Genomic DNA, 72,089 nt, shown 5'->3' with positions numbered 1-72,089 from the left:
AAAAGTTTTGAAATGTTTTATTTTCGAAATCGTTTTAAGTTTTCCGACATAAAGTTGTACACAGACTGTCGATCAAACGCCGCGATTCCAAAACATGTTGTAGTCCGATAATCATCGGGTGTTTGTTGGAGTCTCAGCAGATACTGGGTATCTACATGTGCATAACAAGGGGTTTCTGTCTCAGGCCAAAACTCAGTTTTGGCTCGACTAACCTATATTTGGATCATGTTATGCGTGATTTAACATGTTATGGTCATGAAATAAGTAACGGAAAATTCACATGGTACCCCTGAACATGATCACTTTTCACATGGTACCCCCGAGAATATTAAATCGACCATAATTTCGATCTTAAATTTCCGAATTACCATTTTTCGTTCTATAAAATTGTAGATCTCGAAAAGATAATCGATTTTGAAAAAAAATGGCCAATTTTGATTTCTGGTCAACGATTTATGCTCAAGTGAAAAATTTAAGAACGATAAAAAAGGCACATCCTACTTGAAAACCAAACTTTAAGGATACCATGTACACAAACTTAAAAAATTGGATACCACGTGCAAAATGATAAAATTTAGGGGTACCACGTGAATTTTTTGAATAAGTAAAGACATGATAAAAGAAGGATTTTGACACTCCATACATACATGTTTGGATATGGCGAGAAACCGACGTAAGTGTATCAACTCGTTTGGTCGGGAAAGACTCGGTTTAAAACCGTTTTAGCAAGTAAAAAGAGTGTTTTATTTTGATTAGTGCCGGTGTAGTGGTCGAAATGGTCGGTCAAGTGATTAAATGCACGATGACGGTACCAAACAATGTGTCAGGCTTGTATTTACGATCGGTAGGTCGTAAATACGCGTCGGATTGTGACTTAGGAAGTCGAGTCTAGAATTTTAAGGGTTAAAGAGGGGGCGGACACTCGCGTAAGTTCTCAAATGGGGGCATTTGAGGGGTATTTATAGGAAAATGAGTGGTTGTGTGTGTTTTGAGCGACGTGGCCACTTGGGCTGCTCAAAGAGGCGCGAGCCACGTCGCGGGTCTTCGAGGTGTCTTGTCGCTTTCACACAAATGCAATCATGATTTGTTCTATCCTAGGATTTGGATGAACATGTTTGGTACTTGACTATGTAAGATTCTGGGAAATATTAACATAGAAGCTTTTGAATGGTTTCCTTTTTTGTGTTTGACTCGGGTTGACTCGTTGTTAGAGTCGGGATTTGAATTTTTGAGTCGGTGTTTGGTCTGGTATCGATTTTGACTCTAGTTAGTGTCATTGCGACCCCGTCGTCATGCAATAAACACTCCAGGTACTTTTAAAAAGTTTTGAAATGTTTTATTTTCGAAATCGTTTTAAGTTTTCCGACGTAAAGTTGTACACGAACTGTCGATCAAACGCCGCGATTCCAAAGCATGTTATAGTCCGATAATCATCGGGTGTTTGTTGGAGTCTCAGAAGATACTGGGTATCTACAGGGGTAACAATAGGAATGAAAACATGTACGACAATGAAAACAAAGACAACAATGAAAAGAAAGACGAAAATGAAAAGAATGACGCTTAGTTGAGAACAGCCATGGTAATGTAAGAATCTTGAAGGACTAAGCAACTTCACGTCTGCAAAGTTGTGATCCAATGAGGCCATCTGTTCATTAAATTAGGTGACCCGTATTAGAGAATAAAATCCTGAAATAATTGGACACGTATTTCATACATTTACAGTGTGGTTTAATGCACCTAGATTGATGTTTTATGCATCTACAAGGTTACTTCATGCATTCATAAGTTTATTGATGAACATACAACTTCATGCATGTACAATTAAAGAATAAAATTAAAGTGGAAAACTTACGTCAGTTGTATCTGTCAAAAATAGACGGCAAGGGGATTTACGATCCCTAAGTTTGTTTCGCTCATTCAAATTATCACACCACAGAGAAATAACATCTGTATGAACTCGACCACCAAGAAGCAAACTCTTCATATGACTTCGTGTGAGAGTCTTGCCCGCATGGCTAAACAAAACCTCCCTATACAGTTATGAAAACATGAAACCTTAGTGTTAGACAAAGAAAATATAATACATATATGCTCAATAAGATAAGATAAAAAAATACAGGAGAGTGATACTGTTAGAAATATAATCTCATTAATTTACATATTCATATACGTGACATTTAATTTAGTCATAAAATTAAATCTAGATCTTATGCATGCAAACTTTAATAAAAGAGATGGAAAAATCTATTTCTCACCATCTAATTTTCGGCTATTTCGGCACCAACAAGATCTCCTTCTTGTTAATTCTTGAGCTTTCCTTATTATGGATGAACAAGGATCCAAATTAGAATCCCTCCCAAAAGTGAATACCCAAGGAAACCTCTTAATAACTAATATTATTATGATCTAGTAATAATATAAGTTTTACTATAAAATCGACACAAAAATATTGTGTATTTCCTCTTGAAAATTTCGGCCGAGAAGAGAGATATGTGAGTTTTTTTTTCTCTAAAATGTTTCACAAAAATGTAGATATAAAATAATTTCTTACACTAGAAATTTTATCATGAAAGATGAATGAATGATATTGAAAAGAAAACTCTTTTCTTTTTACCCATGGTGGCCGAAAAATGGCATTGGGTAGCATGTCCAATGCCTTTTATTTTTGCTCTTCACAAGAGACTAGCATGCAACCCTAGTTATAGGTTTGTTCTTCTCAAAATGTTTAGCCTTGCATGCCTATACCCTAGCGTTATGATTGTGTTTGTAGAATAAAATAATTCAAACAAAATAACCCTAAAACCCCTCTAATTTCGGTCACCCATATAACATGGTGGTCAATTTTATTTTTGTCATTTGTCAATTGTGATATATGTGACATGTTACTTGACATGTTACATTATAATGTATTTTTAACATATTAAAAATCATCATATAATTAAATATGTCACATACAAAAATAATTAGTAATTCATAATTACTTGTACCAAAATGGGTCATATAATTATAAACTACAACAACTTGTATTTATAATAATTATTCATTCTATTTTAATTGTTTCGTAAACAATAATTTTATCTAAGTAATAAAGCGATTCATTTACTTAGACCGTATCTCATTTAATCAAATTACAATAAGACACGTTAACTTTACTCACAAAATCATCCGTCAATTTTAAGCAATTTAATTAACTCGTATCGGCATACGATTAATTAAATAATCAATTAAGAGTATTTCCCTATATGTATGACCTAAGGGGATCAACTGATCACCACCGTCGCACGACAGTAATGTCAATCTCTAGTTAGCCAATCAATACCGATATGTGTGGACCAGTTGACTGTAAAATATTACATCCCACATGTATTCTTAATATGAGATTTAAACATGTGATCATCATGATCGACAGTTGTGATCGCATTATTGTCGAAGGACACTTATTCCAATAATCTCCCACTTGTCCTCGACAAGTGTGCGTCACCAATTCTCTTGTCCTATTACTATCTCCCACTTAATGCAAGGTGTCTTTCAGGTCGTACTTGCAAGTGATCATATCGAGAGTGGTTTCCTCGATCTGGAGAATAACTGATTGACCGGAATCATCTACCATAGATACCTTCCGAGCGTGGCCACGCATTTCCACTTCATTACTCCTCGAGTCGCCCTAAGATATTGTTTTAACCCTGACAAGGGGGTGGACATTTCCTATCGCATTTATTCACTTCGACTAGCCACAGGCATCATAACCCAAAATATACCCATTTGACGCCATTTACGAAGGTCGTAGTAACAAAAATCAAAGTTAATCTGAAACTGTGCCACCTTAGGCGAACAGTCTTTAGTCAAAAGATTCGACTCATTAGAATACTATAGTAGCTCTCGCCACGACTAGGCTATATAAATTTGCCAGAACTCTATAAGCGGTCATAAGGCCCGACAAAGTGTTCCTAACAGTCTGCCTATGTGATCGACTAGTCATCTCACATGACTCTATGGCACTTGAACTTACATCAATCACATCACACTCTAGTCACTTCGAGACATCACCTCATAAAAGTGACTATAGGCAAATACCATGTTAATCTGGGTTCACTTTAACGGGGTCCAATATTGTCTCCACAACCTGTTTGGATGTAACAAAGTATAAAAGGAGTTTTCAGATTTAAAAAAATCGAACGACAAATGTGATTACATATGAACAGTCAATACCTGATTACTACTTCATATTTTTATAATCCATTTTCATCTTATGTGTACTTGTTCATTTCAATGCAATTGAAATGACATAAGACATGACTCATCATGTTCAGCCCATGAGAAGGCTTTGGTTAGTAGGTTTTATCAACTTCTTGTACCTTACTCCACCGTTACAAAACTTTCTGAGTACATGTCTAGATCCAATCTAGACAAAAGCTCTCTAGCCTTAGAATATCTCTCATTGTTCTTTATTGCCTAGAACGAATCTAGCAAATCTATTTCTTAAATAACATAGCCATAATGGTTCCTTAACCATCCTAATGTGTTTTGATTATGGTTTTGTCGGAAACCATGCGCAATCTCAATTGTCAATCATTTGTGTAACACCCTTACACAAAATTGCATCAAAAACACTTTTCTTTACATCCTCAATGCTTCTGCAAGCACTCAAGGGTAATCTTTATGGCTTACTTGGTAACTATTACTTAAATTTGATTTGAAACAATTCATCATACTTCAAGTATATTAAGTGTTATACATCATTTCCTATTTAATTGATTTGGCAGCGGAAACAAATGGAATCAATCAAATATGTTCAACTCGATTGAACTAATCATGAATCTTATCAACATAAGACTTCTTATTTGATGCTAATATCATGTGGATTTATCTCCCTAAATCCGAATATTAAAGATGTATTATAATACTCCATAAGTGTCAAATCATTCCCAATGATCAATATGTCATCCACATATAAGACTAATTAAAATTTTCGTAACTCCCACTAAACTCCATGTATAAACATAACTTCTCGACTTATCGAGAAAATTTTTATACCATGATCAAATCATTGATTCCAACTCATTGATGTCCTACTCAAGACCGTCTCTTAAGTTGCACATTATCTCAGGATTGCAAGAATCTACAAAACTCAAGACATGTATTTAATACATTCCTTCTAATTGAAGAAGTGGGTTTTAGATTCACTTCCTATATGTATGTCATCATAATGAAACACAATCCCTAAGAAGATCCAAATAGACTTAATCATTTCAACTATTGCAAAACCCTTTGCTACCAATCAAGCTTTGAAATCTCTCTTTATTAGTGCAAAACCCTTTGTCACTAATCAAGCCTTTTATTTCGGATTTTCATGGCTGTAAGCCTTGTATTGAGTTGTGACTTAAACATTCTCATGTAAGTCATATGTTCATTACTTTCTAGAAGTAACATGAGTCAATTAATTGCTTTGTAAGTTGTAAGATTTTTACTTCCTAAAAGTAACACTAATTCATCATCTTCAACAAGTGATGAGTTTAACCTCCTAGGTTTTGAAGAAACAACGTCTTACACAAAACGTCTCATGTAGCCAAGAAAGACCAGTTTCTTGAAACATAACATTTTTTGTGGCTCTTTGAATAATTTCTCCCACGCTGTCTTCTAGAAATAAACTTGTATTCTAGAATGACAGCTTCACGAGCCACAAACCTGTTGTACTCGTGATTATAGTAAGGAAAAATGAGCATTTGTTTCTTTGTGAAAACTTACAAGCATGGTACCCTACCATTTCATATCTCATATGAATCGTTTTAGATTTAGTGAAAAAATAATTTAGACAAAATGATAAAATCCCCAAAAACGATCAAGTAACTCAAAGTAACTTGATTGAAGTCCAAACCATATCGAATAGCGTTTAATTTCTTTATCCAACCACACATTATCCCATAATGCGTGATAAGAGAGATTAATTTGTGATACTATATCACATTTCCTTTGGCTTATATCAAAGTCTTCACTTTGATAATCCCATCACGACTAAATCGTGATTCCTGGAACTCTTTGAACTTCTTCAAAGATTTCTCTATTTACCTTATTATGTGAATACATTAGTGTCAACCTAAATCGTTGGTAAAAGAAAATGATCAACCTATTTTGGATCAATGATTTACAACCTCGATCTCCTTTTCAACTAAAAGGCAAGAGACATCTTGCTCGAATACAAGATACGCATATACCATAAGATTAACAACCGAATGGTTTCAAGAGTACTCGATAACTCATTGCGTTCATCATTCCAGGATTTAAGGTTTAATCTTGGGATACCAATTTGAGTCTTGCATCACCTACGTTATTTATCATTCTAGTTTGGTTTAGAATATATTCACCTTGATAATGGGCTAGCCATACATCAAATAGTGGTGTATAGGGTCACAAAAGTGAAACCACTTTTGTATCTTAACAAGTTTATATTCTTATTTAGAGTTTATGCACTTAATTGTCATAATTAAGTACAACTATAAACCCAAAACTAGATTGATTGCACAATGACTCTATCTCTCGATATTATTTGATGCTAGTCGTCATATTATAATCATCTTATTTATCGAATACAATGATGAAAACCTCCACTGGTTTTTAATATTGACGAATTAGTACTAGCAAAATTTATGTTAATCAAATAAACATTTAAAGAAGAACGTCCCATTAGATATCCCACAACTAACTTGTTGATTCTTCAATAATTTGGGGTAGTTTTCTTTCTAGCGTCCAACAATTAAGACAATGGAAACTTTATCGGTCGGGATTGATAGGTTTAGTATCGTTATTCTCAATAACATTACTTTTAACATTACCTTGTATCAATTCCATTCTAATTTTACTTCTTCAAAAGCTTATCCTTTTCTTAACGGTTTAAGAGAATGCTCCCACTCATTTCAATGAGTCTTTGCTAAGAGAAGCAAAATTGAAATTCATGAAGACTTCTCTTCATTCGTTTGTTTAGTCTTAAAACTTTCATTGAAGTGGTTGCGGTATTTTGGTCAATTTTGATTTCAAACAAATCTAGTTACCAAAATGATATAACGTTTCAAAGTGCTTAACTCAATTAAGCATATAAGAAACAATTCATTGTAAGTAGATATGTTAGTCGCTCGTTGATTGTTAGTCGCTCGTTGATGAGCTGGACTAGGTGGGAGCGGCTGCGGTCACCCACTGGCGGCGAGGATTACCTGTTGCGATGGGTAATCTGGCAGGGCTACACACTTTGGTGTGTAGTCGGTTACTGTGTGAGATCGGGAGACTGGGGTTTGAGGATGATCAGCTGGTTCTCTCGTTTGTTTGTCTTAAATTGATTGAGTAATACTGACCCCGTTGTTGTTTGTGGAATCTGCGGTGATCCATTCGGGGATGGTGAGCAGGCTTGACAGGTATTGCTAGTGGTGAGCTTGGGACAGTCATGGGAGCGTTGTCATCACCAGTCATAGCATCACCGTCCGAGTCTTAGTTTTGATTTAATTAGTTGTCAGACATTGGAGTTGTATTGTTGAATCAGTTTTTGGATTTTGGTTTGATGTAAACTTTAACCCTTTATGGCATTTAATAAATGTGCTCAGTTCAGACGCTTTTGATATGTACTAACCTCGGGTAACCGTGATGGTAACACACTTTCATGGTAGGGTGGTCCTGGTAAGGCACCTTGGTATGAGGGGGTGTTACAATGTGGTATCAGAGCCGAAGATTCCGGCACCTAAACAAATGAATCTAATGAACTCAGGGAGTCTAAATAAAATGAACCTGGGGAGAGTTGTTTGGAGCTACCGCAAAGACTCGGGAGACGTCCCGGAGTCGCAATTTATGCTTCATTAACTCGAGCCGGTCACATGGGGAAGTGTGATGAGAGTTGTGTCTTGTATGTGCATGTTTGTGAAGGTTCCTGTTGATGATAATTGATGGTCGAAATATGTATATTTGGAATTTGTAGTTTGGTGATTTGAGAAATAGTTGAGGGGACGGGTTTGTGAACATTTGATGTATCGGATTTACCTTGTGCATGATTTGTATGATTATATGTTTATAAGGTGGCATTCGGTTCCTGTTGATACATGTTTGTTAGGGGAAATAGAAGGCATGATAGGGTACTTTTACTGTTTAAACCCGTCTACAGTGTGGCTAGGCCGAGTAGGGCAGGTACTCGACCGAGTAGGGAGTACTCGGCCGAGTAACCAAGAACTCGACCGAGTGTTGTTTGGCAGTGAGTAGCAATGGCTACTGTATGTGCTAACTCGACCGAGTAAATAGGTATACTCGACCGAGTAGTGACCACTCGGCCGAGTATTGTTTTTACTCGACCGAGTGTTCTTTCTGGGTTTTTTACGTTAGCTACTGGAGTCGAATACTCGACCGAGTAGTCGTTACTCGACCGAGTATTGTAGTATACTCGGCCGAGTGTTCCTTTGGCGGAAGATTGTTACGTTTTGAGCCGTAGGCTTTTGTGCTTACGTTTCTTTATCTCTTATCAGCTCAAAATGCCGCCCAAAAGAACCCCCGCACATATCCAAGCTTCTGAGATGACTCTTGATGACGTGGATTTAAATTGGACACCCAATCCCGCCCACGTTTGCGGACTTTACTGATTGATCGTGGTTGTTTAAGTGCAAAAGTTGATAAAACAGTGTAAATGCATGAATGCACATCCAAAAGTGTTAACCTAACATGTGAGCTTTCTAAGTCAGTTTGTTAATCCAAATATCAAGAATAAGATGTCAAGTTGGATTTAAATTGATTTGCATGTGAAAACGGAAATTAAACATCCATTTGCCAAGTTCGGGTTATGATGCTTAACACGATCCATTTATTGAAAAGGGGTGTCAAATGACAAAGTGTTAAAATGTAAGCTTGTCAATCTGATCCGTCATGTATTCGGATTAACCGTAATCGGGATCTTCCTAGACAAGTGCTGAAAACGAGGCAGAACAGTGCCAGACAGCCCTGTTAAGGCGCGAGGCTATTAGCGAGATAAAGGGCTCTGTCCAGGTTTTTAAAGATGGAAATAAGCGGCCTCTTGGGGCGGTGAGCCATGAGCATACCCAAGGGAGCGTCTCCTGGTTCTTGAAAAGGTTATTTAAAACCGTTTTTTGCGATTAATGATTTGCAAGTATGATTTGCATGACTCGGAATAATTACTATTGTGTTAGTAATATTCGTTGTCGGATTTGCATGTTTGAAAAGCATAGTTTACAAGTAGAAATGTAAAATGTTTGATTTGAACTAAATATGTTAAGTTCATTTCTTTGTAATTAGTTAAGTTTGTCATCGTACTCGGATTAAACCGACATGGTATAAAGAACCAAGGATGATTATGAATTATGACTAATATATTTACAAATGTAAACAAATGAGAAAAATGGTAAATAAAATAAAAGGGTGTTAAAATACCCATTAAAATTTAATTAACCAATAATATCATCGAGTCACGGAATAAACCGTCATGGTATAAAGAACCAAGGATGATTTTTGTAAAGGTCAAAATATGTTTAACATAAAAATGCATTAAAAAGGTAAATAAAAGAAAATAATTTCTTTTAAAATGTAATTAACCAATTAATATCACCGAGTCACGGATTAAACCATCATGGTATTAGGAACCAAGGGTGATTATGATTTATGGTTAAAAGGTTTGTCATAAAAATGAATTAATATGGTAAAAACCGATTACAAATAAGAAATGAAATAAAGAGGAAAGACGAGAACAAACATGGATGAGTCTGGCCTGGACACCTACAACAGGCGCGAGCCTCCCTGCATAGCAAGAAGCTCCTGTCTCAGGCCAAAACTCGGTTTTGGCTCGTCTAACCTATATTTGAATCGTGTTATACATTGTTCATGCATATAAACTCATAAAAACAGTAAAGACATGAAATAAATGAGATATTTACACCCTCAAACATACGTATTTTGATGTTTGCGTGGTAGACGACTTTAGAGACGGTTTTCTCGTTGTGACTACTCGCGATCAAAGAAGTTTAAAAAGAGTGCCTTAAAAAAGGATTTTTTTTTGAAAATATGTTGAAAATATGTTAGTTAAAACATGTTGATTGATGAATTGAGTTTGTCAAATGGGTCGGTTGAATGCACGGCGACGGTACCAAACAATGTGTGTAAGGCTTGTGTTTACGATCGGTAGGTCGTAAACACATGTCGATTTTGTGACTTAGGAAGTCGAGTCTAGAAGTTTAAGGGAGAGGTGAAGGGGCAGATGCTCGCGTTAAGATTATGGTGTGTGAAGGGTGGTATTTATAGAGAAATGTGGGGAGGTAGGTCGGTTGTGTTTGCTTAGAGGCTAAGCAGACACCCCATTGAGGCGCGAGTTACCTCGTGATACAAATGGGTGTATTGTCTCTTTCAATTTGGACGTGGCCATTTTTCCATCCATTGTTGATATGTGGCATTCAAATAGGATGTAACTTGTGGAGGAGTCGTGCCCGAGGCATCTTCGGGATACGTCCTCGAGTTGTAACTTGTTTGCGAACAAAGGCTCGCCAGCTGTGTGAAGGAGTCGTGACCGAGGCATCTTCAGGATACGTCCTCGAGTTGTGTCTTGTTTGTTGACAAAGGCTCACCAGTTGTGTTGCGGATATGAAGAGGGCTCGCCAGCTGCGGTACGTTGTAAGGCTCGCCATTCATGTTGAAGGTGCGTTCTGAGGCTCGCCAGTCATGCAGTCGATGGGGCTGAAATCCCTTCGACTTGATAGGTCAACATTTGTTGGGAAGAACCCAATACTCTGTTGGAGTGAGTTTGTCTTCTCAAGATTATCTGCATGGTTAGTGACCATACAAATCCGCAGTCTCGTAGACAAGCACGTTGAATGCAAGCATATAAGCACAAAAGTATGTGAGCAGTTAGCATATAAGCAACTAGCACGTAAGCATATAAGAACGTAAGCACATAAGCATGTGGGCAGTTAGCATATAAGCGATTAGCACGTAATGTCTCACGCAAAGGGAGATAGAAGTTTTGAAAGTTGGGAAACTTGAAGAGGAGTCTTGTTACTCGTAGATTTGTGATTTGATAGATTCAAGACACGTGACCAATGTGACATTGACGCACATGGACTCATACTGACAGGCTGACAAACAGGGTGTCAGGAACTTGATGTAAAGTCAGTGTCGACACAACACGGAGGTGACTCTGACAGACTTTGTTTATGTAAGTGCAACTCCTAAGAAGGGGTGACAACGCGTATCAAATCCCTGAGGTAGAAGGTCTGCTCGGCTGGGGAACACAAATTGATTATCTTGTCCAGACATCTTTGCCCTTGTTTGCTTGTTTGAGATCCCTTCTCGAGATATGATAATTCAGAGAGCGGAACCAAGACCTTGTCATTGTCTGAACTGAGCACTAGGCTATGAGCGGTATTATTTCGGACTTCAGTTGAGACTCAAAAGATGTTTGAGGATGAAGGATGGGTGGTGTCTCGAAAGAGAAGCCCAGAGTGAGAAGGTGGTATTTTGATAAAGTAAGGAATGGGTGATGTCTTAAGGAAGAAGCCCCCAGTAAAGAGGTATAAGATTAAATTTTACAGCAAGGTGGGTTACTTTTGAGGATTAATTTTGATGGTTGAGATTGAAAGGGTATAAGGTTGTGTCCTTGTCGGGGGACTGCTTACGTATTCGCATGTTAGCGAAATCAAACCAGATCGTAGTTCTGAGCTGGTTATTGAGGATTGAAAATTGGAAAGGATTGTGAAAGGAGTATGCGGTTGTGCCCTTGTAATAGGACTGCCTACGTATTCGCGTGTTTGCGAAATCAAACCAGATCGTAGTTCTGAGCTGTGTGTGCAATGGGTTGCAAATTGAAGGTGTGAAAATTGAATGTGTGTGGGGTGTGGTTGTGTTCTAGTAATAGCACTGCCTATGTATTTGCGTGTTTGCGAAATCAAACCAGATCGTAGTTCTGAGTGTGTGTGCCTAAGCGAGTTGTTAGGACCTTAAAGTGTGTGGGTCACGACGGTAAATTTCGTCTGGTGACTCGTCTGAATGTGTGCCTAAGCGAGTTGTTACGACCTTAAAGTGTGAGGGTCACAACGGTAAACTCCTTTTGGTGACTCAAGAAATTGATTTGACATAATTCCACCTTGATCATGAATCGAAGAGGTGTAAATTGTGAAAATGTTCCTTATCATGTGAGCACACTAAAAAGTGGACCCTAAGGGTAGATTGGGTACGTCCCGTTCCCAGGTAGCAAAGCACTCGAGGGCTCCGTATCTAGGTCAGGGTGAAAATGGCTTCGACATTATAGAATGTGGAGCTTGGTAATAATGGTTTGTTTGACAGATAAAAATCTGGAGTTGAGCGTCACGACGGAAAATTCCGTTTGGTGACTCGAAGGTTGATTGGAGATAAATACCTCTTGATCATGAATCGAAGAGGTGTAATTTGTGAAAATGTTCCTTATCATTTGAGCACACTAAAAAGTAGACCCTAAGGGTAGATTAGGTATGTCCCGTTCGCGATAGCAAAGCATTAGAGGACTCCATGGGGATTGTGGTGAAAAATTGCTTCAACATTAGGGAATGTGGAGCTTGGTTATAATGGGTTTGCTTAACAGATAAAAATCTGGAGCAAGAATTTTGCGGTGTTTAGGCCGATGGGTAACGGCTTGTAGTGTGGTGCGGAATGGGGTCTCCGGCTTGATGTGGCCTGAGCACGAAATGGTTGGTTAATAACATGGGATCAGATTTCCATGTCTGGACCTTAATGGTTATGGTGTGATATTACGAGTTGAGGGGAATCCTCAGAACCCTAGATAGGTCTCCTTGTAATAGTCTCTAGAAGGACTTAAGGGTGAAGCATTTTTTATTATGATCTTGAGGGGAATCCCCAGGATCCTTGATAGGTTTCCTTGTAGTAGTCTGCAGAAGGACTTAGGGGTTCTAGGCTTTGGACTTGTTTACCCTGGACTTGGTATTTTGGACTCATGGGTCCTGGGCTTCGTGTTTTGGACTCATGGGTCCCGGGCTTTAGACGTGTTGGTCCTGGACTGGGTGTTTTTGACTCATGGGTCCTGGGCTTTGGACTTGTTGGTCCTGGACATTAAATGTTGGACTCATGGGTCCTGGGCTTTGGACCTGTAGGTCCTAGACTTGGTGTGTTGGACTCATGGGTCTAGGCTTTGAATTTGTTGGTCCTGGACTTGGTATTTTGGGAGTCACTTGTTCAGGATTTTGTGTGTTGGATGCTCTCTATGGATTTTGGCCTTTTTGGGAAAAGGGTTTCAATCTTGTTTTGTTTTGATTTTGGCTTGAGTCTTAGCCTTGATGTTGGGTGGGTAGCCTTTGGCTTTTGTTTTTTTTTTTTTTGCTTTGAGCGAATTGATTTCGGCTTTGGTTTTTGCTTTGGCCTTGAACTTTGGCTTTGGGTGAATGGATATTGGCTTGGGCCTTTGATTTTGGCCTTTCGCTTTGCCTTTGGGTGAATGGCTATTATCTTGGGGCTTTGATTTTGGCCTTTCGCTTTGGCTTTGGATGAATGGATATTGGCTTGGGCCTTTGATTTTGGCCTTTCGCTTTGGCTTTGGATGAATGGATATTGGCTTGGGCCTTTGATTTTGGCCTTTTGCTTTGGCTTTGGGTAAATGGCTATTGTCTTGGGCCTTTGATTTTGGCCTTTCGCTTTGGCTTTGTGTGAGTAGATATTAGCTTCGGCCTTTGATTTTGGCCTTTCGCTTTGGTTTTGGTGAATGGCTATTGGCTTGGGCCTTTGATTTTGGCCTTGGCTCTGGTTTTGTTTTGGCTTTGGTTTTTTATTTATTGGTTCTTTGCCGTCCTTCGTTCAAGGAAGGTAGAGGTGTAGACGGGGATGTACCCGTTGGTTAGAGGTTGATATTTGGTGATGAGATGTTTTTGTGGGGAATGGGCTTGCCTTACGTCATTGATCATGAACATGGAGATGCTCTTGTTTGTTATCGAGGTTCGTCATAGGATCCCTTTGATAGAAGCTCGTTCTATATTGGGTGCTAATGAAAGGTTTTTATTGCCAGACATGGAATAGGTAAAGAAATGGACATGGAGTTTCGAGTCCTCTACTTACTCGGTACGGAACGTCACTCGAGTTTACTCACATTGAATTGGAACATGTTGTTTGTTTTAAATCAATTCTCAAATCAATTCTCGTTGTCAACGGGAAATGATAAATGGGAGAATATAAGATAGTTGAAAATCGTGCTTTTATTTAGATAAATAAGAGGTTAGCACAGACTCGATGGATACGTGTGACTCATGGGGACAGCCCCTAGTTGTCATTTAGGAATAAAAGGACAGACGCTAGGATAGATATGAGAAAGCCTAAGAATCGGACTCGGACTCAGACTCAATCGTAGATACGAACTCCTAATCATCATTTTCCTCCTCGAAGGTCTCCTCCGTAACATCCAGCGGTTTGAATGTCTGGTCTTGAGCATTGACCCACTTGAGAACTTCATTCTCGTTGTTGGGAATGATATGAGGACAACAGTCCATGAGACTTGCATCTCCATGAAGAATGAGATGTTCATGAGGGTTATTTTCATCACTTGGTTAGCGTAGGTATGAAGCTATTAGTTCATGATTGTCGATCATATTTTGAATAAAATGTTTCAGTTTGAAGCATATTTCAGTGTCATGACCTTTTCCTTGATGATATTGGCAATAGGCATTGCCGTCCCAGAAACGGGTTTTCCTGCTTTCAGACGGGTTCGGAGTGGGCCCGATTGGTTGTAGCTTCCCTTAAGTCATGAGATTTTGAAGGGTTACGGCATAGGTTGTGTTGAGTTTAGTGAATGTCCTTTGAGAACGTTTAACCTTGCTGTTTGGCTTAAGACATTCAGGAGGATTGTCTTGACTGAGAGGTGCAATTATGATTTTGCCAGACTCGATCATATCTTGAATGAAATGCTTGAGTTTGAAGCAGGTTTCGGTGTCATGGCCTTTGCCTTAATGGTATTGGCAATAGGCATTACCATCCCAGAATCAGGTTCTTTTGTGTTCGGGTTTGTTTGGAGTCGGACCAATGGGTTGAAGCATTCCTTATGAAGCAAGTATCTCAAGAGCGGTGCCATATGTTATTCCCAGATCTGTGAATACCCTTTGATGTTTTCCCATGGTTCCAACATTGGTATTTTTTGGGATGTTTTTGTGAGTTTTGTTTTTGTTTTTGTTTTTGTCAATCCTGGGTGGAAGCAGGATTTGGTCATTGTCAATGGAAAATTTTTAGGATGTTTCTTGGCATTTTGAAAGGGTATTTGGCGAGGCAGTATCATGTTCTTTATTGGTGGGTTCATAGGTATCTGAACCATTTGATGATTCCTCATTTTCAATAGTTATTGGTTGGTGAACGGAGGGTTTGTTTTCTCCTTGGTGGTCAGGTTCATTTTTTGTACTACCAAACCACTCCTCGAAATTAGCTACCTGGGTGTTCAAATCATCGATAGCCACGTGCAGCTTTGAGAATATGTTGTTGATAGAGACGGAGAGCATCATTATGGCGCTTTGTATGCCATCTTCATCATTTGCATGAATTTTCTCATCGTCATGAGAGATGAGGTGAGAGCAGTCTAGGGAAGGCTGCTGACTGTGTCCAATAGGTTTTTCTGAAGGGTTGTTTTTATTGTTGGCAAGTAGTCGGCTTTCAAGTAGCTTAACCCTTTGCTCAATATCGGAAGAGGGAAGATTCTCGGTTATCATTTTGTCCTCAACTTAGGAGAGACGAGTGCTCAATTTTTCCACGGTAGCCAGGAGACGAAGTACCATGTTGTTGATTTCAGTAGAAGTCATGGCGGATGCAGATTGATTGGCTTCTTGATTTTCTTGTTGAAGATTGATAGCATCCAAGGGATTCGTATTTGACATAACGATAGGCGTTATAACTTGTCTTGGCAAGGGATTGCACAAACAAAGGCAAGTACGACACATATGTACAAAAGGCAGTTTTGTCATGAATACGCGACGGCGTGACTATGTTATGCGTTCATTAAAGATCGTGAATGACCTCTTGTGTTTGAACTCTTGGTGCATGACATTGAATTTAGACTCTAGTGTCGACTTTGGCATAGTGATGCCTAGACAGACGACTTCTGACGAGATTTGGAGGTTTGTTGCTGGCGTGACGCCGTTGGACAAGACATGTACACAAACTTGACCATTGACCCGTAATGTAGGGGAAAGACGGGTTTAATACCCGAGATGTTTTGACTATGCTAACACCACAATTGGAGATCTCTCGAGAATTAGGCGACACGACCCAGACCAGAAGGTAGGTACTAACTTCGGCATAAACTCGGCGTTATCTAGACGACCTGACTTGAAATCGACTGGACTCTAATTGACTCGAGGCTGAATCGGAAAGGTGGACTGAAATTTCGAAAATAGAAATTTTCAAAAATATTCATTTGTCGTTTTATGGACGGTTTCCGAAGAGTAGGGATCTCCGAAAGGTCGGCCGGTTGAAAGGGTTGTCATAGGTTTGTTTTCAAAAGACGGTTTGAGTTTGAGTCGGCTCGGAAAACGATGTACTGTTTCCAGAGACAATTTTTGAAATTCCGAATTAACGGATTTAAAAATCGAGAATTGAAGAATTTGGAATTGTCACCACAATGGCCATGAAAACGGTTAAATTTGTTTTCAAATGGTTTGAAATTTGATTTGAAATTTGAAAACGGTTGAATTTGTTTTCAAATTTAATTTTGAATTTTAAATTTGAAAACGGTTAAATTTGTTTTAAAAGATTTGATTTTGAATTGAAATTTTAAAACGGTTTAATTTATATTCAAATGATTTGAAATTTGATTTGAAATCTGAAAACGGTTGAATTTGTGTTCAAAGATTTGATTTTGAATTGAAATTTGGAAACGGTTCGATTTGTTTTCAAACGATTCGAAATCTGATTTGAAATCTGAAAACGGTTGAATTCGTTCTCAAATATTTGATTTTGAATTGAAATTTGAAAATGGTTAAATTGGTTTTCAAAGATTTGAAATTTGAATTGAAATTTAAAAACGGTTAAATTTGTTTCCAAATGGTTTGAAGTTGGATTTAAAATTTGAAAACGGTTAGATTTGTTTCCAAAGATTTGAAATTATGAGGATTGAATTCGTCATTACAACGGGTTAGAAAACCGTTTAAACTTTGAAAGACAGCATGCAAATCGAAAATTTTTAGAATTGAAATCGTCATTACGACGGCTTAGAAAAAGCCAAATTTGATTTCAAAAACGAGATTTGAAATTTGGAAAGTTGCACGGGTTGAAATCGTCATTACGTTGAAAAAAACATTTTTTTTAGTTTGAAAATTGATTTTGAATTTTGAAACTTCGAGGGTATAATTCATCGTTACGACGGCGTAAAAGGGCGCTTTGAGAATGCAACGGCCGGCGACAGACCAAGGTTTGAAATGGCCATTATGACAACATGAAAAGGTGCATTTGAAATGGTTATAAAAAACCGGGTTTTGAAATGGACATTATAACGGCATAAAAAGGTGTACTTGAAATGGTTATGAAAACCGGGATTGAAAATCGTTATTAAGACGGCCTAAAAAAGTGCTTTTAAAATGGTTGTAAATACCGGGTTTGAAAATCGTCGTTACGGCGGCCTAAAAAAGCGTGGAACGGTCGGCGAAAGACCGAGGCTTAAAATGGCCATTATAACGGCGCATAAATGTGTTTTAAATGGTTATAAAAACCGGATTTGAAAATCGTCATTACAACGGCATGAAAAGGTGTATTTGAAAGTTTTAAAATGACACGGAAGGACTTATGATCAATTAGCACATAAGCACTCACAGTTTCATTATATTATGCATAATGCTGACACAGATTTTGGCTTAGAAGGGTGGGTTACACACCAAGCAATCAAACCCCGATTTGCGAGAGGGATACCAATCCAAAAAAAATGTGTAAGGAGTGTGCCCTAGCCTTGTGCTCCAAAGTGATGAAAGCTCTTTGACGAAACATAAATGTGTAACGTCAACGGTATGCTTGACTCAATCGGGATTCGAAACGTGGGGATGAGAAAACTCACACCGACGGGACGAGCCAATTGGTCGAAAGAGGTTAGGTTGTGGTTCCGGACAAGGAACCCGACTTATGACCGTAATATCAATTAATGCACTTTAACCTCGACCTCGTTCGAGTTTCACCTCTAAGGATCACAAAGACACAAGTGTCCTAGTTTTCCCTAGCGGAGTCGCCAAAATGTGGACATGGGCCACAGGCCGGTCTGTAGATTTGGGCCACCTACCGATCTACGGTCACGGGCCACCTGCACGCCAAGCCAATCTGTGGACATGCAGCGGTGTTTCAAAAGCCACGCTCGGCGGCGTAAAAATGCTTTCGACCGGATCGCTTTAGATCTGTTGGTTTCGTCTCGGTAAAGGTCTCGAAACGATTAGAGTTGTTCAGAGTCGCCACCAAGCATTTATAGGATGCCTGGAACCCGTTCGAAATCCACTTAATACCTAGGTCAACCAAGACAAAAAGCGGTGTTTGACATAGGTACTAAAGATAAGGAATCGTCCCCCTTTTAGCATTCTATGCCTAAAATGACTCTCGTACGCCCTGGATAAGGTAGTCCACTATCCAAAGGTTCTGAGTAAGGGGTGAAGGTATGTATTGGGAAGCCCTTTAATCGGACACCCAATCCCGCCCGCATTAGCGGCCTCTACTAATCGATCGTGGTTGTTTAAGTGCAAAAGTTGATAAAACGGTGTAAATGCATGAATCCACATCCAAAAGTGTTAACCTAATATGTGGGCTTTCTAATTCAGTTTGTTAATCCAAATATCAAGCATAAGATGTCAAGTTGGATTTAAATTGATTTGCATGTGAAAACGAAAATTAAACATCCATTTTTTAAGTTCGGGTTATGATGCTTAACACGATCCATTTATTGAAAAGGGGTGTCAAATGACAGTGTAAAAACGAAAGCTTGTCAATCTGATCCGTCATGTATTCGGATTAACCGTAATCGGGATCTTCCTAGACAAGTGCTCAAAACGAGGCAGAACAGTGCCAAGCAGCCCTGTTAAGGCGCGAGCCTATTGGCAAAATAAAGGGCTTTGCCCAGGTTTTAAAAGATGGAAATAAGCAGCCTCTTGGGGCGCGAGCCATGACCAGACCCAAGAGGGCGTTTCCTGGTACTTTAAAAGGTTATTTAAAACCGTTTTTTGCGATTAATGATTTGCAAGTATGATTTGCATGACTCGGGATAATTACTATTGTGTTAGTAATATTCGTTGTCGGATTTGCATGTTTGAAAAGCATAGTTTACAAGTAGAAATGTAAAATGTTTGATTTGCACTAAATATGTTTAGTTCATTTCTTTGTAATTAGTTAAGTTTGTCATCGTACTCGGATTAAACCGACATGGTATAAAGAACCAAGGATGATCATGAATTATGACTAATATATTTACAAATGTAAACAAATGAGAAAAATGGTAAATAAAATAAAAGGGTGTTAAAATACCCATTAAAATGTAATTAACCAATAATATCATCGAGTCACGGAATAAATTGTCATGGTATAAAGAACCAAGGATGATTTTTGTAATGGTCAAAATATGTTTAACATAAAAATGCATTAAAAAGGTAAATAAAAGAAAAGAATTTCTTTTAAAATGTAATTAACCAATTAATATCACCGAGTCACGGATTAAACCGTCATGGTATTAGGAACCAAGGGTGATTATGATTTATGGTTAAAAGGTTTGTCATAAAAATGAATTAAAATGGTAAAAACCGATTACAAATAAGAAATGAAATAAAGAGGAAAGACGAGAACAAACATGGATGAGTCTGGCCTGGACACCTATAACAGGCGCGAGCCTCCTTGCATAGCAAGGAGCTCCTGTCTCAGGCCAAAACTCGGTTTTGGCTCGTCTAACCTATATTTGAATCGTGTTATGCATTGTTCATGCATATAAACTCATAAAAACAGTAAAGACGTGAAATAAATGAGATATTTACACCCTCAAACTTACGTATTTTGATGTTTGCGTGGTAGACGACTTTAGAGACAGTTTTCTCGTTGTGACTACTCGCGATCAAAGAAGTTTAAAAAGAGTGCCTTAAAAAAGGATTTGGTTTTGAAAATATGTTGAAAATATGTTAGTTAAAACATGTTGATTGATGAATTGAGTTGGTCAAATGGGTCGGTCGAATGCACGGCGACGGTACCAAACAATATGTGTAAGGCTTGTGTTTAGGATCGGTAGGCCGTAAACACGTGTCGATTTTGTAACTTAGGAAGTGGAGTCTAGAAGTTTAAGGGAGAGGTGAAGGGCCAGATGCTCGCGTCAAGATTATGGTGTGTGAAGGGTTGTATTTATAGATAAATGTGGGGAGGTAGGTCGGTTGTGTTTGCTTAGAGGCTAAGCAGACATCCCATTGAGGCGCGAGTTACCTCGTGATACAAATGGGTGTATTGTCCCTTTCAATTTGGACGTGGCCAATTCTCCATCCATTGTTGATATGTTGCATTCAAATAGGATGTAACTTGTGGAGGAGTCGTGCCCGAGGCATCTTCGGGATACGTCCTCGAGTTGTAACTTGTTTGCGGACAAAGGCTCGCCAGCTGTGTGGAGGAGTCATCCCCGAGGCATCTTCGGGATACATCCTCGAGTTGTGTCTAGTTTGCGGACAAAGGCTCACCATCTGTGTTGCGGATATGAAGAGGGCTCGCCAGCCGCGGTGCGTTGTAAGGCTCGCCAGTCATGTTGAAGGTGCGTTCTGAGGCTCGCCAGCCATGCAGTCGATGGGGCTAAAAGCCCTTGGACTTGATAGGTCGACGTTTGTTGGGAAGAACCCAATACTCTGTTGGAGTGAGTTTGTCTTCTCAAGATTATCTGCATGGTTAGTGACCATACAATTCCGCAGTCTCATAGACAAACACGTTGAATGCAAGCATATAAGCATATAAGTATGTGAGCAGTTAGCATATAAGCAACTAGCACATATGCATATAAGCACGTAAGCACATAAGCATGTGAGCAGTTAGCATATAAGCGACTAGCACGTAATGTCTCACGCAAAGAGAGATAGAAGTTTTGAAAGTTGGGAAGTTTGAAGACGAGTCTTGTTACTCGTAGATCTGTGATTTGATAGATTCAAGACATGTGACCAATGTGACATTGACGCACATGGACACATACTGACAGGCTGACAAACAGGGTGTCAGGAACTTGATGTAAAGTCAGTGTCGACACAACAGGGAGGTGACTCTGACAGACTTTATTTATGTATGTGCAACTCCTAAAAAGGGGTGACAACGCGTATAAAATCCCTAAGGTAGAAGGTCTGCTCGGCTGGGGAACACGAATTGATTATCTTCTCCAGACATCTTTGCCCTTATTTGCTTGTTTGAGATCCCTTCTCGAGGTATGATGATTCGGAGAGCGAAACCAAGACCTTGTCATTGTCCGAACTGAGCACTAGGCTATGGGCGGTTTTATTTCGGACTATATTTGAGACTCAAAAGATGTTTGAGGATGAAGGATGGGTGGTGTCTCGAAAGAGAAGCCCCAGAGTGAGAAGGTGGGATTTTGACAAAGTAGGGAATGGGTGACGTCTTAAGGAAGAAGCCCCCAGTAAAGAGGTATAAGATTAACTTTTGCAGCTAGGTGGGTTACTTTTGAGGATTGATTTTGATGGTTGAGATTGAAAGGGTATGCGGTTGTGTCCTTGTCGGGGGACTGCTTACGTATTCGCATGTTAGCGAAATCAAACCAGATCGTAGTTCTGAGCTGGTTATTGAGGATTGAAAATTGGAAAGGATTGTGAAAGGAGTATGCGGTTGTGCCCTTGTAATAGGACTGCCTACGTATTCGCGTGTTTGCGAAATCAAACCAGATCGTAGTTTTGAGCTGTGTGTGCAATGGGTTGCAAATTGAAGGTGTGTAAATTGAATGTGTGTGGGGTGTGGTTCTGTCCTAGTAATAGTACTGCCTACGTATTCGCGTGTTTACGAAATCAAACAAGATCGTAGTTCTGAGTGTGTGTGCCTAAGCGAGTTATTAGGACCTTAAAGTGTGAGGGTAACGACGGTAAATTTCGTCTGGTGACTCGTCTGAATGTGTGCCTAAGCGAGTTGTTACGACCTTAAAGTGTGAGGGTCACGACGGTAAACTCCGTTTGGTGACTCGAGAAATTGATTTGAGGTAATTCCACCTTGATCATGAATCGAAGAGGTGTAATTTGTGAAAATGTTCCTTATCATGTGAGCACACTAAAAAGTGGACCCTAAGGGTAGATTGGGTACGTCCTGTTCCCGGTAGCAAAGCACTGAAGGACTCCGTATCTGGGTCAAGGTGAAAATGGCTTCGACATTATGGAATGTGGAGCTTGGTAATAATGGTTTGTTTGACAGATAAAAATATGGAGTTGAGCGTCACGACGGAAAATTCCGTTTGGTGACTCGAAGGTTGATTGGAAATAAATACCTCTTGATCATGAATCGAAAAAGTGTAATTTGTGAAAATGTTCCTTATCATTTGAGCACACTAAAAAGTGGACCCTAAGGGTAGATTAGGTATGTCCCGTTCTCGATAGGAAAGCATTCGAGGACTCCGTGGGGATTGTGGTGAAAAATGGCTTCAGCATTAGGGAATGTGGAGCTTTGTTATATTGGGTTTGCTTAACAGATAAAAATCTGGAGCATGAATTTTGTGGTGTTTAGGCCGATGGGTAACGACTTGTAGTGTGGTGCGGAATGGGGTCTCCGGCTTGATGTGGCCTGAGCACGAAATGGTTGGTAAATAACATGGGATTAGATTTCCATGTCTGGACCTTAAAGGTTAAGGGGTAATATTACGAGCTTGAGGGGAATCCACAGAACCCTAGATAGGTCTCCTTGTAATAGTCTCTAGAAGGACTTATGGGTGAAGCAGTTTTGATTATGATCTTGAGGGGAATCCCCAGGATCCTTGATAGGTTTCCTTATAGTAGTCTGCAGAAGGACTTAGGGGTGCTAGGCTTTGGACTTGTTTACCCTGGACTTGGTATTTTGGACTCATGGGTCCTGGGCTTGGTGTTTTGGACTCATGGGTCGTGGGCTTTAGACTTTTTGGTCCTGGACTGGGTGTTTTGGACTCATAGGTCCTGGGCTTTGGACTTGTTGGTCCTGGACATTATACGTTGGACTCATGGGTCCTGGGCTTTGGACATGTAGGTCCTGGACTTGTTGTGTTAGACTCATGGGTCTAGGCTTTGAACTTGTTGGTCCTGGACTTGGTATTTTGGGACTCACTTGTTCAGGATTTTGTGTGTTGGATGCTTTCTTTTCATTTTGGCCTTCTTGGGAAAAGGGTTTCAATCTTGTTTTGTTTTGATTTTGGCTTGAGTCTTAGCCTTGATGTTGGGTGAGTAGCCTTTGGCTTTGTTATTTTTTGCTTTGTGCGAACTGATTTCGGCTTTGGTTTTTGCTTTGGCCTTGAACTTTGGCTTTGGGTGAATGGATATTGGCTTGGGCCTTTGATTTTGGCCTTTCGCTTTGCCTTTGGGTGAATGGCTATTGTCTTGGGCCTTTGATTTTGGTCTTTCGCTTTGGCTTTGGATGAATGGATATTGGCTTGGGCCTTTGATTTTGGCCTTTCGCTTTGGCTTTGGATGAATGGATATTGGCTTGGGCCTTTGATTTTGGCCTTTTGCTTTGGCTTTGGGTGAATGGATATTGGCTTCGGCCTTTGATTTTGGCCTTTCGCTTTGGCTTTGGGTGAGTAGATATTGGCTTCGGCCTTCGATTTTGGCCTTGGCTCTGGTTTTGTTTTGGCTTTGGTTTTTGATTTATTGGTTCTTTACCGTCCTTCGTTCGAGGAAGGTAGAGGTGCAGACGGGGATGTACCCGTTGGTGAGTGGTTGATGTTTGGTGATGGGATGTTTTTGTGGGGAATGGGCTTGCCTTCCGTCATTGATCATGAACAAGGAGATGCTCTTGTTTGTTATCGGGGTTCGTCATAGGATCCCTTTGATAGAAGCTCGTTCTATATTGGGTGCTAATGAAAGGTTTCTATTGCCAGACATGGAATAGGTAAAGAAATGGACACGTAGTTTCGAGTCCTCTGCTTACTCGGTACGGAACGTCACTCGAGTTTACTCACATTGAATTGGAACATGTTGTTTGTTTTAAATCAATTCTCAAATCAATTCTCGTTGTCAACGAGAACAGGTAAAGGGGAGAATATAAGATAGTTGAAAATCGTGCTTTTATTTAGATAAATAAGAGGTTAGCACAGACTCGATGGATATGTGTGACTCATGGGGACAGCCCCCAGTTGTCATTTAGGAATAAAAGGATAGACGCTAGGATAGATATGAGAAAGCCTAAGAATCGGACTCGGACTCAGACTCAATTGTAGATACGGACTCCTAATCATCATTTTCCTCCTCGAAGGTCTCCTCCGTAACATCCAGCGGCTTGAATGTCTGGTCTTGAGCATTGACCCACTTCAGCACTTCACTCTCGTTGTTGGGAATGATATGAGGACAACAGTCCATGAGACTTGCATCTCCTTGCAGAATGAGATGTTCATGAGGGTTATTTTCATCACTTGGTTAGCATAGGGATGAATCTATAAGTTCATGATTGTCGATCATATTTTGAATAACATGTTTCAGTTTGAAGCATGTTTCAGTGTCATGACCTTTTCCTTGATGATATTGGCAATAGGCATTGCCGTCCCAAAAACGGGTTTTCCTGCTTTCAGATGGGTTCGGAGTGGGCCCGATTAGTTGTAGCTTCCCTTAAGTCATGAGCTTTTGAAGGGTTACGGCATAGGTTGTGTTGAGTTTAGTGAATGTCCTTTGAGAACGTTCGACCTTGGTGTTTGGCTTGAGACATTCAGGAGGATTGTCTTGACTGAGAGGTGCAATTATGATTTTGCCAGCCTCGATCATATTTGAATGGCATGCTTGAGTTTGAAGCAGGTTTCGGTGTCATGGCCCTTGCCTTAAAGGTATTGGCAATAGGGATTACCATCCCAGAATCATGCTCTTTTGTGTTCGGGTTTGTCTGGAGTCGGACCAATGGGTTGGAGCATTCCTTCTGAAGCAAGTATCTCAAGAGCGGTGCCATATGTTATTCCCAGATCTATGGATACCCTTTGATGTTTTCCCATGGTTCCAACATTGGTATTTTTTGGGATGTTTTGGTGAGTTTTGTTTTTGTTTTTGTTTTTGTCAATCCTGGGCGGGAGCGGGATTTGGTCATTGTCAATGGAAAATTTTTGGGATGTTGCTTGGCATTTTGAAAGGGTATTTGGCGAGGCAGTATCATGTTCTTTATTGGTGGGTTCATGGGTATCTGAACCATTTGATGATTCCTCATTTTCAATAGTTATTGGTTAGTGAACGGAGGGTTTGTTTTCTCCTTGGTGGTCAGGTTCATTTTTGGTATTACCAAACCTCTCCTCCAAATTAGCTACCCGGGTGTTCAAATCATCGATAGCCACTTGCAGCTTTGAGAATATGTTGTTGATAGAGACGGAGAGCATCATTATAGCACTTTGCATGCCATCTTCGTCAATTGCATGAATTTTCTCATCGTTAGGAGAGATGAGGTGAGAGCAGTCAAGGGAAGGTTCCTGACTATGTCCAATAGGGTTTTCTGGAGGGTTGTTTTTATTGTTGGCAAGTAGTCGGCTTTCAAGAAGCTTAACCCTTTGCTCAATATCGGAAGAGGGAAGATTCTCGGTTATCATTTTGTCCTCAACTTGGGAGAGACGAGTGCTCAAGTTTTCAACGGTAGCCAGGACTCGAAGGACCATGTTGGTGATTTCAGCAGAAGTCATGGCGGATGCAGATTGATTGGCTACTTGAGTTTCTTGTTGAAGATTAATGGCATCCAAGGGATTCGTATTTGACATAACGATAGGCGTTATAACTTGTCTTGGCAAGGTATTGCACAAACAAAGGCAAGTATGACACAAATGTACAAAAGGCACTTTGTCGTGAAGACGCGACGGCGTGACTATGTTATGAGTTCATTAAAGATCGTGAATGACCTCTTGTGTTTGAACTCTTGGTGCATGACATTGAATTTAGACTCGAGTGTCTACTTTGGAATAGTGATGCCTAGACAAACGACTTCTGACGAGATTTGGAGGTTTGTTGCTGGCGTGACGCCGTTGGACAAGACATGTACACAAACTTGACCTTTGACCCGTAATGTAGGGGAAAGACGGGTTTAATACCCGAGAGGTTTTGACTCTGCTAACACCACAATTGGAGATGTCTCGACAATTAGGCGACACGACCCAGACCAGAAGGTAGGTACTAACTTCAGCATAAACTCGACGTTATCTAGACAACCTGACTTGAAATCGACAGGACTCTAATTGACTCGAGGCTGAATCGGAAAGGTGGACTGAAATTTCGAAAATAGAAATTTTCAAAAACATTCATTTGTTGTTTTATGGACGGTTTCCGAAGAGTAGGGATCTCCGAAAGGTCGGCCGGTTGAAAGGGTTGTCTTCGGTTTGTTTTCAAAAGACGGTTTGAGTTTGAGTCGGCTCGGAAAACGATGTACTGTTTCCAGAGACAGTTTTTGAAATTCCGAATTAACGGATTTGAAAATCGAGAATTGAAGAATTTGGAATTGTCATCACAATGGCCACGAAAACGATTAAATTTGTTTTCAAATGGTTTGAAATTTGAAAACGGTTGAATTTGTTTTCAAATTTAATTTTGAATTTTAAATTTGAAAACGGTTAAATTTATTTTCAAAGATTTGATTTTGAATTGAAATTTGAAAACGGTTAAATTTGTATTCAAATGATTTCAAATTTGATTTGAAATCTGAAAACGGTTGAATTTGTTTTCAAAGATTTGATTTTGAATTGAAATTTGGAAACGGTTCGATTTGTTTTCAAACGATTCGAAATCTGATTTGAAATATGAAAACGGTTGAATTCGTTCTCAAAGATTTGATTTTGAATTGAAATTTGAAAACGGTTAAATTGGTTTTCAAAGATTTGAAATTTGAATTGAAATTTGAAAACGGTTGAATTTGTTTTCAAATATTTGATTTTGAATTTGAAATTTGAAAACGGTTAAATTTGTTTTCAAAGATTCGATTTTGAATTGAAATTTAAAAACGGTTAAATTTGTTTCCAAATGGTTTGAAGTTGGATTTGAAATTTGAAAACGGTTAGATTTGTTTTCAAAGATTTGAAATTATGAGGATTGAATTCGTCATTACAACGGGTTAGAAAACCATTTTAAACATTGAAAGACGGCATGCAAATCGAAATTTTTGAGAATTGAAATCGTCATTACGACGGCTTAGAAAAAGCCAAATTTGATTTCGAAAATGAGATTTGAAATTTGGAAAGTTGCACGGGTTGAAATCATCATTACTTTGAAAAAAACATTTTTTTTAGTTTGAAAATTGATTTCGAATTTTGAAACTTCGAGGGTAGAATTCATCGTTACGACGGCGTAAAAAGGTGTTTTGAGAATGCAACGGTCGGCGACAGATCGAGGTTTAAAATGGCCATTATGACGGCATGAAAAGGTGCATTTGAAATGGTTATCAAAAACCGGGTTTTGAAATGGCCATTATAAAGGCATAAAAAGGTGTACTTGAAATAGTTATGAAAACCGGGATTAAAAATCGTTATTACGACGGCCTAAAAAGGTGCTTTTGAAATGGTTGTAAAAACCTGGTTTGAAAATCGTCGTTACGACGGCCTAAAAAGGCGTGCAACGGTCGGCGAAAGATCGAGGTTTAAAATGGCCATTATAACAGCGCAAAAAGGTGTTTTGAATGGTTATAAAAACCGGGTTTGAAAATCGTCATTACAACGACATGAAAAGGTGTATTTGAAAGTTTGAAAATGACACTGAAGGACTTATGATCAATTAGCACATAAGCACTCACAGTTTCATTATATTATGCATAATGCTGACACGGGTTTTGGCTTAGAAGGGTGGGTTACACACCAAGCAATCAAACCCCGATTTGCGAGAGGGATACCAATCCAAAAAAAAAATGTGTAAGGAGGGTGCCCTAGCCTCGTGCTCGAAAGTGATGAAAGCTCTTTGACGAAAAAGAAATGTGTAACGTCAACGGTAAGCTTGACTCAATCAGGACGAGCCAATTGGTCTAAAGAGGTTAGGTTGTGGGCCCGGACAAGGAACCCGACTTATGACCCTAATATCAATTAATGCACTTTAACCACGACCTCGTTCGAGTTTCACCTCTAAGGATCACAAAGACACAAGTGTCCTAGTTTTCCCTAGCGGAGTCGCCAAAATGTGGACATGGGCCACAGGCCGTCTGTTGATTTTGGCCACCTACCGGTCTGCGTTCACGGGCCACCTGCACGCCAAGCCAATCTGTGGACATGCAGCGGTCTTTTAAAAGCCACGATCGGCGGCGTAAAAATACTTTCGACCGGATCGCTTTTGATCGGTCAATTTCTTCTCGGTAAAGGTCTCGAAACGATTAGAGATGTTCGCAGTCGCCACCAAGCATTTACGGGATGCCTGGAACCCGTTCGAAATCCGCTTTATACCTAGGTCAACCAAGGCAAAAAGCGGTGTTCGACATAGGTACTAAAGATAAGGAATCGTCCCCCTTTTAGCATTCTATGCCTAAAATGACTCTCGTACGCCCTGGATAAGACCATCCACTATCCAAAGGTTCTGAGTAAGGGGTGAGGGTACGTATTGGGAAGCCCTTTAATCGGACACCCAATCCCGCCCGCATTAGCGGCCTCTACTGATCGATCGTGGTTGTTTAAATGCAAGAGTTGATAAAACGGTGTAAATGCATGAATGCACATCCAAAAGTGTTAACCTAACATGTGAGCTTTCTAAGTCAGTTTGTTAATCCAAATATCAAGCATAATATGTCAAGTTGGATTTAAATTGATTTGCATGTGAAAACGGAAATTAAACATCCATTTGCCATGTACGGGTTATGATGCTTAACACGATCCATTTATTGAAAAGGGGTGTCAAATGACAAAGTGTAAAAACGTAAGCTTGTCAATCTGATCCGTCATGTATTTGGATTTACCGTAATCGGGATCGTCCTAGACAAGTGCTAAAAACGAGGCAGAATAGTGCCAGACAGCCCTGTTAAGGCGCGAGCTTATTGGCGAGATAAAGGGCTCTTCCCAGGTTTTAAAAGATGGAAATAAGCGGCCTCTTGGGGCGCGAGCCACGAGCCGACCCTAGGGGGCGTCTCCTGGTTCTTGAAAATGTTATTTAAAACCGTTTTTTCTGATAAATGATTTGCAAGTATGATTTGCATGACTCGGAATAATTACTATTGTGTTAGTAATATTTGTTGTCGGATTTGCATGTTTGAAAAGCATAGTTTACAAGTAGAAATGTAAAATGTTTGATTTGAACTAATTATGTTAAGTACATTTCTTTGTAATTAGTTAAGTTTGTCATCGTACTCGGATTAAACCGACATGGTATAAAGAACCAAGGATGATTATGAATTATGACTAATATATTTACAAATGTAAACAAATGAGAAAAATGGTAAATAAAATAAAAGGGTGTTAAAATACCCATTAAAATGTAATTAACCAATAATATCATCGAGTCACGGAATAAACCGTCATGGTATAAAGAACCAAGGATGATTTTTGTAATGGTCAAAATATGTTTAACATAAAAATGCATTAAAAAGGTAAATAAAAGAAAAGAATTTCTTTTAAAATGTAATAAACCAATTAAAATCACCGGGTCACGGATTAAACCGTCATGGTATTAGGAACCAAGGGTGATTATGATTTATGGTTAAAAGGTTTGTCATAAAAATGAATTAAAATGGTAAAAACCGATTACAAATAAGAAATGAAATAAAGAGGAAAGACGAGAACAAACATGGATGAGTCTAACCTGGACACCTACAAGAGGCGCGAGCCTCCCTGCATAGCATGGAGCTCCTGTCTTAGGCCAAAACTTGGTTTTGGCTTGTCTAACTTATATTTGAATCGTGTTATGCATTGTTCATGCATATAAACTCATAAAAACAGTAAAGATATGAAATAAATGAGATATTTACACCCTCAAACTTACATATTTTGATGTTTGCGTGGTAGGCGACTTTAGAGACGGTTTTCTCGTTGTGACTACTCGCGATCAAAGAAGTTTAAAAAGAGTGCCTTAAAAAAGGATTTGGTTTGAAAATATGTTAATTAAAACATGTTGATTGATGAATTGAGTTGGTCAAATGGGTCGGTTGAATGCACGGCGACGGTACCAAAAAATTTGTGTAAGGCTTGTGTTTACGATCGGTAGGTCGTAAACACGTTTCGATTTTGTGACTTAGGAAGTCGAGTCTAGAAGTTTAAGGGAGAGGTGAAGGGGCGGACGCTCGCGTCAAGATTATGGTGTGTGAAGGGTGGTATTTATAGAGAAATGTGGGGAGGTAGTTTGGTTGTGTTTTCTTAGAGGCTAAGCAGACACCCCATTGAGGCGCAAGCTACCTCGTGATACAAATGGTTGTATTGTCCCTTTCAATTTGGACATGGCCAATTCTCCATCCATTGTTGATATGTGGCATTCAAATAGGATGTCGTGTAACAATATGGGCATCTAATAAGATTATTTTGGTGTTACCTGAGGTAGGTGTTTTGTGTGCTTGACTCGGGTTTGACCCGTGTGAGTCGGGATTTGAATTTGGAGTCGATTTTTGGCTCGGTGTCGGTTTTGACTCTAATTAGGGTCATTTTAATGGAAATGGCATGATAAAGACATTCATGGCATTATTTTCGACATTCCAGAATTGGGTTGAGTCGGGTTGACTCAGGTTGACTCGAGTTGCGGGTTTCTGAGTCGGTTTTGGGTCCGAAGACGGTTTTGACTCTAAATAGTGTTATTTTAATGCAAATGAAGTTAGGAAACTTTTTGAAATCATTTTTCATATTCGAGTAGTGCATTAAACCATCTCATGTATAGCCAATCCACGCACGCATATCAAAAACACGTTACAGTCCGATCATCATCGGGTGGTTTATGGAAGGTGCAGATACTGGTTATCTACACGGATCCTCAGTGAGACGAGCGGATTCTATATGAAGACGTTCGGATTTTCTTCCAGGATGAGCGGATTGCTGTCGGGCCGCTCGTATTGTCCCTGTACCTCACAGATTCAGTTCCACCCGTGTGTATTTCATAACCTGAGTCATTTACTCTTCATTCCTTTGGTCTTCATTGTTGGGGCACTACTAAGGCTTGGATAGCCTAGGCAATTGCTATCCCCACACTATGTCAAAACACTACACATCAATAAACATATAAGTCCCTCCCTAACTTTCTCTAAAAAAGAAAATCTTGATCAAAGCATAAAAATAAAAATCCAAAATTGACAAGAATGTAGTACAATAAGTAAAATGCAAGTTAAGGGGTTAGAATATTTACAAGTGGTGTTTTAGGGAGGACTCCACCAAACTCTCATCCATGTATGAGATGTCAAGGGGGCATAGCCAAGGTGTTGTTGATGTTGCTCAACACCTTGAAGAAGTAATCGAAGGCTTGTTCATTGTTATGATAAAGATCCTCAATAGACCTTTGCACATGTTATTCTTCATTGTGGTCTTGGGTCATAGCATTACCAATATAAGGATTGAATAACCCTTCAAACTCATCATCCTAATAACCGCATACTTTATCTACTTGTTCCCCAATAGTATCATGAGTTGATGAAAACAACTCCTCTTTCTTCTTGTCATTATGGCCAATGAGGCCTTCTTCTTCTCTTGTCATGAGTGGTGGTGAGCTATTCAAGCTCTCATTCTTGTTGAAACATTCTTGCTTTTTGGATGGAGCATCTTGGATATTACCCATTTTCTTCTCCCATATGGGTGGTGATTCTTTACTCATAGCTTATTCTTTGCATTGAGATGCAAAACTTCTTCCTATCAGTTTCTCGGCTATAGTTATCAATAATGAAACATGGCCCATGTAGTCGGGGAACTCTCATTGTCTTGTCAAGATTAAAAGTGATTGTTTCATCTCCCACTTCAAGTGTGAGCTCTCCATATTTCACGTCAATCACTGCTCCCACGGTGTGTAAGAAAGGTCTTCCTAAAATGATAAGAATGTTGGAGTCTTCCTCAAGGTCAACAGTAAGAAAGTCCACCGGGATGAAGAACTTGCCAATTCTTACCGGCACATCCTCCCATACCCCTAAAGGTGTCTTCATTGATCGATCCGCCATTTGGAGTGTGATATTAGTGCACTTGAGCTCTCTCATTCCTAACCTTTTCCACACCGAATATGGCATGACACTCACACTTGCCCCAAGGTCACATAAAGCTCTGTTGATTGTAGTATCGCCAACGGTGAATGGAATAGAGAAACTTCCCGAATCCTTTAGTTTTGGAGGTGAACTTCCCTGTAGGATGGCACTACTTACCTTAGTGAAAGCAATAGTCTCAAGATTCCGGATGGATTTCTTCTTTGTAAGAATATCTTTCATGTATTTTGCATAGGCCGGAACTGTGGGAAATCATCTGTATACTTCCCTTAAACTAGAGGGATTATAACGAATTTAACAATGATGATCAATGGTCATAAACAAAATACATAAACAAAGTATAAAGGATTGAGAATTAACCTTCGGTCCTAGCAAAATAGGCCTAAGAACAATATCAAAATTGATATTCGCCTATTAGTCGAACCCAAGACGATATGAGATATGCCCCTTGATTATGCTAGAAATCGATCTAAAATTTTCTGTAAAATTTAGTTGTTTTTTTGTGTTTTTTCTGATGAGAGAGAGGAGGCAAGGTCAAGAAAAACCATTAGGGTAGAAATAATTATCTCCCTTTCTTTTTATACAGACCGAAACTTGGAGTTAATTAGGAAAGAAAAATCCTTCCTAATTTTCGGCTAAACTGACCGAAATAAGGAGTATCTCCTCCTTATTTTTGGTCTTTCCAAAAATATATAATATGTGTTGAATTGTCATCTAGTGAAGATCGAACCCAAGACCTCTTGGTTTGTGTACCCTCACTATTACCACTATGACACATTCATCTTGTTGATATTAAATATAACTGATTATATTTAATTACGAATTAACAGATTAATTCGTCCAAGCTAACATTATATACATTTAATTAAATATAACTTATTATATTTAATTTACGAATTGACAGTTAATTCGTCTCAACTAATATTATTTAATTTTCATTAAATAATTATCTCATCAACACATTGACTAACTTTTTTGTCATATTGGGCATCAATGTGATTTGTTTTCTATAACCACATTTCTCAAACACATCCTATAGGTGTGACCTTTAGGGACCAGTTGATCACCGCCATCTGTATGATAATAACGTCAAACTTTCTAGCAATCCAACCGTTATTAGGTAAACGTTAATCAACTGATTAAATATACGAAGTATACCCTTGGGAACCTGTAAGAGATTTACAAATGTTATCACACTAATTTGTGGAGGATACAAGCTCCAACAAACTCCCACTTGTCATCACAAGTGTATGTGCGATAACCGATTCTCATATCCTGTAAAATTTCTCCCACTCAATGTAAAACAATTTGCAAATCCGAATTCACAAAGGTCGTATTTTACAAGCGATCAATATCAAGAGTGGTTTCCCCGACCAGAGAGTAACTTAACTGATAAACGAATCAACATTCGAGCATGGCCATGCATTTCAGTTACAACTCCTCGAGTGGCCCTGAAAAATAACTATACCTGATAAGGGTTGGATATTTTCCTCAACTCGAATCCTACAGATGTAAGCACAGTATGAAATGACCCAGAAAAAAATCTACTTAGCCTCTAGTTATGGCAGACCGTGAGAAAGAAACCAAAGTCACCCAAAAACTGCCTTAATCTCAAGAGACAGTCGATAGTCAAAAGAATCGACTCTAGGAACACAATGGATGTCCAATCCACGACCCGGCACCGAATGTTTTTAAACATTTAGGACTCCATTATGTTGTCACAAAAAGTTGTCCTACGAGGTATCGTTATAATCTCGTATTTGTGAACGATCAGTCAACCGTTTGACTTATGGCTCGTTGAACCCACCATCAATCGACTGCACAATATAATAGCCAGAGTTATCAGCTCTTGGAGGCGATTACGGACCAAAAATAATATAATGTAATTCAGTTCACTTTGTGGCGTTCAATGTTGTCAGTACAATCCACATGAAAAACAAAATATTATATATTAAAACGATGAAGTTATAAATAGTATATGAAACGATAATGTATCAAATTCATAATCAACTACTACAACTCAGGAACACGTTTAATTCTCATGGAAATAACGTGCCCTCCATGCTTATCATATTTCAATGGCTCAGTAGTAGAATCTGCTACAACTTCCTGTTTGGAACTATTCCAGCTGACCGCAGCACCATTAAGAGTAACAACGAACCTAGACTGAGATTTCTAATCATCTCGATCTGTTTGGAAGCTAGCATCTGCGTATCCGATTGCGCATAGCTTAATATCTCCTCCATAAGTCAATACCCTATCCTTACTCCTCCGTAGGTACTTGAGGATATTTTGAACAGCTATCCAATGTGTTTCACCTGGATTCTTTTGGTACCGACTCGTCATACTCAATGCATATGCCACGTCTGGACGTGTGCATATCATGGCATACATGATCGATCCTATTGCAGATGCATAAGGAACACGACTCATGCGCTCAATCCTTCAGCGTCGTGGGTGATCGAGACTTGCTCAATCGCATCCCGGGCCGTCATTGGAAGGTTCCCCTTCTTGGAGTTGGTCATGCTGAACTTATCAAGAAACTTATCCAAATAAGACTCCTGACTAAGTGATAACGTCCGTCGTGATCTATCTCGGTAGATACGGATTCCCAAAATGCGTTGTGCCTCACCCAGATCTTTCATCTGGAAATGGTTCTTCAACCATTCTTTAACCGAAGATAGGAGAGGAATGTCATTCCCAATCAAGAGTATGTCATAGACATACAATATCAAGAATACAATCTTGCTCCCACTCGACTTGATATATAATCATGGTTCCTCGACCGATCGAGTGAAACCATACTCTTTTATCACTTGGTCGAAACGATGATTCCAACTCCGAGAAGCTTGCTTAAGTCCATAAATGGAACGCTTAAGCTTGCATACTTTCTTAGGATGCTCAAGATCTATGAAACCTTCGGGTTGCACCATGTACAACTCTTCCTCCAAATAACCGTTTAAGAAGGCGGTTTTCACATCCATTTGCCAAATTTCATAATCATGAAATGCGGCAATCGCTAAGATTATCCGAATGGAACGTAGCATGACTACAGGTGCAAAAATCTCATCATAATCCAATCCGTGCACTTGACTGAAACCTTTTGCCACAAGTCGTGCCTTATATATATCTGGTTGCGCGTCTACAGAACGCTTTATTTTGTAAAGCCATTTGCACTGTAGAGGTTTTACCTTATTAGGTAAATCAACTAGATCCCATACGTTATTCTCATACATGGAGTCCATCTCGGATTGCATGTCTTCAAGCCATAGCTTTGAGTCGGAACAGGCCATAGCACCCCTATAGGTTGCGGGTTCATTACTTTCTAGAAGTAAAACGTCATTCTCCTCGACCATACCAATGTATCTGTCCGGAGGATGAGAGTCTCTACCCGACCTCTTAGGTTCCTCAGGAATATTAACCGTATCATCAGTTGGAGGTACAACTTCCTCCATCTGTTCCTCGGTTGTTGGTTCTGGAATCTTTGACAACTCGAAGGTTCTATTACTCGACTTGTTCTCGAGAAATTCTTTCTCTAAGAATGTCGCACTAGCCGCAACAAAAACTCGATTTTAGGTAGGCGAATAGAAGTAATGACCAAATGTTCCTTTTGGATAACCTATAAAGTATGTCTTGACCGATCGCGGGCCGAGCTTATCCTCGTGTCTCCACTTGACATAAGCCTCGCAGCCCCAAACCTGAATAAAGGAAAAGTTGGGGACCGTTCCCTTCCACATTTCAAATGGAGTCTTGTCGACAGCTTTAGACGGACTTTGGTTAAGTATAAGAGCGGCTGACAAAAGAGCATAACCCCATAATGAATCAGGCACTACCGTGTGACTCATCATGGATCGAACCATATCAAGTAAGGTTCGATTTCTCCGTTCGGACACACCATTCAATTGAGGTGTTCCAGGTGGAGTTAACTGCAAAACGATTCCACAGTCTTTCAGGTGTTGATCAAACTCATTTGAAAGATATTCGCCACCCTGATCTGAACGGAGGGCTTTAACCTTTCTACCCAGTTGGTTCTGTACCCTATTCTGGTATTCCTTGAATTTCTCAAAGGATTCAGTTTTATGCTTCATTAAGTAGACATAACCGTATCTACTCAAATCGTTCGTGAAAGTGATAAAATATGTATACCCATCTCTAGCGGTAATTGACATAGGTCCACATACGTCCGTATGTATGAGTCCTAATAGGTCACTAGCGCGCATTCCAACACCTTTGAAGTAAATTCGAGTCATCTTGCCAATGAGACATGATTCACACGTGCCATATGTAGAAAAATCGAATGCGGGAATAGTCCTATTATCGACGAGTTTCTTCACGCGTTTCTCATTTATGTGTCCCATTCGACAATGCCATAGATAGGTTTGATCTTTGTCACCAACCTTTAATTTCTTATTATTCATGTGTAATACTTCCGTGGTTTGATCTAAGATGTAAATTCCATTCATGAAAACTGCTTTGCCATAAATCATTTCACTAAAAGAGAAAATACAACTATTATCCTTTATTGAAAATGCAAAACCGTCTTTAGCAAGTACGGAAACAGAAATAATATTCTTAGATAAACTGGGTACATAGTAACAGTTATTTAAAGATAACTCAAAACCACTAGGGAGTTGGATTACATATGTTCCCTTCGAGGCAGCAGCAACTTGTGCTCCATTCCCGACTCGCAGGTCCACATCACCTTTTTCGAGAGGTATGATGTTCTTTAGGCCCTGCAAATGATTACACAAATGAGAACCACAACCAGTATCTAGTACCCAAGTTCCGAAACTTGCATGGTTAATCTCAATCATTTGAATATAAGATGACATACCAACAGGAACGACGCGGCCTGCCTTGATGTCCTCACGGTAGACGAGACAGTTCCTCCTCCAATGTCCAGTCTTGTGATAATGGTGGCACTGTATGTCACCGCCCTTGCTCTTTGTCTTACCCTGTGAGCCACTAGTCTCACCAGGCGCACTCTTACCGTTTCCTGGCTTCTTAAACTTTGGCTTACCTACAGCTAGGTCGCCATGAGCCTTGCCCTTACCTTTACCTTTGTAAATCGTGAGAACATCCTGTTTTACGCTCCCACTCAATTTCATATCCTTCTCGGTTTGTACGAGAAGGGAGTGTAGCTCATGAGGACTCTTTTTCAAGTCATTCATATAGTAGTTCGCCCTGAAAAGGGCAAAACCATCGTGAAGAGAATGAAGCATTCGGTCAATGACAATGCTCTCACTGATTTTACAATTCAGTGCCTCCAGCTTCTCGACATTCTCAATCATGTGAAGAATGTGTGGGCTAACCGGTTGGCCCTTCTGGAGTTTCGCATCAAAGAAGCGACAGGTATGCTCATATGTAACAATTCTCGGTGCCTTTGAGAACTTGTTAGTGAGCGTGGTGAAAATCTTGTTTGCACCTTGGGCAATGAAGCGTCTCTGCAAATTGGTTTCCATTGCAAAGATGAGTACGTTCTTTATCGCACCCGCTTCCATAACGAAATCACTATAAGCGAGTGACTCGTTGGCTCCTGCATTTGGGCCTGGGTTGACCGGTATTAGCTCAGTTAAATACCTGAGCTTACCGTCAGCAATGGCAGCATTCCGTAGTGCCGCCTCCCAGTCCGCAAAGTTGGACCCATCATTCTTTAGTCGCGTGGACTAATTCATTTGGTCCATGAATATTTTTAGCCAGGACGAACGATCTAGTGTGGCACTAGGCATTGGGATTGCGTTATTTCCAGCCATTTGTTGTAACAGTATTATCGAAAATAATCGTGTTCTACACTGCGAAAGAAGAGTAAAAAATAATAAGCATGTACATCGTTTTGATTTTAAGTCTAATGAACTAATGTCATAACGCGAAGACTAAAAAAAAAACATTTATACAATTGACCTCCCTCAAGAATTATATAAATGGCCCCAAGACTCAATTCTCTGTAAATTGATAAGCTAACCTTTTAGCTAATTCTACCGTTAGAATTCTTGGTCGATAAATTTCTGTAAATTCTATCTATAGTCCATCATAATCACGAGAAACTCTTCGGACTATGATGTTGAGGTAAACTAAGTCAACACAACTACTTACCCAACGTAGAAGGGGTCATATTAGGCCTACCGACGAAGAAGGGATTCATAGATGTTTGCCCTTATAAAGACTAATCTCAATTTCCGTTTTAGAGGAAGATCCCATCAACTTTATTTAAATTCATTTTAAGTGAACTATAATCTAGCATGCGAGAATGATTAAACTAAGGTGATGGCTTAAAGACTGTGACATCTGCATGTCCATGAAAACTAACATACAACCTATATGAGTCAATTTTCATGCATTTTAGTAGTAGGTGGTTTGGTTTTAGGCGGAATATGATGCATAAACTAACATGTGAATGAAAAGCAATAAGAATGAAAACGTAAAAATAAACAGTAAAAGTCCTAGTGTGGCCTATCCTATCAAAATGAACAATAAATACAAGTTTGGAATCCATCCTTGGACCCGAGAAGCTTGTCTTGATGTTCCATCTTGATCCATGTAGTGGGAGTGAGCTCCAATCTTCATCTTTAGTCTTCTTTAAAATTACAATAAATAAAATTACATAATTGACCTATTTATTACATTCTAATTTCAAAACCTAAAACTAAAATAAAGGAGATTCGAGATCTCGTAATTACATAAAAATCATGTTTCCTTCATTACGAAAACATAATTTGACTAAGGCCACACTAAGTATTACAAATTACAACCGATTGCAAAAATAAATACGTAAATAAAATTCATTCATTCGATTCATTCAACAAAATTAAAAGCATCAACTAAAATAAATTAAACATACATAACACAATTCCTTAATTATGTTGATTAATTTATCCAAACCACCTATTTAAATTAAATTAAGTGACAATTCCGCAATTAATCACATTAATTTCATTTTTAATCCATATTAAACTTGTAATATGAATTATATCCGTCAAAATTTTAAACTGCTTTAAAATAACTCGGTATCTTTAAATTGTGAACCGATTCACAATAACTAATTGGCCAAAAAAAAAACAAAAACAAAAACCAATTATAATTTGGTCTCGGCTGAAAAATAAACAATTTTTTTTTTTTTTATAATTTCAGCTCCACACGGCTGGAAAAAAAGCAGCCCCCTTTTTTTTATTCGGCAATTAGGAAAAACAAAAAAAACTTTTCATATTTTATTCTTTCGGCAATATGGCAAAAAACAAGAAAACAAAACTTTCCCTTTTTTTTTCTTCTCGGCTTACCAAAAAAAAACACAACAATTTTTTTTATTTTTTTTTCTCTACGGCAAACCCTACAAAAAAACGTCCTCCCTCTTTTTTCTTTCTTTTGCGGCAATATGCCGTAAAACAAGATTTGATGACAAAATTGTTTACATTTGCTATTAGAACATGATTAGCATATGAAATAATAAACATGATTAATTTCTATGCCAAAACCTATATAGCAAAAACAATCTTTTCATCATAAACATGACGATTCCATTTAATTTTAACTTAATCTGCATTAAATCAAAAACTACCAATTCTTCATATAATAATTTTAACTGATTATAAACTATAATATGAAAAATATAATGGAGAAATATCATCAAACTAAAAGAAAAAAAACGGTAGGGAAAAAAAAAAACAAATTCGGCACAAAAAAATTTGCCGAACCAAAAAAATTCGAAACCCTAAAATATTTCGAAAATCCTCATTGTTCACAAACAAATTTATGAAAATCATCAAGATTAAAAAACGTGGCCTAGTGCTCTGATACCACTTGTGGGAAATCATCTGTATACTTCCCTTAAACTAGAGGGATTATAACGAATTTAACAATGATGATCAATGGTCATAAACAAAATACATAAACAAAGTATAAAGGATTTAGAATTAACCTTCGGTCCTAGCAAAATCGGCCTAAGAACAATATTAAAATTGATATTCGCCTATTAGTTGCACCCAAGACGATATGAGATATGCCCCTTGATTATGCTAGAAATCGATCTAAAATTTTATGTAAAATTTAGTTGTTTTTTTGTGTTTTTTCTGATGAGAGAGAGGAGGCAAGGTCAAGAAAAAGCATTAGGGTAGAAATAATTCTCTCCCTTTCTTTTAATACAGACCAAAACTTGGAGTCAATTAGGAAAGAAAAATCCTTCCTAATTTTCGGCCACACTGATCAAAATAAGGAGTATCGCCTCCTTATTTTTGGTCTTTCCAAAAGTATATAATATGTGTTGAATTGTCATCTAGTGAGGATCGAACCCAAGACCTCTTGGTTTTTGTACACTCACTATTAGCACTATGACACATTCATCTTGTTGATATTAAATATAACTGATTATATTTAATTACGAATTAACAGATTAATTCGTCCAAGCTAACATTATATACATTTAATTAAATATAACTTATTATATTTAATTTACGAATTGACAGTTAATTCGTCTCAACTAATATTATTTAATTTTCATTAAATAATTATCTCATCAACACATTGACTAACTTTATAGTCATATTGGGCATCAATGTGATTATATTTCTATAACCACATTTCTCAAACACATCCTATAGGTGTGACCTTTAGGGACCAGTTGATCACCGCCATCTGTATGATAATAACGTCAAACTTTCTAGCAAGCCAACCGTTATTAGGTAAACGTTAATCAACTGATTAAATATACGAAGTATACCCTTGTGAACCTGTAAGAGATTTACAAATGTTATCACACTAATTTGTGGAGGACACAAGCTCCAACAGGAACGTGATTGATCAATTCCGTAAATGGAATTGAGACTTCCAAGTTTTTCACAATCTCCATAAACTTCCCAAGTTGTTCATCAAACTTTGCCTTAGCTTGACGACTTGGAAATGGAAGCCGAATCACAATAGGCTCTTTCTCCTTAGCCTTCTCTTCATTCTCCTTTGAAACTTCTTGAATGGTGGTGGGTTCTTCTTCTTTCTTAGAGTCTTCAACTCTTTCTTTGTCACTAGCATTCACAACATCTTCATCAACGAGCCTCTTCGGCCCTTCATACCTTCTACCACTCCTCAAATGGATGGCACTCACCGACTCATGTCTTGGGGGATTACCTTGAGGTGGTAATTGCCCCTTTTGTCTTTGTTAACTAGAAGATGCTAATTGAGACATTTGGGTTTCCAACATCTTCGTGTGAGCTAGTATGTTGTTGATGGTGATGTCTTTTGCTTGACTATCCTTTTGCATTTGAGTGAAAAAATCTTGTTGGTTCTTTTGCATTTGGAGGACCGCTTTTTGAACATCAAAACCTTGGTCATTTGTTTGATTGTATGAAGGTTGGTTTTCATAACTTTGGTTTTGATTGTAAAAGGGTCTTTGAGCTTGGTTTCTCATTGGAGGTGGGGTGTATGTTGGTTGAGGGGTTTGAACATTTTGGCTTTTGTATGAGAGGTTGGGGTGGAATTTGGTGTTTTCATTGTAATAGTTGGAATAAGCTAAGGGGTACCACTCTTGTATGCTTGGAAATCATTCACTTGTTCAGTTGTCCCCTACATTCACTTTGGCCATGTCCCAAAGTTCCACAACTCTCACATACTCCACTTGGAATTGATGATGATGCTACCATAGCATTAACATGTTTCTTGGGTGATTTGGAGGCCTCTGCAAGTTTAGCCATAGACTTCTCAAACTTCAAATTAATACTGTTAATATGGGCACTAAGTTGAGCACCCAATTGAGTAATAGAGTTCACCTCATGCTTTCCTCCTCTAGTAGCCTTCCGAGGTCTACTCTATTGTGAGTTATGGACCGCCATTTCTTCAATCTTGTTCCATGTTTGATTGTCATCAACTTCGGTAAACATACCATTTGATCTCAAATTGAGAATGTTTCGGGAGTCTTCATATAGACCATTCCAAAATTGTTGTACAAGGAACCACTCGCTAAGTCCATGGTGTGGACAAGATCGACGAGTATCCTTGAATCTCTTCCATACTTCATACAAATATTCCTCATCCCTTTGTTTGAACCCGGTGATTTGGGCGCTCAACATGTTAGTCTTCTCCGGATGATAGAATTTCTTGTAGAAAGCAAGTGCCAATTTCTTCGAAGAGTCAATAGCAAGAGTAGCCTTATCTAGGCTCTTCAACAATTGTTTCGCGGAACCAATCAAAGAAAAAGGAAATAAGACCCATCGAATTTGGTCTTGAGTAACTCCGGTTTGAGAAATCGCATCACAATAGTCACAAAAAGTCTCCATATGAGAATGAGGGTCTTCACTAGGCATGCCCCCAAATTGACTTCTCTTAACCAATTGTATAAATGCGGATTTTGCAATGAAATTACCGGTTAAATATTTTGGGGTAGGAGTACCATTTGGTAGGTTCTCCTCGGTTGGTACGGAATGTGATGAAAATTTAGGCATTGTGGGTTGATTTTGTGGTTGGTTTTGTGTTGGGTTATCCTCTCCTTCTCTTGCAAAAGGGTTGATGAACTCAATATTATTTGGGTGAATGTCCACAATCTCACCAATACCTTTCAAAGTATTTCTAGTAAGTCTTCTATTGTTGGCCAAAGTTCTTTCAATTTCAAGATCAATGGGTAACAAGTTACCTTGTGATCTCCTAGACATGCAAAATATCAAACAACTCGAAAACAATTAGAACGAACCTTGAGGATTTTAACTTCCCCAACGTAAAGAAAGACACAACTAAAAACAATTAAAGAAAATCAAATCAAGCTAACACCGTCCCCGGCAACGGCACCATTTTTGGTTCGTCGGTTTTCTTACTCGTCGTCAAAAGTTACCTTGACCAAAACAATATTTATAACTTCACAAACTACTCTACTCTTAATAAAGAGGTAAGTAAAGGTCGTATCCCAAGGGACGGGTATTGATGTAGAATTTTCAATTGCAATTGGTTGTGTTTAAGGGTGTCACAATTTGGGTTGAGATAGGAGATCAACTAAACTAATCAACAATGTAAATAAAGTAATGAAAATAAGCAAGATGATTAAAATGAGATGTAAACAATTGATTAAAAGCACTACGGTGTCATGGGTTCATAGGGGATTCTTGGGATTTGATCATACAAACATGTTCTCTACTAGATGCAAGCACTTATTGTTGTGGTGGGATCGAGTTAGTGTATATCTTACAATCCCTAAGAAGGTTTGGGTCCCGAAGCCGAATCGATGAGATTGTAAAACACCTACAAGTCGACTTAATCCTTCCTATCCAACTATATGCATGGTCTAATGAGACTCGAGTTGGTTTATGTCTTACAAGTCTCATTGAAAAGTAAGTGATGGGTAAAAAATGCAAGGATTCATAGGCTCGTGTTTCATCAATCATAACATGTGCATAAGTTGGAATCACAACAAGCAAGCAAATTAATTATGAAAATATATTAGATTAAGCATGAATCAATCCCCATGTTGGTTTCCCCTAATTCTCCATTAACCCTACTTAAGGAAACTACTCACTCATTATCAAGTTTAACATGCTAACAAGGTTGTCAATCATACTAGTAAGGCAAAACATGATGAACAAATGAAAATGATTAACAATAATAAAAAGGATTTAGAGAGAATTATACCTATGAAGATGATTCCAAATAATAAAGCAAAGAATAATTTAAGTACCTGATGATTGATGGAAGGTTGTCAATTCTCCAAATAAAGCCAAATAATCTTCTAATTACCCAAAATAAATGATGAACAATAGAGAAATTAAGGAGAAATTAAGAAACGAGATTTGTATTAATAATAGATTAAAAGTTGATTACAAGATTAAGACAAGATTAAGATAGGATTGAGATTGTATTGAGATGACATGCTAATCTAGGTAGTACAAAGGGGTATTTATACTAAAGAATAGGTACAAAGATTAGGGTTACTAAGGGCTTAAATGACTATTAAGACCCTTAAAAAAAGTTGAGGAAGTGCTCCTCTCCAAGGAGATGCGCATCTCCGTTTTGCTAGTCCCACGAAGATATGCTCGTCCCGAGCATCTAGGAAGCCGGCACGGTGGAGTCTGTAAGGGGATCCGAGCGGATCATGGGAGAGACGCTCGGATTGCTCGCCTTCAAGACGAGCTTCTTGTCATCGGGACGCTCGGATTTGTGGGCAGGGAGATGCTCGGATTGGCTGCAATCCGCTCGGATTGTGAGACAGGCACTTCTCTTTTCTTCTTTCCTCAACAATCCGTGGAGATCTTGTTGAGGATGCAAGGATCCTTTCATCATTGCATAATCTAATTTATTATCTACATAGGCCTTCTAGCATCGTCTTCCCTTTGATGCTTGGTCATTGAATGTGATCAATTTAGCTCCATTTCGCCATGAAAATGCAAGGTTTGCACTCCTCTCCTACCAAGGAAACAAAACCTCAAAGAATATGCAAAATGGGAAACTAAAGATAGTAAATGACCGAATTATGCACTGCAAAGTACCGGAACGAGGCTAATTCGGGGACTAAATGTGCTCAAATATGAGTCACATCAATTTCCAAGCCGAAGTTGCACAGTTGCTAGTCAAATAAAAAATCAAGCATCATCATTCCTCGCCTTATAGACCTCAAACCAATGGCGCGGCGGAAGTAGCTAACAAGAACATCGTCATGATCCTCAATAAAATGATCGACAATTATCGAGATTGGCCTAGCAAAATACCTTTCGCGCTATGGGGTTATCGCACATCAGTTAGGACACCCACTGGGGCTACTCCTTTCTTTCTAACCTATGGCATAGAAGTTGTGCAACCTGTTGAACTAGAAATCCCGTCTTTACGCATTTTACTCGAAAGTCAAATCCTTGAAGCTGAATGGAATAGGGATCGTTATGAAGAACTTATCCTCTTGGATGAACGAAGGTTGCGCGAATTACATAATGTGCAAACATATCAGGCACGTATTAAACGAGCCTTCAATAAATGGGTTAAGCCCAGGAACATCAAAGAAGGAGATTCAGTGCTCAAATCAGTCAGAGCTCTCCTACCTGTCGATCCACGTGAAAAGTTTAAACCCAACTAGGTCGGACCTTTCTTAGTCAAGTCACTACTCTCGGGGGGTGCGGTTAAGATTACAGACCTAGATGGGAATGAATTTGCTAACCCAACTAACCTCGACCAACTAAAGCTATACTACCCTTAGTATAATATAGGAAACGCGCCTCGCGTAGCAACCACGTGCCACTCATGCGACACGAAATAAAATGGCCCCTGGCCTGCTGAAAGAAAGCTTATGTCACCTTGCTCTTGCATTTTGACATTTCGACATCCTCATATCATCAAATAAATTGAATTGTATCTTAGGAGTAAGTAAATCTCATGCTTATTTTCTAAAAGTTCACCACAAGCTCTTGCTTCGAAAAAATTATTCTTTTACATTTATTCGAAGTACGCACAGGGTTTGATTTTATTTTTAATGAATACGTAGGCAGTCCTTCACGGGATACAACCCATTATTTTAAAATGTAAATAGAAGGACATTTGCATTTGCATTTGAAATTCGACAAGAATAATAAAAGGAAATCAACATAGTCTGTTAACTAATTAATCCTTTTATTCATTTATTCTATAAATAATAATATGCCAAATAATAAAAAATGCTGAAAAAAATGCTAGGCTAAGATTCTAAAAACCCCACCGTTTATTACAACTTAAATAATAATACGACTAAGGTTATTCTTCCATTTTCCCTTTACCTTTGCCACCCTTGTCATACTTCTTGTCTCGACCACGAGTCGGGCGCTCTTGTTCTATCTCCGACCTAATCACCAAAGCTCTCTCTCGCGGTCTAGACATGCCATTTCGATCCACCACCATCTCTACGGCAGAAGCGGTCTTCGGTTTCTTCGGCGGATGAACGACTCGGAATCCGGCCTCTTCTTCCTCCTTAGTCAAGTGCTTTTGGTTCTCCCTTGCTACCTCACGAATCTTGTAGTCAACAGATTCATGGTTCCTCAATTTCTCATGCTCTTTAGGAGTGCCAGCCTTCCTCCATTGCAAGTATGAGTCAGATGCCCATAGGGAACCAATAGGAAACGGTATGAACCACATGTTCCTCTTAGCCCATCTAATTGCCCATTCCCGACAAATCTCAGTAGTATGTGCCAATGCAGTCTGATGGGCGGTGTCAAGCTTCGAAATCTTCTGCTTAAGGCCCACTTGCCTCATCAACCTCTCAGGATAAATACAAATCATTAATTCCAAGCCAGGGACACGAACTGACCGTGTCAACTCCAAAGATGAGACTCCAGTGACTGACCTGAGATGCCACCACGACACAATCTATCGGATTAGGGGTCCTCCTTCACTCTTCAATTTATTTTCCCAGTAGTTGCAAACCTGAGTGAAGTCCACCATGTAGAGCCTAGTTCTCATTGCAATTGATCGAGCATGGTATCCTGGCACATTAACTGGGGCTCGATCGACAACAGTCTTTCCATCTGCCAAACCTAAAAGAAAGACGGGAATTAATGACCATATTTCAACCGAAAAAAAAACCAAAAAAAAAGAAGAAAACAAAAAACGGTTGACAAAAAGAAAGGAGGAGGGTTTTTTACCTGCAGAATGATGAGACTTCCCAAATAAGGAAGCTCGTGGTTGGCCTTCCTGTTATCTAAACCAAGAATGGTCTCTCCTAGAACTAGGCATGCTGGGCTCTTGCGCAGCTCTATCTGTTCAACTAGGCTCAAGAGACGAGGATCAACTCTCATCTCCTTGTCAACATGCCCTTGAAGGACATAGCAATGAAGTAGACAAAACCCGAAGGCTCTACGCCTCGCAAAATAAGAAATAGAAGGGTCTTCCCTATTTATAAATCGGTCAATAAAGTCAAACATACGGACCCCTTTCGAGGTCATAAGACGGTCCACCTCAGCCTTGGTCAGTCTAAGCAAGTCCCTAAATTTACTCGTATACCCTTGAGAGCTAAGGGGTATAGCGGGTAAATTCTCCGGGTCCCATCCTCCAATAGTAGTTATTTCTTCCGGGAAAGGAAAGATATCGCCTTCAGGAAAGGCAAACACGTGAAAATTTGGATCCCAATATTCAAGACAGGCATCTAAGAAAGGCTTCACGATCTTCACTAATTTGAGACTCAAGATCGATCCCAAATTAAAAGCACCCATGTCGTGTTTCTCCACATTTGTGAACTCGTTTGTCCACTCCTTGAGACAGTTTTAAAAAGCATCCATGATTTTGAATTTTTTTTGGAAGATATTAGAATTTTTATGAGATAGACGGAATAAAGATGAGGGATTTGTGTGAATAAAAGCTTCCCCGAAGTCTCTATTTATACTAAACGCAATTTCCTAATTTCTATCGAGGTCTCACTAGCTGGGGAAATGGCGCAGCATCTGCTGCGCCTCTTCGAAGAGTCGCAGCTCTTGCTGCGCCTCTTTCCAAGGCTATTTTCGGTGATTTTCAGCTTTGGATCTTTCCTAATTTTCGTTTTTCCTATAATTTCCTATTCCTATAGGTTATTATTTTGGTAACTCCGTCAAATTACCAAATTTTATATTTCCTAATGCTTTTCGGGTTCGCTTTTCGAGGCGAACTCGATATTTTTGTCAAACGAGCACACTTAACCATATTGTTTTATTTTCATTGTTAGGGGGAATCATTTCACTCCTCGTTTTCAATATTCTTCACCCTTATACATTTCTTTTTAAGTTTTTTTTAAGGGGTAGCCTTCCCTACCGTCCGGTCATTTTGTTTTACTCATTTTCGTCAGTTTTGCCCATTTTCGGGCAATTTTTTTTACTTTTACTCATTTTGCGCCAATTTAAGCCACTCAAATGTCATTTGTTTTACGTGTAAAATTCTGTGTAAATTTCGGCAGCATGACGGCACAAACCGTCATCTACCAAACCTGTTTTTTTAGCTAACCTGCAAGAAGAACAAACAACCAGCAACAAAGGCACTAAAGCCATTATATATACAACAAAAGACAATATATACATCAAAATGGGGCCTCTTGCCCAAAACGGGTCCGAAAAATTCAAAATAAAGTCCAAATGTACAAAGTATATACAAGACAACAACAAAAAGAAAGCAGTGACTCCTGATCACCGCTAAGCTCAGCCACGGTCGCCTTTAGGGCAACGATCTCAGCGTCCCTGACCTCCAATTCCCTCCAACAGGCGAGATGTCTCCTCTCGGGACAGCGCCAGCTCACGCTCCAAGTCACGCTCTCTCTGCAAGTGATGAAGTAATGCCTCATTTTAACCATTTCGAAACAAATACAAGAAATTACAATAAAAATTCAAAATATCAATGAAATAAAATCAGGAAGAGAAAGAGAGGTTCATACCTGTCGCCCTCGGTCTCCCACAAGTGCCTCTATGGTCGTGGCCCGTATCCAGTTAGCCATCCTCCACAGTGCCACGTACTGAGACGGTTCCACCTGCATTTGAAATAATAAAAAGATCAAGAAAAAGAATAAAAGCATTCTTATGCAAAATAATACAAGTAAGACAGCCGAAGTTGGGGGCTTACCCTCCTTACTAGGTGTTGTCACTCTCCTAGGCCAGCATCCGTCACCTCCTCGCCGAAGTCGCGGAACTCTGAGATCGTCGTAATCCCCGCCGCATCAGTGTACTCGAGTGTCTCTGGGTATGCTTGGGGATCGACGCCTGCCACCTCGATCTCCTACGAGGTTCAAACAGCTTTGTTATTCGACGATCATTCGTCATTTGTCAAATCAATTCAAAAGCAGAAAAGTTAGATACTGACCACGATCGTCCAGAACGCCAACCTCCGGTGAACGAACTCGTAGTACTCCTCACCAGGAAGGAGAAGGGCATCACCGCTAGCATCCGCCAAGTCAGCCTCTCTCTCAGCGCCAGAGGGCTCCCTAAACATCGTCCGTGGAGGATCGATGGGACCGCGAAGTGTCACGAGAACACTGATGAGTCAAACGCTTGCCCAGGTACCACACAGGTCCCATGGACGTCCTCAGCAGCAACCGACTCGAGCTCCTAGGCCGAAGGACCTCAACCACGAAGGCTGGAGCGTCAGGGTAGTCCACCCAGGGTCTAGGCACCCCCTAAAACAAGCAAATGAGGGGTCATTCCTATGATCGGATCTAAAAAAAGCAGGGAAGGGGGGGTGTCATTCCTATGATTGCTAATAAATAAAAGACATAAATAAAAGTAATCAAGAATACTTACGTTCTTCAACTTCAGGGCAATCACGCCCCGTCGACAGACATTGTAAGAAGAGCGCTGGCTCTTCCTACGACACACTACCCAGTCTCTCACAACCGGATACACCCTCGGCTCAAGCTCCGTCCTCTTGGGCGCGAAGCCGGGAAAGTAGGAGTACACACACGCCTGCAAAAAAAAAAATTAATCGATAATGTTCTTTCATGATTCGATAGAAATGAAAATAAAATAAATGAATGAAGAAGTATGATCAGCCATAATGCATAAGAAGGTTCATACCTCTAACAAGAGTCTAGGACCAACGGTAGCAGGAGAAGTCCCCTTCTCCATCAGCTCAGGGCGTACCATGGCCCTCATGTAGCGAGTGAGGACCGCAAAGCCAGGAGTAGCCCAGTCCCACCGACCCAGGTCACTCAAGTCAGACAAAAATGGAAGAAGCTTCGTCGACAGCCTCTCCCCCTTGTCTCCGAGGTAAATCGAAGACAAGAACTACTAGAGCCACAAAAGAGCCTCTGCTTTTCAGTGCAAGCAGGAGGAGCCATCCTCCTCCCATCCATCAGCACCGTCGCCGGGGTCCTACCCGCAAAGTAGTCCCTGACGTAAGACCTAGGCACCAACCCAGGAACGCTGGCAGCATCCTCCGCCAGGTTCCAGCCGATCAGCCTCCTCGCCTCGGCTGAATCCACTCTCATGGCCGTTGACGGCCACACCAACACCTCCTCTCCGTACGGCAGACCCGAGATCTGGCCGTAGTCCTCCAGGGTGACCCCGACCTCTCCAAAAGGCATATGGAAGGTCGAGGTCGTGTCCAAGTACCGATCAAGGAAAGCTCGAATCAGGCAAAGGTTGGCTCGAATCTTCCTTTCCCTGATCGTCCTCCACGCTCCCACCAAAGCTCCGAAGGCTCCCAGCTCGATGATGGCCTTCTGCTTCTCCAACAGTCTCTCGTAGGCATCCATCATCGTAGTATAACCGGAAAAGGACCTCATGTTCCCGGCATCCTGCGTCAATTCGAAGCAAATGTTATCTTTAGCACGAACAAATGAGAAATGAAACAAGCGATAAACAAATAAGTAAGGGTAAAATAAAAAATGACAAGTTTCAAATTTACCAAAATCCTCACCGTCCTGTAGGACGGGTGGCTCTCTGCTGCCCAAATGAGATGTCTACCCTCCCATTTCTCGGCCCACTCGGGTGCCCCCAGTAGCTGGCGACCACCACGTCCCACGTTGGCCTGCCTCGGGACCTCCTCAGCCTCCTCCTCTACCACCTCCACTCTCTCTCCCTACAAGAGCAAGGGAAGGGTCAAAGTCTAAGTCCCCATACATGGGAGCCCTCCCCGACATAGAAGGAACGTCACCTGCAAAATTAAGGTAGAATAGGCCATGTCAAGCCGCGACAAGCCTTGATGAGGTCATTTCAAGCCTTTCCAAGCCTTAAAAGTGGCCTTTTATCGCCATCTTTGGCCATTTCTTTCGAAACCATACCACTCATGTGGAATAGTGGGTCAAGTCAAGTATAAGTCCAAGCCTAGTCATGGGTTTGAGTCGAAAATTCAACAGCATTTTGTTATAATGGCGATTATGCCTTAGAAAAATGTCCTGAAAAAGTTATTGCAAATCGAAAATCCGACATGGTAGGAAGTTTATGTTGGAATAAGTGTCCTCCGACAATAATGCGTTCACAATTGTCGATCATAATGATCACATGTTTAAATCTCATTTTAAGAATACATATGGGATGTAATATTTTACAGTCAACTGGTCCACGCATATCGGTAATGATTGGCTGACTAGAGTTTGACATTAGTGTCGTGCGACGGTGGTGATCAGTTGAACCCCTTAGGTCATACCTATAAGTAAATACTCTCAATTGATTATTTAATTAATCGTATGCCGATACGAGTTAATTAATTTGCTTAAAATTGACGGATGATTTTGTGAGTAAAATTAATGTGTCTCATTGTAATTTGATTAAATAAGATACGTACTAAGTAATCGAATTGTTTTATTACTTAGATTAATTTACTGTTTATGAAACAATTAAAAATTAATTTATTATAAATACAAGTTGTTGTAGTTTATAAATGTATGACCCATTTTGGTACAAGTAATTATTAATTACTAGTTATTTTTTGGGATATTCTCTCGTGTACCCCTGAACTTTTTCGTTTTCTATTGTGTACCCCTCGTTTTTCATAAAAAATCTTTGACCGACAATAATTCTCTGTTACGAGTTCAGGAAATGGTAATTTTTTTTTTCAAACCAATTATCTCATCAAGGCCTTCAATTTGAAAAAAAAAATTCACCGCTTTTTGAACTCGTAGCCGGTAGTTATGGTAGGTCAAACATTTTTTAACGAATAAACTTTGACCGACCATAATTCCCGACTATGAGTTGAAACGTTGGTGAATTCTTTTTCACACGGAAGACCTCTTAAAGACGGTCAATTTGAAAAAAAAGTTTATCGTATTCTGAACTTGTAGCCAAGAGTTATTGACGATCAAAGTTTTTTTGCATGAAAAGAGAGTTATATCATAGAAAATGAAAAAGTTGAGGGGTACACGAGAGAATATCCCTTATTTTTTTATGTGACATATTTTATTAATATGATGATTTTTAATATGTTAAAAATGCATTATAATGTAACATGTCAAGTAACATGTCACATATATCACAATTGACAAATGACAAAAATAAAATGGCCCTCCATTTTATGGGTAGAAACCGGTTTTACTGGAGGGAGTATTAGGGTTGTGTTTTTCATATTTTAAACAATTAGAAACACAATGATAACCTACCCATATGTAGCCATGCAAGCCTACTCTTCTTGGGAAGAAAGTTGGCCTCATGCATTGGCTATCTCCCCTCCCCCAACCGGTTCATGCATAGAAAAGCCAAGGCCTTTTCTCTTATTATTCACTACTTCAACATTATTTTTCTAGTGTTAGAAAAATTAATTACTCTCTACATTTTTGTGAAATATTTTAGAGAAAGAAAAACTCATAAATTCCTCTTCTCTTAACCAAAATAAGAGAGGACAAAATCACCATTTTTGGGTCATTTTAAGGAAGGATTTTATTAATACTAGTCTTATGTTAATAAAATCTATTAAGGGTATTCCTTGGGTATATGCTTTTGGGAGAGGTTCTAATTTGAACCTTGTTCATCTATTGTTGGAAAGCTCAAGAACTAACAAGAAGGAGATCTTGTTGGTGCCCAAATGGCCGAAAATAAGATGGTGAGAAACCGATTTTTCCATCTCCTTTTATTAAGTTTGCATGCATAAGATCATGTATTTATTTTATGAACAAATAAATCAATTCATATATGAATATGTAAATTAATAAGATTAATGATTCCAACAGATTACTCATTACAGAAGGGTTCCAGAAAACCAAATTTCATCAAAAATGGACAACATTTTCGAAGCAGTTTTCGAAATAGCTGAGAAACCGTCTTAATTTCGTTCAAATGCTCAATACTTGACAAAAATTCAAAAAGAATACATGGTTATATTCCTAAAATTGCCAATTATCCATTTCTAATGTCAATTTTATCAAACAAATCCATTAAGGGCAAAACCCCCAAATTTTCGACATAGAGGGGAGGGGAAACCCTAATTTTTTTGCTATAATTGATCAAAAACAAGAATTAATAGCAAGAATGAGATGCATACCTCTATTAGTCATGATTAATGAAGTGGATTGATCAAATTTTGAAGGAAAATGGTTAGAATTCGAGAGAGTTTTGATAGAAATTGTGTTTTGTTATTATGAATAATACACGGTCTGTCGAGTTTTTACTTAGACAGGAACGAGCTCGGGAAAAGACGCAGCACCTGCTGCGCCTCTTCCAAGAGTTTCAGGTCTTGCTGCGCCTCTTCCCCAACTTCCCTGCAGCTAAATTTTCAAAAGCTTGTTACAAGTTGGTTATTTGTGGGCCCATCTTTTGTGCGCCTCTTCTCCGACACCTTATATTACATATTTGGTTATTTTGGGCATTTATTTTGTCCGGGCCCGTCTATTTTGCCAAGACAGACTGCAAAACTGTCACAGTATTTTATCTCCCAGCAAGGATCATTTATCAGGATTTCACTTACAACAACAAGCGGATTTCCAGCGGCGTTTAAGACGCACCTTTATCAATATTTCAATACCTTTTTATCCAACGAGAGTTCATAACAGCTGATTGCACTTCTCGAGAGATGGAGTTTGCTTGGAAGCTGACATAAGCCAATTCCCAGAAATGATTCAATCCAGACAGAATCATCAACATATTCCCCGACGAGAGTTCGCTAGGAAGCCGACACAAGCCGATTCCCAGAAATGATTCAATCCAGACAGAATTATAAGCAAATTCCCCCAGCAGCTTCTACCGACGTCCTGTTGTCCTCAATATTATTTTCCTCATTAAAACATCTCGAGAAAGAAGTCTTAGGTATGATTTCTTCTTATGGATGGCGAGCTTCCTTACGTAGTGTAATGGACTTTAAATGACCCTCCCCGATAGTCAACAGACTCTAAAATGTTCACGACGACAGGTCCTTGGCTCAGACCCCTTGAGCCGCCTTGCGTTGCCATAGTCATCAGGTTTTAATCTTCGATTGACCTAATGGCTATACTTTGACTTTCGCCTTGTCCAAATCTCAGTGAAAGTGGGAGCTCTGTAGATACCTCATTTCTGCACCGCCCACCAACCACCTAGTAATGATTGCGCCGCATGTTTGCTACGCGGAACGATTTATGACAGTCCGTAAGTTTATCGTCAAGTGATAGCTCAAATACTTGTGTCTACCCCTGCGTTATCATCTACGCGCCGATATGGTTGTTTTGACACTAATTAGAGTTCATTTGGAGTCTGGGTCAAAAACCGCTTCATTTTCTAAGAAACCGTTTAAAATGCCAAGTCGGAATGTCCTAGAATATTCTGGATATTTATTCCATAAATTAATTTTTTATATTTTGGTAAAATATATCCCATAAATCTTATTTTACGAAATAAGGAAGTTGAGATCCACCGCAATTCCCTAAAAGAAACGCGGAATTCTGTCTTCCGCAGGAGGGAACCTCTGGGGAAATGACGCAGCAGATGCTGCGCCTCTTCGAAGGAGCGCATCAGCTACTGCGCCCTTTCCCCAGCTCTTAAGAGATGTCTTAACTTACCTGCTGAGACTCTGCAAACTAAGAGGGTTCTCCCTAAGAGGTGTGTTGAGGTCGTGGATGTTTACCGTGAAGGAAATGTAGATTCATATACATACTAACATACTCATATATGTCGAAATTAATTTGTCCTAAATCAAATGGATTTTATGCATGCAAACAATATAATAAAATAGAGAAGAAATCATTATTCTTACAATGGTATTTCGGTTCAATGGGCACAAAAGAAATCTCCTTTTCTTTTGTTCTTGAGCTTTCACTACTACAGAATTCATCAAGGACATCAGTGGATGGACATCGGATTTTTGAAAAAACAGATGTAATAAGTTTGCACATCGGATTTTTATAAAAGTCTGATGTAATTATATTATATGGACATCGGTTGTTATTTTCAACCCATGTCCATTATAATGGACATCGGATTAAATTACAACCCATGTCCATATAATCCTCAATTTGGGCGCAAAATGAAAACAATTCCCCCGCCCCAAATTATTTTCACTAGCATACTGAGTCAATCTATTCACTACTACAATTTAAGGCAAAGAGAACGCTCCTTTAAGAACGGTTGATAGCGGAACCGGTCACTTTGTTATTTTTAGTTTGGCGGGCATATAGGATTCCAATAAAGAACGGTTGTTTGCGCAAACCGTTCTCGTACATTAACAAAGAGAACGGTTAGGTTTGACCAACCGTCTTAAAATATAAAAGAGACCGGTTATATATCCAGAACCGTTCTCCTTGATTAAACAAAGAGCACGGTCCCTATCCTTACCGTTCTCTATTAAAACGGTTAGGTACCTAATTCTCTTTTATACACTATCTAATCTTTTATACACTATCTAATCATCCCAACACCCTATCCTCATGACTCATATCGTCATACACACTCATACCCTTTCCTCTCTTCCCTCTCACTCACTCCTACCTTCGCTCCGGCCAACAACACGCGGCAATGCCGACAACGTCGACCGCTCCACACTGCAAGCGATCCTTATCGCCCTGTGAGCGTTTGGTTATATAATGTAAGAGTTTCCCCCAAATCTCAAATCTCAATTTTTGGTGAATAGGTTCCGATTAGTGAGTTATATAATGTATATTTGACTAATTATTATTGAGTATTTGATTATATCTGCCTAATTGTATGCTTTACTGGATTTTTGTTTTGTTTATTAAAGTTGAATTGCAAAATTAGGCAAACCCTAATTTCGTATTCATATTTTTAACTTAGTTTTCTGGGTTTTCTCACCACCACCAGCTCCATTATGCTCTACTATTGATATAAGAATTCTATTTGATGTGATTTTAGTTTTGAAGTAGAGTCTATATTGAATAAGCTACTTGACCGCCAATATGTCATTTGTACTACTTCGTCCCTTAATTATAGGTATACTTTTATTTGGTTTGATTTTAGATTTTAGGGTTTATGGGTAATTACACTTATGCTTATCTAGTTGTAACTTGTAAGGATGCTGAATGATGTTATTCTTTTTATTTAATGATAATTGTTATTGTCTTTGAAGTAATCACTTAAATTGTTCTTGTTGTATTATAAGTTTTCGAATTCGATCTTACACTTTCTGTGATGATGTTAGTGATAGTTGGTGATCGAGCATGAACTAGGTATGGCTGTTTTGACTTTTGAGTCAGGTCACAACTCGAGCTTGAATGACTAAACTAATGCCTTACATTTGTACATCTTTTTGTCATACTTTTTGTATTATAAGAATTTAGTGTCTTTATGGTGATTTGTATGAATAATGGATTCTTTTATCCGTCAAATTTTCTGATTTATTGCTCATGACAGTAAGTTTTGTACCCTTATGTCAATCTCATTCCCTTCCACTTATTTATGAGCCTTCTAATGGATTTGTTCTCATTTCTTCTGGCTTACATAGCTGGCCGAGTAGTGATAGACCAAAAAGTACAGTAGCTATTTAGAGCAATGGTAGGCTAGAAAAGTGTGGTTTATTTTAGGAAATGAGCTTGCATATTCATTGATAGCAGTCATGTATTGTGCTTCATGTGTCACATTTATATTAGGTTTAGTTGGTAGTGGTAACTATGGTCTGTTGTGGATGTTTTCATCTTCATGATAATAAGAGCCAAATGATGATGTTTATGTGTGTATGATTTTTTGGTGTACTATCAAAAATTACCCAAAACAATATCATTGCGGCTAGTGACCCATCCTGATCACACCTCTTTTCCTGCTTTTCTAAAATAACAGGTTGTTGGCTCTTTATCATGGCCACTCATTTCAAGATATAGAGTCTCTCTAAGAACTCAATCTCCAAGAACTGAGATTATAGATTCATTGTTCAAACCATTGGAGAACGGAGAAGACGATTGTAGCATGAGGTAACTAGTTAATGCATTGATATCATTGCCTGTACATCGCATTGTCTAGTCTGCATTTTGTTTTTGTTGGAGCTTAATCATACCCGAATCAGGTATATTCGGTTATACTGCGATGTTTTTAAAGAATTCTACCTTTTTATTCATTATGCTCCATTGCAGTGAAAACTGAAAAGGATACCCAAATGTCCAAATATACTCAGGTAAATGTCAGTATTGTTCCTGAAATTGGTAATATTTGGTCTCAATTTATAGCCCAAGTTCTTATTTGATTGAGTTGCTTTTAATTAGTTCATTCTGTTTTACCTCTTTGTATCTATGTTTTCTGTTTTCAGGTCAAAAGAACAAGGGCACTCGCCTAAGTGATCTTCTAACACCCTACTGGTACACCTTGCGGCCATATCTTTTTTTGGTATTTACTCTTTTCAACTCACACTAATAATATTCTTTTGCTATTTACACTTTTTTATTTCAGTTTTGTTTATCATACAATTTCGAGGGTTTTGATTTTCTTCTTGAGTGACAAATTGTATTTTGATTAATGCTTTTCCTCTAAATGTTGTTTTTCAGGTGCAATGTGCAATGTGAGCTGTTGGAGATGTTCTGAAGCAGACTTTGCACGAGCTTTTTTAAAATTAGTGAGTGACCTATACAATTGTTGGTCTTTGATCCTCCCTCATATTATAACTTACCCTCGGGATCTCATACCCTGCCTTTGCTACCACTTGAAGTCATGAATGTTACTCTATTGCACGGATTACCTAAGAAAAGTACTGAACTGATGATGCGTTCATTGCTGGTGGTTTTATTCTTTATACTATGTTATTCTTCATTCTAGGTTCTATTTTTCATACCAGTCCACCTCGTCTCAAGTTTTCCAATATGTTACGAGAAGTCTTACTTTAACTAAAGCTTAATGAAGCAAACACTAACACTCCAGGCCTGGTCTACTTAAATTTTTTTATAGGCTACACTCAACAGTTCCTTCGCTGGATATATCTAGATATATGTGATTTTTGGTTTGGTACATCTTGAGCCTGGCAAAGCTTGGGAATCTATCTTTTGTTCCGTATTTTTGCAGCACTCAGAGATAATTAAGTTATTTTTATCGAACGTGTTGCAGAAATCCATTTCACAGAGTGTTGATATTACACACAATGATGAACCTTGATGGAACACTCAGCTTAATTGATCTTCTACATTCTTCTAAGTTCTAATGTCTGAGAGGTATGTAGTAACTTCCTCCTCACCATCACAAAAGAGTGTAGGGATTTGATTCCATTGTTGTTGTCTGCTGTATCTTATTGAACGTATGTGTTTCTGTATTTTTTTTTTAAGCAAGGAAGAGAGATCATTTTTTAGGAATGCCCTCATCGTATATTGTCAATGTAGGAGTTCATAGATTTAAAATATTTATGTTTCTAGGTTTTTCAGGAATGCCCTTAATTATTAGCTTATATGAAGCTGCCCTTGTGAGGCCATGTCTGACTGCCCCATTGTCATTAATATGCATTACAGGTTTTTCAAGACACCACGCCATATTCACAAGAAGAATTAGATGAGGTTCGGGACTTGTGGGCGAACTATTTTCTCAATATCTAGCCGTAGATAGCTAGCTAGCGTAGTAATGTATTAGGTAGTTGCATTTTGAAAAACTGATTACATGATCTGCAAGACCATATGTTATGTTGGCTGGGATTTGTTATGCCCTTTGTTGTTGTTCGTTAGTTGTTGAATTCGGATGACGGAGACGGTTGCGTTGTATGTTGATTGGGATCGGTTTTTATTAGTTGAAATCGATCATTTTGGTTGAATGGCAGTTGGCATGTTTTGTATTAATGTTTTGGCATTCAAATTGGTGTAATGCAATATGAATTGGCCTGCTCTTTTCAAATTTTTAAAAAAAAAAAAAAAATATAAAGGACAGCGGATTTATAAAAGTTCGATGTAATTCTAGCTTCAAAGGACATGGGCTTTCTATAAAAATCTGATGTACATTACACATATGGACATCGGATTAATGTTAAAATCTGATGTTCATTACTCATATGGACATCGGATATATTTAAAAATCCGATGTGCATATATTAATGGACATCGGTTTAAAGTCCCATGTCCATTACACCCCATATGGACGGGACTGAACTCTACATCGGCCTATAATCCGATGTCCATGTGTCTAGAAGTCCGATGTCCTTCATGATTTCTGTAGTAGTGTTTCCTTTAATGGAATAACAAGATCCAAGTGTAGGATCTCTCCTTAGGAATAATACCCAAAGCTAACTCTTAATCTAATTAATATTATTTGAGCTAGTATAATATTAATCTTGTGAAAAATTTGAACCAAAAATATTTGGTATTGCTCCTAAAACCGGGTAGGAGAATAGATAAGGAAGGATGAAATTTTTATCTCTCTAAAAATTATATTATCAAGTAAGAATGAATAATTATCTAACCACACACTACATATGGTGAATGATAAAGATAATAAGTAAAAGAACTCCTTGTTCTTTCCAAGGGAGAACCGGGTAGGGTGGTGGGAAATGGCCTATGTATGGCCTTTGTGCTCTTACACAAAAGGCACTAGGTATGCATGCCTAAATTAGAGTAATTATCATTATGCTTACCACTAACTTAAACAAACACAATATTTGTTTAAACAACCTCCCATTTTCGGCACATATGATAATATGAGATCCATATTATTTTTGTCAAATGTCAATATGTCACATGTCATATGTGACATAAATTTGTTATGTAATTTTTAATCATGTTAAAAATCAACGTATTAATAAAAATACGTCACATATAAAAATCGACTTAGTAATTTCATAATTACTTGTGCCAAAATATTTTAACAATTTATAAATCGTATTTATAATAATTCATTCAAATTTAATTGTTTTTGTAAACAATAATTTCATCCGAGTAATGATACAATTCGATTACTCAGACCGTATCTCATTTAATCACATTTCAATTTGATACGTAAATTTTACTTCCAAAATCGTCCGTCAATTTTTCAAGTAATTTAATTAACTCGTAACATTATACGATTAATTAAATGATCAATTAAGAGTATTGCCCTATAGGTATGACCTAGGGGTCAACGATCACCACCGTCACACGGCAGTAATGTCAAACTCTAGTCAGCCAATCATTACCGATATATGTTGACCAGTTGACAGTAAAAATACTTCCCAATTGTATTCTTTAAAATGAGATTTAATAATGATATTTAAATCATATGATCGCACTATTGTTGAGGACACATTTCCCAACAATCTCCCACTTGTCCTCGACAAGTGTGAGTCACCAATTCTCTTGTCCTATTACTATCTCCCACTCAATGCAAGGTGTCTTTCAGGTCGTACTTGCAAGTGATCATATCGAGAGTGGTTTCCTCGATCTGGAGAATAACTGATTGACCGGACTTATCTATCATAGATACTTTCCGAGCGTGGCCACGCATTTCCAGTTCATTACTCCTCGAGTGGCCCTGAGATATTGTTATAACCCTGAAAAGGGGTGGACAATTCCTATCGCACTCATTCCCTTCGACTAGCCACAGCCATCATAACCCAAAATATGCCCATTTGACCCCATTTACGAAGGTCGTAGTAACACAAATCAAAGTTAATCTGAAACTGTGCCATCTTAGGCGAATAGTCTTTAGTCAAAAGAATCGACTCATTCGAATACTATAGTAGCTCTCACCACGACCAGGCTATATAAATTTGCCAGAACTCTATAAGCGGTCATAAGGCCCGACAAAATGTTCCTAACAGTCTGCCTATGTGATCGACTAGTCATCTCATATGACTCTATGGCACTTGAACTTGCCATCAATCGCCTCACACTCTAGTCACTTCGAGACGTCACCTCATACAAGCGACCATGGGCAAATACTATGTTAATCCGTGTTCACTTTAACGGGGTTCAATTGTCTCTACAACCCGTTTGGATGTAACAAAGTATAAATTAAAGATAAAAGACAAATGTGATTATGAACATGAACAAAAACAACACTTTTATTTCATTTCAAAATCTAACAAAAACTTGGTACACGTTTAAGTCCCATGGACGTAACATGCCCATCATGCTTAGCTGCGATAAAGGCTTGGTGAGCGGATCGGCTATGTTGTCATCCGTCCCAACCTTACAAATCGCAATTTCCTTTCTTTCAATGAAATCTCTTATTACATGATACTTTCTAAGTACATGTCTAGATCTATTACTAGACTTTGGCTCCTTAGCTTGGAAGATCGTCCCACTATTATCACAATAGAGAGTGATGGGATCATTGGCGGTAGGTACTACTTTTAGACCTTCCGTGAATTGCTTGATCCACATAGCTTCCTTGGCGACTTCATCTTTGCTATGTACTCGACCTCCGTTGTAGAATCCGCGATTCTGACTTCCTTGAAGCTTCTCCAGCTTACGGCACCACCATTGAGCATAAACACGAAACCAGCTTGTGATTTCAAGTCATCTCTATCTGTTTGAAAACTTGAGTCCGTGTATCCATTAACACGCAACTCAGTGTCTCCTCCAAACACAAGGATAGAATCCTTAGTTCTTCTCAAGTACTTAAGGATGTTCTTGACAGCAATCCAGTGACTCTCACCTGGATTTCCTTGATATCTACTCGTCATACTTAAAGCATACGAGACATCAGGACGTGTGCATATCATGGCGTACATGATTGATCCGACATCGGAAGCATAAGGGATCAACTTCATGCTTTCAACATCATGGGGCTCGGAGGGAGATTGAGTCTTGCTCAATATCGTCCCGGTTACCATAGGTACCAAACCCCTTTTGGATTTGTCCATGCTGAACCGTCGAAGAATCTTATCGACATAAGACTCTTGACTTAGTGCCAATATCCTCTTGGATCTATCTCTATAGATCCGGATACCTAATATGCGTTGTGCCTCTCCTAAATCCTTCATTTGGAAGTGGTTACCTAACCACTTCTTGACAGAAGACAACATTGGAATATCATTTCCAATGAGTAGTATGTCATCGACATACAAGATTAGGAACACAACATTGCTCCCACTGAATTTCATGTATAAACATGGTTCCTCAACACTTCGAGTGAAACCATTTTCCTTTATAACATGATTGAATCGATGATTCTAACTTCTAGATGCTTGCTTAAGACCATAAATGGATCTCTTAAGCTTGCACACTTTGTTAGGATTTTCAGAATTAACAAAACCTTCGGGTTGTATCATGTACACCTCCTCTTCTAAATGCCCATTTAGAAAAGCGGTTTTGACATCCATTTGCCATATTTCATAATCATGAAATGCGGCGATCGCTAACAAAATCCGTATGGATCTTAGCATGGCTACGGGGGCAAATGTCTCATCATAATGGAGACCTTGGACTTGGGTAAATCCTTTTGCCACTAGCCTAGCTTTGTAGACATCATCATGTCCTTCTATGCCATTCTTGACTTTGAATATCCATTTGCATTGAAGGGGTCTTGCCCCTTTAGGCAAATCTACCAAGTCCCAAACTTGGTTTTCATGCATAGAATCCATTTAGGACTTCATGGCTTCAAGCCATAAGGAGGAATTTGGACTAGAGATTGCGGTCTTGTAGGTGGCGGGCTCGTCACTTTCTATAAGCAACACATCGAGTGTTCCATCTTCCTCGATAAGTCCCACATATCGATCGGGATGGCGAATTACTCGACCCGTCCTTCTTAGTGGCTCTTGAACCGCGTTAGACGACGAAGGAACATCTTCTTGCGTCTCTACCTCGGTTTGTGGCTCTTGAACTTCGTCAAGTTCAAAATTTCTCCCACTCTGTCTCTTAGAAATAAATTGACTTTCTAAGAAGACAGCCTCACTAGACACAAACACTTTGTTTTCTTGAGGTTTGTAGAAGTAGTAACCTCGAGAGGTCAAAGGATAACCTACAAAGATGCATTTTTCGGATCTTGGGGCAAGCTTATTGTCGGGTTTAGCCTTGACGTAAGCATCACATCCCCAAATTTTCATATAGGATAGATTAGGAACTCTTCCTTTCCATGTCTCAAGTGGAGTCTTTTCGGTGGCTTTAGTGGGACTATTATTTAAAGATAGAATTGCAGTTTGGATTGCAAATACCCAAAACGAGTTCGGTAACTCGGTTTGACTCATCATGGATCGAACCATATCAAGTAGGGTTCGATTTCTCCTTTCGGCAACACCATTCAGTTGTGGTGTTCCGGGTGGAGAAAGTTGTGATATAATACCACAACCTTTCTAGTGTGAATCAAATTCAAGACTAAGGTATTCACCACCACGATCGGATCGTAGTGCCTTAATCCTTTTGTTCAATTGGTTCTCTACTTCGTTTTGGAATTCCTTGAATTTCTCAAATGCTTCACTCTTGTGTTTCATTAAATAGATATACCCATATCTACTCAAGTCATCGGTGAAGGTTATAAAGTAGTCATAATTACCACGAGCGGTGATACTCATTGGTCCGCATACATCGGTGTGTATGAGTCCCAATAGCTCACTAGCTCGTGTCCCTTTACCACTAAAAGGATTACGAGTCATTTTGCCAAGTAGGCAATATTCGCATGTACCAAATGATTGATAATCAAATGGTGTAATCACATTAGTTGAAATTAATCTTTTGATGCGATTCTCGTTTATGTGACCTAATCGACAATGCCAAATGAACGCTTCACTTGGGTCACTTGATTTGAGTTTCTTTGATTGAATGTTATAAATATCATTCGTTGGATTTGAGGTCTCTAAAATGTAAATGCCATTAATGGAAGAAGCTTGGCCAATAACCAAATCATTCCTAGAGATAGTACAACGATTGTTCTTAATGACAAAACAAAAACCGTCCATGTCTAGCATGGCGATTGAAATAATGTTTTTAGAGAGCGTAGGCACATAAAAACAATTATGTAAATACAACTCAAATCCATTTGGCAAAGCTAGAACATAAGTTCCTTTGGATTCGGCCGCTACCCGAGCTCCATTTCCAAGGCGTAGATCCACATCTCCCTTGCTAAGCCTCTCCACATCTCTTAAACCCTGTAAATGATTACAAAGGTGAGAACCACAACCGGTATCTAGTACCCATGTCGTAGTGGAAGTATAATTTATATCAATAACATAAATTTCTTTAGGAATTGTACCTTTTGGAACAATGAGTCCTTCCCTTATATTTCGCAAATACATAGGGCAATTCCTAAGCCAATGTCCCATGCCATAGCAATAATGGCACTCATCATTAACTTGCTTGAAGTTTTTGACTTTCTTTCCTTTCTTCTTGAACCTCTTTCCCTTTGACGCAAGAACTTGATTGCTAGAGCTCCCACTAGCTTTGGCATCTTTATCTTCCAGAGACAAAGACCCCATAGATCGTATGAGGTAGTCTTCCTGAGACGGACTCACACGAGGTCTAGTAGTAGTGGGTGGTTTAGAAGAAGTGATGAAGTTAAGGTTTCCATCCGAACCTATCCCAAAATGAAGTTCTCTAGTTGTATCGAATTTGTTGTTGGAGCAAACGTCATCAAGAACATTGTGATATGACTCAATAGTTATAGGTGCGGTAGCATTTGATGGATTCATTGTAAAAAACTACAAATATGGAGGAAAAGGAAATATTAACATTTGTCTTTTTAAATCATACTTGTAAATTAACAAGATATGAACATTTATATAGTGACCTCTACCCAACTATAATAAATGATTCCAAGACCCAAATTCATATCAACTTAGGCACGGGGTAGCCGATGAAACCCTCATCAATATAACTCGGTGGATTAACCTTTTAATCGATTCTACTTTTAGAACTCTTGGTCGATAAAATTACTCTAATATTTATCTATAGCCCAAAACACATCAACAAGGGCACGGGGTAGCCGATGAAACCCTTATCAATTACTTTTGTTGAGTTCAATCCAAATTTCGAATAAATGTGTCCATTGTCCAAACTCACATTAACTTAGGCACGGGGTAGCCGATGAAACCCTCATCAACATGAATTCGGTGGATTAGACATTTATCACCCACTTCCCCTACGTAACAAGGTTTGTACCCCGGGGCCGAGTGCACTCCCCTCGCGAAATAGGTTTTCATGGTTTCTACTATTTGGTAAGGCTATGTCTCAATTAATTGTTTTAGCGAGAGGTCATGTCAATTTATTATCTATCACGTTTTAAGTGAACTAAAGCGGTGAACTACGATAATTTTAATTGACACGGTCGATAAACTCGATAAAATAAGGATGCATGTTTTAGTTATGGCGATTTAGCAATGCATGTGACATAAAATAAAATGCAAGCATAAAGATAAATAAATCCTAGTATGGCCTTTCCTAAAATAGAAAAACTTATTTAACTATTACATATTCGGAAACCAACTCCATTGGTCCCTTGAACTTCGGTTGTGGCACGCATCTCGAGGTAACACCGTCTTTATGTATCGCCATTCTTGAAGAAATCCGTCTTTGGGTACTTCGGAATGAATAAAATTACATAATAAATTACATAATTTCCTATTATACATTTGTAACTAAAATAAAATAAATCTATTAAATTACAAAACGGTGATACGAGATCACAATAAAAATTACAACCGAATCGATATTCCCATACATTTCGGGAAATACCAATTAAAATCTAAGGCCATACTAAGTAAAATTACATAATTCAAAAATTACATAAATTAAAATTATGACAATCATAAAGAAAATGCAGCATTATAATATGTATGAACATGCTCAATTTTATGCTAAATCGCCTTTAAATAGCCAATATCGTATATTACTCGGTTTTTTACGGATTTGCGTGATTTCAACATTTTATAATCACAAAAATACATAAACTCATATTTATGCATAAGTTAATTACCCTAACCTCTTAGGACTCAAAATATAGTCTTCACTAATAATTTGACCATAATTAACCAATATTTTATAAAATTGTTTATAAATGGACTAAAAATTACAAAATAAGCTATTAAACTTCAAATAAATCACAAAATTTGAAATTTAAACTCATGAAAATTCTGGAAAAATTCCATGACACTCATAATGTTCAAAATCTTAGGTTAAAAATTTCGAAAATTTACCGGAAAAACAATGTTGCGGTTTATCGATTTTTAATAAAATAATCATAAAAACATGGAAAAATTATTTTCACTAACTTTTCAATTTTAGATCTGAAAAAGATAATAAAATGCAACATTAGACGTTTTTCCTAAGTCATAGATTATGTTTTATTAATTTTCACTAATAATGTCACTATTTATGCTATTTTTCTTCAAAAAATCATAAATCATGCAAAAAGACTTCTTTATAGCCAATTATTTTACACACATCTTGTAAAATTGCATGTGACAACATATTAATTTTCTATGACCAGATTCGAAATTTAACTCATATTAACCTATTTTTCACTTAAATCCGAATTTAATAATGAGAAATTCATTTTTCGAGCATAACAAGTCCAAAAATTATGAAAATTTACAACTTATCTCAAAATAATATATGTGACAACATATCCAAAAATCAATGAAAAATTCGAAGTATAGCTAATTTTAGACCAAAAATGACATTTTTACTCATAAAATCACATTTAAATGTCATTATAGTAAAATATGAACAATAAAAATCCGAAAAAGTAACCAAAATATCCTAAAACATTTTAGGACCAGAAATATTAACATGCATGGATTGATTTCGTGATATCTCATAATAACACAAATTTTACAAGTTTTATTTGTTATTCTTATAACTCGGAAAAACTTTTAACCAATTTGCATGCAAACAACCGTGGCTCTGATACCAATTGAAGGAAATGTAGATTCATATACATACTAACATACTCATATATGTCGAAATTAATTTGTCCTAAATCAAATGGATTTTATGCATGCAAACAATATAATAAAATAGAGAAGAAATCATTATTCTTACAATGGTATTTCGGTTCAATGGGCACAAAAGAAATCTCCTTTTCTTTTGTTCTTGAGCTTTCCTTTAATGGAAGAACAAGATCCAAGTGTAGGATCTCTCCTTAGAAATAATACCCAAAGCTAACTCTTAATCTAATTAATATTATTTGAGCTAGTATAATATTAATCTTGTGAAAAATTTGAACCAAAAATATTTGGTATTGCTCCTAAAACCGGGTAGGAGAATAGATAAGGAAGGATGAAATTTTTATCTCTCTAAAAATTATATTATCAAGTAAGAATGAATAATTATCTAACCACACACTACATATGGTGAATGATAAAGATAATAAGTAAAAGAACTCCTTGTTCTTTCCAAGGGAGAACCGGGTAGGGTGGTGGGAAATGGCCTATGCATGGCCTTTGTGCTCTTACACAAAAGGCACTAGGTATGCATGCCTAAATTAGAGTAATTATCATTATGCTTACCACTAACTTAATTTTTGGTGGAAATGTAAGTAGTATTATAGCTCATCCCCTAAAAAGGGCAAAAAATTGTCACCATTACAACCATTTCACATCTACCACATCTAACAGAATCATACTCAAAATTGCCTACAAAAAAATAATTACATGAGACCCCTAGTTTGACACCACATCAGATCATGTTGTTTCATAATTCCTTTGCTCACAGCCATGAATCTCAACTTAAATTCATTCTGAGTTCGTTTCAGCAGAGTCCTTGGCTGAGGCACCATGCCATCCAACCTGCAAATATCCCGTGTCTGCCAAATATTATATTGCAGAGCCACCACCAGAGCACAGGTAGCCAACCTTACAAATCCAGACCAGCCTCGTTGCTGTAGCACTTTATTAGCAGAAACCAGCTGCTTCTTCTGATCAGAAACTCCTAGCCAGGTATACAACTCCTTGTAGCATTTAGTCGCATAAACACAATCTTGGAACAGATGTTTGTGACTCTCAGCAGCCATGCCACAAATGTAGCAGTTAGTACTCTGAGTCACACCCATTTTATGCAGTCTATCAAGAGTAAGAAGTCTTTCATGCTTAATCAGCCACTGTATAAAGCAATGTCTCTGAATATTAAACCGATTCCAAGCACTCTTATGCCACTGAATTTTGGGTGTGCTCTGAACTAACCAATCATATCCCTTAGCAATAGTATACTCATCCCCATCAGTCATCCACTTACCTTGATTATATGCTTCCTGGAACTTCTTTTTAACCTCCCAGATTTTCCTCCATGCCCAAGAGCTAGCAGCAGTAGGTTGATAGTTAAGCCAAGATCGACCTTTCATATAAATTTTATCTACCCATTGAATCCACAAATGATCCTTTTTCTTAGCTATCCACCAAACAAGCTTCCCAATTGCTGCTATGTTCCAAGTCTTCAAATCAACCAGACCTAGCCCCCCTTCATCTTTCCCCTTGCAAAGAACAGACCAAGCCACTAGAGGGGCTTTGGTGTAGTCCTCACCTCCTTCCCACAGAAAGTTCCTACATAAAGCCTGTATCCTCTCCATGACTCCAGCTGGGAGAACAAACAACGGGGATCAATAAGTGTGAATGGTAGAGAGAACAACTTTCACCAAAGTCAGTCTACCAGTATATGAGATCTTCTTTTTATTCCATCCTCTAATCCTATGGACCATTCTATCCACAAGAACATTACAATCAGTTTTTGTTAACCTCTTATGTGAAATTTTAACCCCCAAATACTTGAAAGGTAGGGAACCCTTCTTAAAACCAGTATGCTCCAGGATAGCTCCAACAGTATCATCATCAATGCCATTCAGAATGATATCAGACTTTTCACTACTAATGGTCAAGCCAGAAGCACTAGAAAAACAATGAAAAACTTCCAAAGATTATAATCACCGATTTAATGTCCCCTTTGCAAAACAAAGAGCAGTCATCAAAGAAACATCAAATGTGTGAGCTTGATGCCTCTACAGAGAGGGTGGTATTTAAAACCAGGGAACCCTCTAGCCTCACCATCACCTACTCGGGTACTCCATACACACAGAAATGCTTGAAAGGGGACAATGGATCCCCTTGTCTAAGTCCCCTTTGCCCAGCAAAGAAGCCATAGGTCTGGCCATTAAGCACAACAGAGAATGAAGTAGTTGTCACACATTGCATAATCCACTCAACAAACTTCAAAGGAAACTTCAAACTGACCATCATCTGCCTCACAAAGGTCCATTCAATTGTATCATATGCTTTCCTCAAGTCCACTTTGAGCATACACCTTGGGGACACATTCCTCCTATTATAAAGTCTAACAAGATTTTGACTAATAAGGATGTTACCCATTATACTCCTACCCTTAATGAAAGCAGATTGGGAAGGAGAAATGAGATATGGAAGCACCTGAGAAAGCCTATTGCAGAGAAGCTTAGAAATTACCTTGTAAACCACATTGCAACACGCTATGGGTCTAAACTCTTTAACAGTCACAGGATTATCAACTTTAGGTATCAACACCAAATTTGTGCAATTGAATTGTTTCAGCAATTTCCCATAGAAAAATACCACTAACTTAAACAAACACAATATTTGTTTAAACAACCTCCCATTTTCGGCACATATGATAATATGAGATCCATATTATTTTTGTCAAATGTCAATATGTCACATGTCATATGTGACATAAATTTGTTATGTAATTTTTAATCATGTTAAAAATCAACGTATTAATAAAAATACGTCACATACAAAAATCGACTTAGTAATTTCATAATTACTTGTGCCAAAATATTTTACCAATTTATAAATCGTATTTATAATAATTCATTCAAATTTAATTGTTTTTGTAAACAATAATTTCATCCGAGTAATGATACAATTCGATTACTCAGACCGTATCTCATTTAATCACATTTCAATTTGATACGTAAATTTTACTTCCAAAATCGTCCGTCAATTTTTCAAGTAATTTAATTAACTCGTAACATTATACGATTAATTAAATGATCAATTAAGAGTATTGCCCTATAGGTATGACCTAGGGGTCAATCGATCACCACCGTCACACGACAGGAATGTCAAACTCTAGTCAGCCAATCATTACCGATATATGTTGACCAGTTGACAGTAAAAATACTTCCCAATTGTATTCTTTAAAATGAGATTTAATAATGATATTTAAATCATATGATCGCACTATTGTTGAGGACACATTTCCCAACATACCGGTCGTCTTTCCTTATCAGAAACGTGGACATGGTTTGTGACTTGAGTCAGTCGGAAAGACTGGTAGGAGACTATGCAATTTCAAAGGACTTAGAATAAGAGTACTTATCACTCTCCTATATTTTTTTTATTTTATCTTATTCAGCATATATGTATTATACTTTCTTTGTCTAACACTAAGGTTCCATATTTTCATAACTATATAGGGAGGTTTTGTTTAGCCAAGCGGGCAAGACTCTCACACAAAGTCATATGAAGAGTTTGCTTCTTGGGGGTCGAGTTCATACATATGTTATTTCTTTGTGGTGTTATTTTTTGAACGAGCGAAACAAACTCATAGATCATAAATCCCCTTCCCGTCTATTTTTTACAGATCAACTGACGTAGTTTTCCATTTTAATTTTATTCTTTAATTGTACATGCATGAAGTTGTATATTCATCAATAAACTTATGAATGCATGAAGTAACCTTGTAGATACATGAAACACCAATCTAGGTGCATTAAACAACATTGTACATGCATGAAATAAGTGTACAATTATTGCAGGATTTTATTCTCTAATAGGGGTCACCTAATTTAATGAACATATTGCCTCATTGGATCTCAACTTTGCAGACGTGAAGTTGGTAAGTCTTCAAGATTCTTAAATTACCATGGCTATTCTCAACTAAGCGTCTTTCTTTTCATTTTCGTCTTTCTTTTCATTGTTGTCTTTTTTTCATTGTCGTACAGGTTTTTATTCCTATTGTTACCCCCTTGCCACTTCTTTTCTGTTACTATGTTGCGAAAAACTTATTAGAAGTGATGCACTTAATGCCTCCGTCAATTGACAAGTCTCGCCATGTTAAATATGTGGTATGTCTTCAGATCTTTTGACAATAAAGTGGCTGATTTTCTTCTGATTTTTGTGTGAGATTATTCACTTGTCATTGTTTTTCCTTTATCAGAAGACCTTGTTGCTTACACTTTCAAGTAAGATTCCAAAGCTGGCGTCTGCATGGCTTTTGGTGCCTAAGTTTTATATTCCGCACTCTGACATAAATGTGGAGTGTGATACTGGAATCTACCTCGTGCGTCATATGGAGATGTACAACAGGGTGTTGGAGTAGTGTCCTCTACAATGAGTGCGTTTACATAATAAATCTCGTAAAAGGAATATCAGGGATTTATTTATTTATTGTCAGCTGGTCATCGTTAATCGGTAATGATTGGCTGACTAGAGTTTGATATTACTGTCGTGTGACGGCGGTGATCACCTGATCCCTTTAGGTCACACCTATAGGATGATGCCCAAATAGTATAAATTAATTGTTTGTATGAGATACGAGATAATTAATTCCTTGTATTATTTGACTCTTAGTTAGTCACATAATTGTATTATTTGATGACGGGTTACGAACTCGGGACAAAGAGATTTATTATTTAATTATGAGATATTTAAATAATAAATGATTAGAATTTATTAATTAATTGTTAATTAATTAATTTTATACGATATGTGTATATGTTTTGAGGAAGGATCAATTAGCTATTATATTTTACAAGAGGTTGTAAAATTAGCTAAATGGGTTAATATTGACACATTGTATGTTGATAAAATAATCTTATGATTACTTAATGGTTAAGTAGTTATTGGTAGTTAATTTTTATTATTTAAGTGTTAAATAATTAAATTAATATTTAATTATGTAAGATAATTAAATATAAGACTTATAAGCATTTGTGGGGCAAATGATGAAAATCGAAATGGACCAAATACAGTCCAATTGTTCCCGGTTTTTTTAGAGGACTACATGTGTCCATGAAGTGGCAAATTCCACTTACTTTTGTTCCCCATAATAGGCTATAAATACCCATGTTATTCCACTAACTATGGGGTTGAAAAATTGATGGAAAAACTTGGTCTTTGTTGTTCTTCATTTGGCCGAATCCCTCCACTACGATAGACCAATTTTTTTCCTTCTTATTTTTCTTCATCATCTTATATAAAACACATATATATACCTACTAATAATATTATCAAAGTAATAATATTAATTA

General features: G+C 38.4%; 1 non-coding gene across 1 annotated transcript; it reads left to right on the top strand.

Moving 5' to 3' along the window:
• The first annotated feature begins 42,165 nt into the window (after positions 1-42,165).
• LOC141640060 (small nucleolar RNA R71) lies at positions 42,166-42,272 on the top strand. Its single transcript, XR_012542806.1, has one exon. It is a non-coding gene; the product is annotated as a small nucleolar RNA R71 (small nucleolar RNA).
• The last annotated feature ends 29,817 nt before the right edge of the window (positions 42,273-72,089 follow it).

The sequence above is a fragment of the Silene latifolia genome, unplaced genomic scaffold, assembly GCF_048544455.1.
Source record: "Silene latifolia isolate original U9 population unplaced genomic scaffold, ASM4854445v1 scaffold_70, whole genome shotgun sequence".
Lineage (NCBI taxonomy): Eukaryota > Viridiplantae > Streptophyta > Magnoliopsida > Caryophyllales > Caryophyllaceae > Silene > Silene latifolia.
Note: the sequence above shows the minus strand (reverse complement) of the source record. Positions and strands in the feature narration are given on the sequence as shown.